Source organism: Panthera onca, chromosome C1, assembly GCF_046562875.1.
Source record: "Panthera onca isolate mPanOnc1 chromosome C1, mPanOnc1 haplotype 2, whole genome shotgun sequence".
NCBI lineage: Eukaryota > Metazoa > Chordata > Mammalia > Carnivora > Felidae > Panthera > Panthera onca.
In genome coordinates, this window is record NC_138346.1 from 59,758,156 (window position 1) to 59,830,244 (window position 72,089).

Sequence of the window (72,089 nt, forward strand, 5' to 3'; positions counted from 1 at the left end):
TTTGCTTCACGTATTTTGCAGGTATGTGATTAAGGGCCTAAACATTTAGAATTATTATGTCCTTTTAGTGAATCCTTAATCATTATGAAATGCCTTTATTGCTGGTAATATTTCTTGTTCTGAAATCTACAGTGTTTGATATTAAATATAGCCACTTCAGCTTTAATTTGAATAATGCTAGCATGATATCTCTTTTCTGTCCTTTAGCTTTTAACTCACTTGTATTTTTATATTTAAAATGCATTTCCTTAAATGCATTTCCTATAGGTAGCATATAGTTGAGTCTTGTTTTTTTCAATACATCCTGACAATCCCTGATTTTTAATTGGAGAATTGAAACCATTTGTGTTTAATGTGGTTGTTGAGAAGATTAGGTTCAAAACCATCACTATGTTGCTATTTGTACTCTAGTTAGCCTATGTGTTCTTTGGCCCCCTTTCCTCTTTTTCTGCCTTGTGGATTAATTGATCATTTTCAACATTACATTTTATCACTATTGGCTTACAATCTGCAATATTTTGCTTTTTTTATTTTAATGTTTGCTTTAGTGTTTATAACATACATCTTTCACTTATCATAGTCTACCTTCAAATCGCATTCAACCATTTCACGTACAGTATAAATACCTTAACAATTGTATACTTCTATTTCCCCTTCCTGACCTAGGCGCTATTGTTGGTATGCATTTTACTTTTACATGTGTTATATCCACCCCCACTACATCGTTACTATTTTTTAACCGTAAATTATCTTTTAAAGTTTTTTTGAAGACATTTGAATATTAATAAGAATACCTTAAATACCTCATATATTCTAGTTACTATTTCTGGTATTCCTCAGTGCTTTGTGGAGATCCATATTTCCACTTGGAATAATTTTCCTTTTACCTGCAAGACTCTTCCCTTTTTTATTTTTATTTATTTTTTTAACGTTTATTTTTGAGAAGAGAGAGACGGAGCATGAGCGGGGGAGGAGAAAGAGGGAGACACAGAACCTGAAACAGGCTCCAGGCTCCGAGCTGTCAGCACAGAGCCCGACGCCGGGCTTGAACTCACGGACCGTGAGATCATGACCTGAGCCGAAGTCGGACGCTCAACCGACTGAGCCACCCAGGCACCCCAGACTTTTCCTTTTTTTAAAACATTTATTTTCATGTGAGTTTACTAGTAATGAATTCTTCAGCTTTTGTATGTCTAAAATGTCTTCATTTTGTTTCATTTTGGAAAGATATTATCATTGCATATAAGATATAAGTTGACAGTCTTTTTTCTTCCAGCACGTCACAGATCCTGCACTGTATCTTCTTGCTTGTATTGTTTCTGCAGGAGATTGACTGTCATCTCTCTGTCCCTCTGCATCTAACATGATTTTGTTTTAGATTCCTTTTAAGATTTTCTTTATACCACTGATCTTGAGCAATTTGATTATGATGTCCCTTGATGTCATTTTCTTCTGGTTTCTTTGAGTGCTTGGAGTTTGTGGAGTTTCTTGCATCTCTATGTAGATGGTTTTCATCAAACGTGAACAATTTTTGGCCCTTATTTCTTCAAGTGTTTTTGTACCTATGTGTCTCTCCTCTCCTTTAGGGACTCCACTTACTAGTTTACTGGGCTACCTGAAATTATCCCATAGCTAAAACAAAAATGAAACTGCATTTTATTTATTTATTTTTATTGAGGTATAGTTGACACACGCTGGGTTTATTTTGGGAAGTCTCTATTGTTATGTTTCAAGTTCATTATTCCTATTTTTTCTGCAATGTGTAATCTGTCATTAGTCTCTTACAATGCATTTAAAAAAAAATCTTAGACATTGGGGATGCTTGGGTGGCTCAGTTGGCTAAGCACCCAACTCTTGTTTTCGGCTCACGTCATGATCTCATGGTCGTGAGATTGAAGCCTGTTTTGGGCTCCACCCTGGGAATGGAGTTTGCTTAAGATTCTCTCTCTCTCTCTCTCTCTCTCTCTCTCTCTCTCCCCCCCACCCCTCCCCCCGCGCCCTCTGCCCCTCCACTGCTCTCTGTCTCTCTCTCTCAAAAAACTTAGACATTGTAAAAAGAGGTTAGAGTGGGAGAGAGCCAAAGCATTAGAGACTGTTAAAAACTGAGAACAAACTGAGGGTTGATGGGGGGTGGGAGGGAGGGCAGGGTGGGTGATGGGTATTGAGGAGGGCACCTTTTGGGATGAGCACTGGGTGTTGTATGGAAACCAGTTTGACAATAAATTTCATATGTTGAAAAATAAAAAAAAAAAAAACAAAAAAAACAAAAAAAAAAAACTTAGACATTGTATATTTAATCCCTAAAAGTTCAGTTGGGATCTTTTTTATATCTTGCATTTCTCTACTAACTTTTTGAACATATGGAACATAATTATAACAACTCTTAGTGTCTTTGTCTACCAAAGCTAACATCTGTGCCCGTTCTGGATCACTTTTAATTGACTGATTTTTCTCCTCATTATGAGTTGTATTTTCCTTCTTCTTTGCACGCCTGGTAATTTTGATTGGATGCCAGACATTGTGGATCTCACCGTGTGCTGGATATTGTTAGATTCCTATAAACTTTATTGAGCTCTGTGATACAGTTAACTTACTGGGAACAGTTTGATCCTTTCAGCTCCTAGTTTTAAGGTTTATCAGGCAGGACCGGAGCAGTGCTTAGCTTAGAGCCAATTCGTCTCCATTATTGCAACAAGGCTACTTTGTATACTCTGCCCAAGGCCCCATGAATCATGAAGTTTTCCAGTCTGTCTGGTGGAAACAGGCACATTCCTGGCCCTGTTTGTGTGCCAGGCATTGTTCTGTCGCATCTTTTTGAGTGATTGTTTCCTGGTCTCAGGTAGCTTCCTCACATGCATGCACCACCGATCAGTGCTCAGCTGGATACTTACAAGTGACCCTCTTCGTATTCCCAGAGTTCTCCCTCTGTGAAGTTCTCTTCTTTCAGGCGGTCTTTCCGGCAAGTTCTACCCACAGTTTCTGTACATTTTCTTCCATCTCTGCAACTGAGGAATCCACTGGCCTCTACCTGTTTTCTCCTTGCACTCTGGTCCAGAAACTCTCTTAAGGCGGTAAGCTAAAATGGTCCCAACCTCATTTATTTCCCATTTATGGGAAATCACTCTCCTTTGTTGACTGATACACAGTATCTCGAAGCTCACTGTTCACATACTTTGTCCATTTTTTGGTTGTTTCTGACAGGAGGATAAATCTGGTTCCTATTATCCCTTTTTGGCCAGAAGTAGAATTTCCATACTATTTTTGCAATCTGATTTTTTTCACTTTAAAATATTTAAATAATTATTTTGACATCAAGAAATAACTTTCACAATATTATTTTAAACAGCTGAATAGTATTCCACCAGTTGGACAGAGCAGAACTCTCTACACCAATCTTCTACTATTGAATGTTTATATTGTTTCCAGTTTTTCTATCATTACAAACGGTGGTAAGATAAACATTTCTGAAGCTACATATTTATAGACTTCCCTAATTACTTCCTTAAGAGAAATTCCTAGAAGTGGATATCCTGGGTCAAAGTTATACACATCTTTGATGAATTTTGTATATTTAGTCAAACTGCTCTCAAGAAAGTTTGTGTGTTTTTACCGTTTCCTTGCTCATTTGTTAATATATCTAGTATTTTTTTCTCTCTTTTGTTTAGTCTTTTCCCTTGATTTTTTGTTGTTCATGGCATTTTCTTACAAAGTCCTACAATTTAGGTTTTCTCAGAAAAGGAAGGGAACACCAGGCAGAATGAAAATATGACTTTATTCAGCCTGCTTTCAAGACCTGCAGAACTGTAGCAAACTTGCTTCCAGATCCTGCTGGCCCCAGCTGGTGTTTGCTCACTGCTGTCTACTCTCCCACGGTTCTCCTTTCCAAGTTCAAGCTTTATGGCTCAGCTAATGAAAAGTGTCACCACGATGGAAAAACAGCAGGGTGACTGATATTTCTAGAGTAAGCAAGACACTGGCGCATGACAGAGACTGTATTTGGTGCCTCAGAGCAAACTGGTTTGGAGTGGTGGTTTTTTCCTGTGACTACTTCCTGTCTCTAAAATGCGCTATGACTAAACTTCGCATTATGACTCTCTGAGTGAGACAGAGAAACCTGCAAGAGGGTCACACCTCCCTCCCAGCTGGGGGAAGGACGAAATTCTTAGCAGCTGTTACAGAAACAGGAGATCAAGAGTCACCAAGGGAAGAAACATGTGACCCTAAAATGAAGGATTGATGATGGGGCCTCACTCAGAGGCAATTCTGACTGAAACCAAATTTTGAAGGACACAAGCAAATGACAATGTGGCAACACAAGGCTAATGGATGCTTTCTTTTTAAAAATTACAAAAATATTCTGCATTTATGGGAGGTATTTTGCAAGATTTTAAACTGCTTTGGTGATTGTAAGTAAAAAAAGGTGGGCTCTTATTTTTTTATTTCTACGACAATTGGAGGAAAAACTTCCAATGTGTTTTCCTTAATTTTAATTGCAAGGCAGGGGCACCTTCTGAGGGTATGAGGTTCTGGAATAGTCAGCACAGGAGGCAGTGGAGCTGCAGACAGAGTGGGCTGGGATTCAAGGAGGGCAGATAAGAGATGCCTGTGGAATCAGAGATATGGCTCTGAACCCTAGCTCTGCCTTTAGAGCTGTGCAACCCGGTACAAGTTGCTTAACCTGTTTAAACCTCAGTTTCCTTATCTGTAACACATAATATTCCCATAGAGGTTGTTGTGAGGGGTAAGAGAGCTAACACAGAGCACCTGTAAAGAACAGAAACATAGACGATGTTATTTTTTGTTACCTTTTGTGCCCAAGATTATGGTCACACTGGATACTTGAGCACTTATCACTAGGCACGGAGCAAGCCCTCGTTTAAATGCTACCTATTACATAAGCCAGGTGGCAACATTGGTGCACTGGCATTATGCCTCTTTTTTAGTAATAGGAGTAATTTCTTTGGGGGGAGACCTCTGACAGAATTACAGTGGGTCATTTGTATGTTAATATCAGAAAGGGGAAAGTGTGATGTAAACCTCAGCTGTGCTCTGGGGAGGTGAATGCTCCTCATGGCCCTTACTACTGACAGACAGGAATGCCCTTGTGTCTAACTGACCCTCGTGATGGGTCTGGAACTGAGTTCAAGAGTAGCACTAGACAGAGTTGGAATCTTCTGGATGATGAAGGGTGAAGTGCCCTTGTTGGGCAGGGAGCATGGTGAGGAGAAAAGGCGGAGGGGAGGGAGGAAAGAGGGGTCAGCACAGGATGCCTGGCTCTGCCCCCTCTATGGTGGGACTGTGGTAAATCCAGACAGCAAGTGGCCAAAAGGTGTTCCAAGAATGGAGGTATCTGATATTGCATGTCAAGTGGTTGTATGGCTCCCCATCACCCAACACCTTTCAGGAAATTCTGCCTTACGCACTGGTTTGTGGCACATCCCTGCTCAAACCCTTCCACGGACTCCCATCTGACTTCCATCTACTCTGTCCTGCCCACTTGACTCTTGTCTGTTCCTGAAAACATGGCAAGTAAGCTCCCAGGTGGCAGACTTTTGCAGATGATGTTCCACCTGTCTGGATGCCTACAGAGCTCACTCCTCACTTGCTTCAGGTCTAAGTCACTTTCTAGGGGAACCTAGGTGGCTCAGTCGGTTAAGTGTCTGACTCCGCTCAGGTCATGATCTCATGGTCCGTGGGTTCAAGCCCCACGTCGGGCTCCGTGCTGACAGCTCAGAGCCTGGAGCCTGCTTCAGATTCTGTGTCTCCCTCTCTCTCTCTCTGCCCTGCTCATGCTCCGTCTGTCTCTCTCAAAAATAAATAAACATTAAAATTTTTTTTTTTAAAGTCACTTTCTAAGAACTTCTTTGTTCTCTATAAAACAGTGACTACTTCTCTACCCTCCTTATCCCAGTGGTGCCTTGGAGCTGGCTTATGTGAGTGTATAAGAACTGGCTGCTAAATTTTCAGGAATTTTGCAAAGTGCTTATTAAACACCCGATTATTAAAAATTAAATGATATAATTAATTAGTTAAATTATACTATTAAATAAATTATATTATTTTAAAATGTTTTTTTAATGTTTATTTATTTTTGAAAGAGAGAGAGAGAGACAGAGCACAAGTGGGGAGGGGCAGAGAGAGAGGGAGACACAGAATCCGAAGCAGGCTCCGGGCTCTGAGCTGTCAGCACAGAGCCCAATGCGGGGCTCGAACCCACGAACCTTGAGATCACGACCTGCGCTGAAGTCGGACGCTTATCCGACTGAGCCACCCAGGCGCCCCTAAATAAATTATATTAAAAGCAAAGACAGTAAATTCTCAAAACACATCCCTTCCTAATATTTTGTTATATTTTACTGTTATCTCTGCTTTTGATATGCTTGGCACCACTGACATTTTGGGCCAAATTCTTTGCTGTAGGATGTTCAGTAGCATCCCTGGCCTGTACCCAGTAGGTACCAGGAGTATCCCCTCTCCCTAGTTGTGATAAGCAAAAAGGTCTCCAGACCCTGCCAAAGGTCACTGAGGGGACAAAATTGCCCCCTGCTGAGCATGACTAACCCATACAGTGGAAACACTGTATAATGGTGTCCTGCTTTGTCTCTTTCCAATTCTGTAGTTCATAAGCCTCACACTGGAGGCTTGAAATGGGCCGTGGTGGGAGTATTTACACCACAGAAATCTACAAGTGCAAAATAGATTTTAAGGGCCTAGATTTGAAAGTGTGTCCCGTCTGTAGCTCCTACACTGTGGAAAGTGCAAAACACTGGGAGAATAGTCTTCCAACATTCAAAAACTATTAATGATTCAGCAGTGCCACACATCATTGATGAAAAGAGTGAAGTTTTAAGGCACATCTGTATTATTTTACTTTTGTATTTTTTTTTTTTCTTTTTAAATGGTTTTTATTTAGATTTGAGGGAGAGCGTGCAAGTGGGGGAAGGGCAGAGGGAGAGGGATGCAGGGGGCTCTGTGCTGACAGTAGAGAGTGGGATGTGGGGCTCGAGTCCACAAACTGTGAGATCATGACCTAAGCCAAAGTCAGACGCTCAACCGAGGCGCCCCTACCTTTGTGTTTTTCTTAATATAAACAAAATTATCAGCGTTCGTGTTGGATCTCCACTCATTTGTCCACTGCAACCAGAGGGTAGCTATGGAGGCAAGAATTTGGCAAAAATCAGAAAGCTGGTAGGTTACACAGAATTTATAATGAAAAGAATTATATATTTTATTATTATTATTCATAAATTGTTTTCTACAAATCCTTTATGTAGTAAAATTTATACTAAATATAAAATATATATTACATAAGCTTCATTTATGACATAATACATATTTAGATACAATGTGAAATTTACAGCATGCACATACACATGCATATACTTCTGCCCAGAGAGCCAGTTGTTAAACATTTACCAGTACCCCACTTGCCTTATTCCCTGTCCCCTTCCATTCCTCTGATAAACACTTACTCGACACTATGTGTCGCAACAGGTCTTAATGCCAGGTGTTGCAAATAGGTCAATGAAGGAAACAAAACAAACAAAATTCCCTGCCCCTACAGAACTGCCATTTTCATGCAATGCTCTGTCTCTGTAGCACTAATCAGTCTCTGGCAGACGATGTATTTACTGTTGTGTGTGTGTGTTATTGCACATCTTCCTTCACTAAAAGGTAAGCTCCATGTGGACATGCACGTTTCGTGAACGAATGAATCAATGAATGCACCTGCGCGTAGGCGTGTCAAGGAATGGAGCTGGGTTTCATACTCTGGGGAAGCAGTAACCATGAAATGATAAAGCAAGCCACAAACTAAACTAATTTAGAGGTAGCTTGAGTTCACACGCCAGTTCTGAGTATGAGAATTTAAAGCCCTCTAGGATTTTCAGAAATTTCACGAAGTCCCTGCCCTCTCCACGTGGGGTTTGGACTAAGCTTTATATCGTAAGGGGCAGAGTGACTTCGGCTGACGCTGAAGTTAAGCCTGATGTCCGTCCCAGGAGAGTCTGGACTCAGGGACAGTAAACAGCTGCATCTCAGCATAAACCACTTAACCTTAGAACTGAGCCAGGGTGTGTATGACCCCACTGAGTTGCAAACCAGAGGTGCATGATACGAGGGAGCCACAGACAGACCCAGCACAGGCTGGTGCGGACCTTGGAATTTCGTCTAAAGTCTGAAAGAAGTTGTGAAAACCTCTGAAACCAGCTTCACTGTGATCGAGTGCACCTGGATATTTGAGACCGAAGATTTCAGATGGAAACCCAGACAGCCAGCCAGGCAGAAAAGTCCCTGAACCAGGCAGCAAGCCACCATCCATTCACAGGGAATTACTTAAATATTGAAGTGTTTCCCGGGAGGGAAACAGAGGATGTTAGCATATAGCTCAGTTTAATCAAAGATCCCCATCCCTGTTTTATCTGCCCGGAGAGCATCTCCTAAGGGCTAACCTCACTCTGGACACCAGCAATTAGTTAAGCAGTGGAATTCCTGGTGGAGCCAGAAGCTTCTGGAAACTGGTGTTCTCTCAGGAAATGGTAGGCACGGAGATGCTGTTGCAGGTGAGAGCACCCAAAGGAGAAAAAGTGATGGAGAGCGGGAGAGTCAGTGGCCCCTTGCACCAGAGGCTGTACAGGGTCTCAAGCACCATGAGTCTGTGACCAACCACTTCACAAAACCAAGAAAGGCTCCTAGTCCTGAGTCCAAATTTTGGCCATGCCCCACTAGAAAGGAGCAAATAGCATTGTACAGGTGCTAAGATTAGAAAGATCATTAGAGAGAGGAACAGGAAACTGGCATTGAACGAGGGAAAGAATGTTCAGGTGGAGGAAGGGATTTCCAGGCTTATTAGGAGGGAAATCATGCTTGGGAGACCTGGCCTGTGTGGGATTTACGGAAGAGTGCCGCATGCCCCCTGTAGTAACGGTTAATGCAGAAAAGGAAGGAGGAACAAGACTGGGAAGGAGGAAGCAATATACACGCTCACGGATTAACCCAGGATAAACGTGGGAAGATGGAGCTGGTGTGGGTCTGTCTCACATGCCAGAGAGTGTGGTCAAGCGGGTCACAGCTCCCGCCATCACCTGCCTAGGCGCTTGGTTAGCAGCTATGCTCACTCATTTGCTTCTGGCGTGGGGTCACCAGACACAGTCCCCACCACCAAATTGTGTCTATGGGGAGAAGGCTGAGTTTGCTGTGAGGTGTTCAGGCACACCTCCTGCTCTGGACAGGGTCCCGCCCAGCTCTGGAAGGGAATGCTTATGGGGAGAGTTCACAGCAAACTCATGAGGAACGCCTTGGGATACAGTAACACAGGAACTGCACCCTTTTGTTTCTTGTATATGGAAAAGACACATTTTTCTTGGCAAACGGCATCCATGCTGAGAATCTAACACTGTTCATGAAGGAGCAAAGATTTGCCTGAAAAGATGAAGAAATGAGACCAGTGCCGGGAGGGGGCGCGAAAACCATCCTGGCTCCTTAAAGAAACAAGCCCAGCTGGCAACCTTTCTCTCTTGGCCCGAAGATGGTGCTGGGCCTGGCATTCTGTTTTCCTTCCCACCCCACAGTCCAACCGTGACAGTGGCGATGGAGAAGAGGCCGGAGTTGGGAGACAAGGGGAGTATCAGATTCTTACAAATAGTATGCTCAGTCCCTTGTGTGGGTTTTGCTGTGGCTCACATAGTCCCACAATAACCCGGCTGGTTCAGGAACAACAATCTTGGCTGGCTTTTCATGAACATTGTTAACTCCATTAAGTGAAGGAAGGAAACTCAGGTATGCCTGAGACTTCCGCTTTCTGCCTTCCCACTGTTTCAAGGACATGGGAATTCTAACCCAAGCCCAGCGAAGTCCTTAGGCCCCTCCCTTCCCCCAGCCTCAAAGTCCCCAGTGTTTGGGCTCCCTTTCTGACTTAGTTTCCATCCTCCCTGCTCAACTCCAGGGAGTTCTCCTTTCTCCCAAATCAGCAAAAGACAGACTCTCACTGATTGGGCGAGTGGGATCCCATCTAGATAAAAGCCAGAGCTGCGCTTCATCTCAATCAGCAGTGTTTTGGAAATTCACAGGGACAAATGAACTGTTGTTGAAAGGATATTAAAAATAGGGGTGGGGGCATTACTGACATTTAATGAGAATGGAGGTCAGGGTGTTTGGCCCAAAACAGTGAAAAACCGCTGTACCTCCTGCTTGGCTTTCAAGTATCCCCTGCTGGACACTCATACAGGCATAAACATGGTTTATGATCAGCTGAGACTAGAATGTACACTCATTTTCTTTTTTTTTAATGTTTATTTATTTTTGAGAGAACGCACGTGCAAGCAGGGGAGAAGCAGAGACGGCAGGGGAGGGGGGGCAGAGGATCTGAAGAGGGCTCTACACGCTGATAGCAGATAGCCCGAGGGGGGGCTCGAACTCAGGAACCTCTGAACTGTGAGATCATGACCTGAGCCGAAGTCAGATGCTTAACTGACTGAGCCACCCAGGTGCCCCAGTACACTCATTTTCTAAGAAAATACTCTTTTAGGGGTACCTGAGTGGCTCAGTCGGTTAAGCGTCCAGCTTCGGTTCAGGTCATCATCTCGTGGTTTGTGGGTTCGAGCCCCACGTTGGGCTCTGTGCTGACAGCTCGGAGCCTGGAGCCTGCTTTGGATTCTCTGTCTCCCTCTCTCTCTGCCCCTCTCGATATCTGTATCTCTTTCTCTCTCAAAAATAAACATAAAAGGAATGTTTTTAAAATATTTATTTTTGAGACAGAGAGAGACCGAGTGCGAGTGAGGGAGGGGCAGAGAGAGAAGGAGACACAGAATCCGAAGCAGTTCCAGGCTCCGCGCTGTCAGCACAGAGCCCGACGCGGGGCTTGAACTCATGAACCGCGAGATCATGCCTGAGCCAAAGCCGGACACTTAACTGACTTAGCTGCCCAGGCACCCCTAAAAAATACTCTTTTACATATAAATATGAAGTACTTTGTATGGTTTTAACAGTCCTGTATTTTTCAGGAATATCGTATAAATCAAGGGAAGGCTGCTTTTTGTTTCACGTGGAGCTTGAACAAAAGTTGCTCCAGTGTTGGAAAATCGCACCACCTGCAACCCGGCTCACGATACCGAGCGTGCCAGCGCAGCGGCTCACCCCTCTGGGTATGTGTTTGTAGCTTGCACACGCAGTGATTCCGTGTATCGGTGGTAGCAGTATTCAGACCTGAGCACCTGTGGACAGAGGTCCCCCTTACGTCCTTACACATTCCTTGCCTTTTGTTATGCCTTTACATTATAGTTGGAGCATTTTATGGACTTTGAAAAAATTCTGTGTCTAGGTAGGTTGAATTTTAGTTCAAGATTACAAAGGGGGCACGGTTAAGAGATTCATCCCAGGAAGGGGCAGTGGGCATTAGTTTCAGATCTTTGAGATGGACTGGTCTAGAAGTTCCAGAAGGCTCATGAGGGTTCTTTGTGGCTCTAAGTGACTTGCATTATCCATAAAAACATGAGGATTACAGATTGATTTCACCCCTCTTCCTTGGTCTTTCTGTCTCGCCACACCTCTCCCCTCTCCCATCCGAAATTTTCATCACTGACCACTCTTGCAAACTGGGACTGCGGCTTTGGTAACTCTGAAAATGGTCTTGTGAGAATCAATGGACAGGCCCTGCTGATTTCCTGCCTCGGTCCCTCACAACAAGAAGCAATTTTCACGCCTTTCTAGTCTCTATTTCACCGCCTTGTGCTATGGCGTCCGTGCGAGGTCAGACAGCTGGTGTGCAGCTGAAGGTACAAAGTTCACTCATTCTGAAAAATGGAGAAAATCTATATATTTGACATGGAAGCTACTGGTGCCTCCTGATTTCCTGAGGGCTGATATGATGGTATATTACGGGACCTCCATATTTTGCCTCTTATTTGGAGCCTTTTGAACAAAACCATTGCTTCCTTTTAGTTTTTACCACCTCACCAGATTTAAATTTTATCTCCAATTTACGCTAACATCCTACCTCATTTCTGCTAGTGATATGACTATTTTGTGCAGTGCAAAGGAAGTGCCTGGTGAGATAAATAGGAATGTATATCTCCAATTTCAGTTTCAAAGAAATTGATGCTTTTCTCAGGTTAAAACTATTGCCACAGTATTTACTCAGTTTTTCAATTATAATTCTGATCTTCAGGGTAGAATTTTAAATTGTGTCGCTGGAAAGGCAGTTCAACATCATTTCTCTTCATTCATGTCCATGTTGTATTATTTCAACATAATCACACTACAGTTAAATGATTTATGTTTATAGTATGCCATTTATATTTGAAAATGTGCATATAGATATTGCAATAATTCTAATAACTGCATTTCACTCTATTTGCAGTGGCAGGAAAATGCAATATTCCACCACATTGAGTTACAAAAGCTACATAATGTAATCTTACTGGAACATTTATTCAGTGCCTGATATGTTCACTGTCAAAAATTTTTCATTGTTATTGGAAAATTAAGACTGTAACAAGCCTCACATTGGTATACATAATATGTAACAGTTTTACTTTTCCAGTAGTTAAAGCTAACAATAAATAATTTGGGGTTTTTTCCTTGTCTTTGTTAGAGGAATGACTAAAAGCAAATCCAGGAGATTTAAATTAGTATTTGGGTTTTGCTAATTGCATAGACCTGTATGTTTCAGTAGAGCCTTAACCTGTGTTTTTAGATCTCTTCTCAGAGGCAGAGTGCCACAGTACAGCAGCTCAGACTGTCAATGCCAGATATTCTAAGTATTTGCTCTTTGGAGCAGATGAAGTTAATTATGCTGAGAGGAGGTTCATTCTGGAGTTGGCAAAATAGTTCTGCAGTCTGACAAATTTTCCAGGATACCTGAAGATCTAATTATAGCTAAAAATCTCTTCCAATAGCTACATAACTGTTCTGGTTATCACTGTTGAGCAACAAATTACCTCGTGATTTCTGCAGGTCAGGAATTCAGGAAAGGCTTGATCAGGCAGTTCTCTCCCACCGTTACAGTCAGTGGCTGGACTTACCTGCTTGCAGCGGGATGTCTAGAACAGCCAGGGGCTGGCCAGGTATTTCTTTCTCTTTCCTTATGGTTTCAGGTTTCCCTGTGCACGCTCTCTCTCTCTCTCTCTCTCTCTCTCTCTCTCTCTCTCCCTGTGGACTAGTTGGGCTTCCTCATAGCATGATGGCCTTGGGGCAATTGAACTGCTTCCACAGTAGCTCAGGGCTCCGGTGTCTGTGTTCCTGGAAAGAGGCAGCAGCTGCCTGCCTTTTACAACATAGCTCCAGAAATCACGCAATCACATTTGCTTTATCCTTTTGGTTACGACCAAATCAAAAGCCTACTCGAATTCAAGGAGAGGGGACATAAACCACACTTCTCCAGGGAGAAGTGTCAGTGACACGACATACAGGGGATGTAGAACGTGTGCTCTGGCATGCATGATAATATGATAATAACTCTGCTAAGCTTGCGAAGCCCTCTGGCAGCTGTCTTCTCGTGGAGACACATCCTTTTTGCTCTGGCTGCTACAGCCCAGCTTAAGTTTTGAACATACCCAAACATGAAAGCAAACTTGCGAAAAAGAAGCCCTCAGGCAGGCCTTTGGCAGAAGACAAAAGACTAGAACACTGTGCAAATGTCAGCAATCACGAATTACATGATGCCCCACCACCTTTTAATGGGGCTGAAATGTATTTCCAGTTGTTTTCTAGGGCTATAGATAAGGGACGGTGGTGTTTCTGCCACAGACATTTCACATGCCCCTCCTCCTCTCCCTCCCTACTTAGCTTCACAGTTCAAAGTTTCTTTTTCCTCTATGAATATTGATACCAATTTCATAGCAGTGGGTAGATACCACTGCAAGGTATAGAGGAGATAGAAACTTACTCATAAAAAGCTGTATTAAAAAAAATTGTTTAAATGTTTTATATTTGAGAGAGAGAGTGAGACAGAGTACAAGTGGGAGAGGGGCGGAGAGAGAGGGAGACACAGAATCTGAAGCAGACTCCAGGCTCTGAGCTGTCAGTGCAGAGCCCGACACGGGGCTCGAACTCACCAACCGTGAGATCATGACCTGAGTCGAAGTTGGACGCTTAACTGACTGAGCCACCCAGGTGCCCGAAAAAGCTGTATTTTTAAATTTTTTTTTTTAACGTTTATTTATTTTTGAGACAGAGAGAGAGCATGAACGGGGGAGGGTCAGAGAGAGGGAGACACAGAATCTGAAACAGGCTCCAGGCTCTAAGCTGTCAGCACAGAGCCCGACACAGGGCTCGAACTCACGGACTGTGAGATCATGACCTGAGCCGAAGCCGGCCGCTCAACCGACTGAGCCACCCAAGCGCCCCAAAGCTGTATTTTTTAAACAAGCTATGTTTTAAAACAGTTAATGTCAGTACTCTAACACCTTCCCATTGTCCAGAATCATTCGCTCATTTATTCATCCATCAGAGATATGAGGACATGTACACGCCAGCGGCTACACTCAGTACCCATAAACATGTTAGAGTTGGTGACTGTTGATTCTCTCCATAGCCCACAAGTCCTACTGAGACCTTAAAAAATAACATTTGTATTAATTTGGCCTCTTTCAACTGCGAGTGTCAGAATTTATTGTGCTATGTAGCTTGGAAAACCAGAGAGGTACCACTAGATCCAGGAAACCAGATGCACTTGAGATTGTCAGTTCTCTCTTCATTCCCGCATCTCGTGATTCTACCTCTGCCTGTGGGTAGAGTTGGCCTCGTTCTCAGCTGCCACAGACACAGTTCTGGAGGACGATGGTGATCAACGTCCAATTCTGTGGCCTCCGTCGCTCCCACTCCAAAGGAAAATTTTGATTGGCCGTGCTCGTATCCTACGCCAATCACCCTGCAGCCAGAGCTGTGTCCACTGAAAAGGGGATGGAACCGTGAGTAAAGGGCGGAGTGTGTGGCTGCACAGAGAATTGTAACATGCCCACCACAATGATGCTCACACTGCCTCTTTCTTTCTATTCCAGTTGCTAGGGCCATGATGCCAGGCTGGTCTTTCTGCCTCTGACCTCTCTTAACTCTAGAATACGACACCTCATCAGCAGGTTCATCTCCTCAGAACTTCTCTTCATCATGCCATTCCCCTTCTCAAAAACCTTCCAAGGGTCCTACTGCCCGGGATACAATCACACTCACCTGGTGTGGTGTCCTCACCAAATCTGCCCACCTGACCAACCTCCTCTCCCATTTCTTCCTCCAAAGACTCTCTTCTCTGCTGCCATGGGTCTATCTGTCCCCCAACAAAATGACGTTCCTGCCCAGTGCACTTGCTGCCACTGTTTCCCTTACCCGGAGGGCCCAGTTGGCCTCCATTTCTGATTCCTATCCATCATTTAGAGACCCTTCCGAGCCCTGTTTCTCTGGGAAGCTTCTCTGACCACCTCGCCCCAGAGAAAAAGGGTGGTTCTTAGAATAGCATGACCATTCACTTTCTCCAGGATAAATCCTATAATTCCATAGATGCTGTCTCCCAGGACTCATTTCTGCTTCTCTTATCATCTTGTTTTCTCTTTTCTTACTCAGGTAAGTTTTATTACATTTATATGTGGCAGGAAAGGCACAAAGCGTCAGGCCCTAAGGATCAGATGGACTCTGAACGGAGCAAGTTCACACCAGAGACCATCATGGCTTCAGTACAAACGTGAATTGATTCATGGGGGGCCCCAAACTCACCTGCTGCCCCCGGAAGTGTTTTTGACAGACTCCCCGGAAAAAAGAGGATCTGGGTTGTATAGACAGCTCCAGCCCAGGGCAAGCCCAAGATACAGAACTAAGTAGCCTCTGGATCCAGAGGATGGTACCTCAGACAATTTAACCATAATTTCCTTTCAAAATGTGAAACAAGAAAAGGTCAGGAAGGACATTTGACAAATGAAAGAGAATATATTGTTAACAATTCTTCATTTTAGTTAGCAAACTTGCATAAGGGATGCTTTGATGGATTTAAGTACTCCTTTGGAACATTTTCTCCTGCTATAATAATCCATTCCATTGTGTTATAAAATAATCGTAATCACCACTCAGTGTCCCAAGTCAGAGCAGGAGAAAAGAAGTATTAAGAGCAAGAAGTATCAGAAATACCTTACATGCTGGTTTTCTGCTTTTTGAGAACTAGAAAGCAACATCTCTTTGTACTGCTGTGATCACTGTGGCAAATGCTTACAGGACTGGTGATGTGACTGTACTAGAAAGGTGTACCAGGAGAAGAATCGTAAGACTGAAGAGTAAAGGGGCTCTGTGGAGGACCCATTTGGAGAAGGAAAGTTCTCTGTGGTCAAGAGAGAATTAGCAATGGAGTAGAACAGAGAAACAAGCCTGGGGCCTCCTTTGAAAGCTTAGGTCCTTTTTTCTTGAGCAACACTGAGGAGGTGAGCTGGGACTCTCACTCTTCCTGCGTTTCTGCCTTTGGGAGAGAGTGCATGAAACAGGAAAAGCTGTGGCCGGGCCAGTGGCTTTCGCAGACATGGTGGGTTTGACATAACCAGAGAGCAAGTTCTTGACTGACTGCACAATCTAGTGTATGAATGAAGATCCAGGAAATGCCAGGAAGGAAACACAAGAGCATGTGCACTCCAAGGTTCCACAGCCATTTAGGAAAAGAGGAAAAGAGGAAAAGAAGCTGGAGTTGAGGAAGAAGTGAATGCACTTTGCAGGCTGAAATTGCCCAGAATTTGCCAGTTCCTATATTACAGTTCTCACATAGAGCATTTAGGCTAGGTATTTTCTCTTGCATAAACTTCCTGCATAAATTTTCTCCAAGAGTATTTATCCCATGTTATGGTATTTAATAAAGCTAATAATTGATGGAATTCATTAAAAAAAATGGCATGGAAAATGGAGCATAGCAGTCATCCATTCTGAAGCAGAAATGATCCTCTCACGATCTAGCCCAGGCATGTCTGGAAGGCACACGTGAATTACACAGGAAGGTGACCTAGACTCCCATACCACACATGTTTATTGTGCCAAAGTGTTGCCCTCAACTCATACCCATGGGCTCTTGGGAACCCAGTTTGGCCAAATGGAGGAAAAGGCAAGAACTTCAGCCAGATTCACCAACGAGCTGGCATTAATTGTGTGTGCTGGCAGACAGTGGACTTCTGCTGTTCTCAGAGATGCCTCACTCAGAGGTGGTTCTGAAGGACAGTGGTGAAGGGTTGTCCTCCCAGTGTGCAGAGCTCCGAGCAGCACACACGGCTGTTCATTTCTTATGAGAGAAGCTTGTAAAGGAGTTCCGGTCAACAACAAATGACTAGGCTGTGTGGCTGAAGGCCAGCCATGAATAAGACTGTGACATCGGAGACGGGAGTACTGGGGAAAGGGCATGTGCATGAATCTATGGGATCTCTGTGCTCCCTCATGACAGGGGAGAATCTCAACAACCAGGGGGACAGTATGACTCTTCCCATGAAAATCAGCCAGGTCTGTTCTCAACCACTCTGGTGCCAGGTAGTTTCCAAGAAACTTGGAGTTCTGACCTGCCCCCCTCCACCCCACCCCCCTGACGCCGTGGTTACTTTGGGCTCTTCAGGCCAGTAGAACAGCAGGCAAAGAAAGGAGCTACTGTATTGGAAAGGGCGTTTGCCCCTGACCAACACATCAGCTTCCTTCTTTCCCAGTGTACCCCTCAGGCCAGGCCAGAGCTGAGAGACAGGGGAAGCTTGAAAACAGATTTGACTGAAGTATACAAGTAGGTCTAGACTAACTTATCCCTGAAAATTATTATGTCTAAAATATAATTAAAACCTAGGGGATTTGCTTGAGATGGCGTTAAGGTCAGAAAAGATCGAAGGGTGTGGTTGGAGAAAAATAAAACCATCTTCTGCTTCTATGTCATCTGGTTGAGCCTTTTCAGTAAACCACTTATAAGTGGATTATTCAGAAACATGGAGGAAAATCCCAGAAAAAACAGCAGAAAGACAAGACGTTGCCTCTAGAGAACATGGTGTCAGAGAAGAATATTTTTTTCTATTATGAGTTTTGCTCATATAATTTTAAAAATGATATACACATAAAACTTTGATAAAATAAAATTGAATTTTAGAAAAATTTTACTTAAAATTTTTACTTAAAGCACAAATTTTTTCGTGGGAAGGAGGAGTGGGGGAAGGTGACATGGAGAACTTAGAACCATGAAATGTGCCGGTGCTTAAGATTATGGGGCATAATTTTTGAACTAGATAGCTTTTGGAATCTTCGAGTCCAGGTTTCTTTATTTGTTTAATTTTTTTAATGTTTATTTATTTTTGAGAGAAAGAGTCAGAGTGTGAGTGGCAGAGGGGCAGAGAGAGAGGGAGACACAGAATCTGAAGCAGGCTCCAGGCTCCGAGCCATCAGCACAGAGCCTGATGCAGGGCTCGAACTCATGAACTGTGAGATCATGACCTGAGCCGAAGTCGGACGCTCAACCGACTGAGCCACCCAAGCGCCCCGAGTCCTTAAAGTTTCTTAATCTGGAATGCCTGGGTGAGGCTCAAGGGATTCTATACATATCCTTAAATATTTTTTATTCAAAATGCTGTGGGAGCGCCTGGCTGGCTCAGTCGGTGGAGCTTGTGACTCTTGGTCTCATGGTTGTGAGTTCCAGCCTCACGTTGAATGTCGAGATTACTTAAAAATAAAATCTAAAAAACAAAAGAAAAGCAAAACGTTGTGTACAGGTACATTCTGCAGGAGAGAGTAGACACTTAGCTCTCACTGAGTTCTTAGAATCAAAAAAAAAAAAAAAAAAAAGAATTAACAACTACTGATCTGATGTCATTTACATAAAATAACCACAGAAGAATCTATACATTGGGAAAGGAGTGTGCATGTTTGGTAAAAGCGAGTGAAGTGACACACTGCACCATATTGTTTATAGTAGTAACCACGTGAGGGATCCGTGGGACTGTGTAGGCGTCACTGAAGGCTTTCACTTTCTCCATACTGTTTGGGTTTTTAAAAAATTTTTTGTTAATGTTTATCTTTATTTTTGAGAGAGACAGAGACAGAGACAGAGAGCAAGTGAGGGGTAGAGACAGAGGGGGAGGGAGACACAGAATCTGAAGCAGGCTCCAGGCTCTGAGCTGTCAGCACAGAGCCCGACGCGGGGCTTGAACTCACGAATTGTGAGATCATGACCTGGGCTGAAGCTGGACGCTTAACTGACTGAGCCACCCAGGTGCCCCTATTGTTTTGATTTTTTAAATAATGGAAATATATTAGGCATTCTTTGTCATGTTTTAAAACTACTGACTTAATGGATTCTTCTCATTTTATAGTTAAGAAAACGAATTCCAGAGATGTAGCCTAATTATTCAAGTCACCCACATTTGCAGAGGTGAGACGAGAAAGCAAGCATCCTGCATTCCACTCTTACTCCTATTCCGGTGATCTGCTGGCATTCTGAGCTGGTTTGAAGGGATCTCTACTACCTTTCGGGTTGATCCCTCTGCCAGACACGCTGTAAAGTGTTGAGTCGCATCATGTTTGCACATGTACGTACAGTTGTTTAAGCCAAACAGTTTTACAAATATCCCAACAATACCATCACCACTCCACCCATATAATTAGAAGGAAGTAGCAAGTGTAAATGGATTTGCACAGGATTTCAGTGCTAGAGGCATTCCAGAGCTTTTGAGTTTTGAACTCTTCTTGTTCTACTAGATCACGCTGCCTGATCAGTATGAGTAGTAGTTCTAAAATCTACCTGGTGAGGATCAGAAACTGCTGGTGAGCAACATATCCTGAGTAAGGAAGAGCAGGGACTTGAGTCAGACTACCAGGTTTGAACTCATTTACACTTTCCTGCCGTGTGACTTACACCATGCTGCTCAACACCCCCCAAGTCTGTTTTCTCATCTATAAAATGGAAATAATAACAATACCACTTCTTAGAGTTGCTGCAATAATGTGTAAAAGTACGGAGCACTGTGTCTGGCATAATTCAGTATCAGCTGTTATTCTTATCAGATGATTTTCAAAAGAGGATCGATCTGTTCAGGTGCAGAACAGCTTAGACAAAAACAGGAACACTGCATGTGGAAATGGAGTGTCAGGGAACACCTACTTAGACGAGGCTTCTGGCTCTGTGTTCCCAGGTAGGGGCAAGACGTCAAAGAGGGACATTTCCGGGAGAGGTCCCTCACTGCTCTCCTTTTCTATTGTGGCCACTTTCTCCTGTGGGCGGATTTCTTGTCCCTCACTCGCTTTGTGATTTCATGGGGTGGGAGTAAGTAAAACAGATGCTGAGCCCCCAAGGAGTAGCTGTGGGGAAGAAAAAGACTCCCAAGTCTTTTCCAATCAAACTGACAATTCAGAATTTGTTGGACAATTCAAAAATCCCTTCCAACACGTCTTCATGACCGTAATGTGGCACAGGGGTTCTCCCCACTGCAGGGTGCACGAGAGTAAGCAGGTGTGCCTGTGAAAATGGAGATTCCTGGGCCACATAGCTTGAAATTTTGATTGGTAATCCAGCATGGCTTTTGCTAGCTGAGCTTCTGAGAGTGTCTTCTGACCACCTGCTTCAGAATCACCTGTGGGTTTGTTTAAAGTCTATCTTCCTGGATAATCCTGATAGACATTAAAGCATGAAAACCACTGGAAAAGAAACACCTTTGTAAACCTGGCCTCTTCTGGGGCAGATCAAATAGGCAACGAGGTTATGATGGATTCGTTGTATTGTAACAACCTGGGTGCAGAGTGATTACAGCGATTTTTCCAAGCCCTTGACCAGTGGGGATCAACTCTCAGAAGCGTAAAACACCTGTCTATTTTTCACTGTTGGGAGTCGAACTCAGTAACTCAGAGGTGGAATCTTCCTTGTCTTTTTTTTAACAATCCCAGGCCATTGAGCCAAGAGTTTCTTTATGGTGTTGACTTATCAAATAAGTCACATCAATCTAGGATTAGCCTAGTCAAGAATCATGTGTTATTTATCGATAACTTTAGTTAAGAAGAGCTCATAAAAATTTCAATACTTGCCCAGCGCAAGTGGAGGGTAACATTTTTATGATGCAATAAACTCTCATTCTCCAGCACGGCAGATCAGGTTACATGAGTGCTAACAGATCCTTGCAGCGATCAAATTTGTACTGTTCAACATTTCGAATAAAATTACCGTGGTGCAAACCTTTTTGCGCAGGCTAATGAGACTTTAAGTGAGATCAACCAGGAGGCAGATCCAATCACTCACGTAAGGGCTCTCTAGTTTAAAAAATGGACTGCTCAGTGAGAGAAAGACCAATCACCCAATAGAAAAATGAGTGTAGCACTTGAAAAATTGCTCAGTTTTGCTCACGAGAAAGGACACGGAAACTCCAAGAGACCTTGTTTCACCTCTTGTATTGGTAATAATGAAGAAGGGTGATAGGCAAGAATCCTGTATGTTGTTACTGAGAAAATAAGTTAAAAGGACATTTTTGAAGGGAACTTGGTCATGTCTATCAAAAATTTAAATGTGGTGAGTTAGTCTCAGCAAGTTTACTTTTAGGTATTCTTTTTACTTTTAGATGCATGTCCAAGGGATGGTAGTTAGAGCATTTTTATGGTAGCAAATGACCAGAAACAATCTAAATGAGCACCAGTAGTTAAATGTTATTAAATATTTAAATAGTTAACAGTTATATAGTTGAATACTGGTTAAATACATTTTATATTTCCACACAATCGAACACTTTTCAGTCACTGGAAACAAAGAGCCACATCTAGACAAACTCATAGACAAATTCCAAGATCTGTGGTTTACCAAAAGAAATTTACCATTTCTTTGCAGGCACTGTTCTAAATCCTCCACTTCTATTAGTTAATCATGAAATCATATGAAGTAGGTACCATTAATGTCCCAGTTTCAGTAATGGGGAAATTTAAGGGACAGAGAGGTTAAGCAACTTGCCGAAGGCCACACAACTTATATAGCAGAGCCAGGATTCAAGCCCAAACTCCATAATCCAGAGTTTGTGCCATTAACCATTATGTTGAAATGTGTATAGTATGCTGCCATTAGCATAGAAAACATTTATACTTACACATCATGCCCATGCATCATATACTTATATATGCAGAGACTCTCTCTCAAATGATAAATACGAAAACAATAACTGGAGTTGCCTATGCAGTGATGAACTAGGGCCTAGGATCACTGGTATGGAGACATTTGAATGATGTGTAACTCTTCGAATTTTGTAGTTGTACATATATAAACCCTACCCACCAGACCTCCATAAGAAACAAAAATACAAATGAACAGACAGCAACAGCAAAAAAACAGATCACAACCTGTGCCTTGGAGGTCATGGATACCAGAGTGCCTCTGAGGCAGGCTGGAGTCAACAAGAGACTCTCTTCAGGGACTGGGGAATTTGGTATCGACATACTTGAAGTCCTGCTTCTTTTAAAGTAAAGAGCTTTATTGAGAGAATTCAAATTGTGTTTGCCACAGAGGGTGGACAGTTTGAGGACTCTGATTTTATCTGATTGGTTTTTCCCCAGTAAGGGAGTAAATCTTCCCTGAAACTTTTAATTTCTATGTATAAAACATTTTCCCAGTAGTCCTCTCGTGGAGCTCAGATTCAGTGTGGAAATCCCAGAGGGCAATCTACTGCATGTTCAAGGACATTTATATGAGTTCGAGAAGCCAATGTGGGGTGGTTTTGAAAGCTCTGTTTCACCCATTTTAAGCTCTGGTACTTGTATAAACAGAAATGCTAGATGGCCAAGATGTCAGATGAAGCAAGCCATTTATCTAAGGAAACACAACCCTGTATAGAATTTGTACAGTTCTTCAAAGAAAATTGTAGGGTAAACTAGATGATTCAATAGTCAAAATAAGAGCTGCTTACTTCAAACCCATTGATAGTGAGGAATGAAAGCTCTCTTTGGCCTCAGACACCAACACTGAAGTGGTCAGCTTCCTCAAGGGTGTGTATGGCTCTCCAGGGTGTTTTCACTTCAGCTGCAAACTGGGAACAGGCATGGCTTCAGGTGCTCTTCCCAAAGGTCAGACACTTATGGCCCCTCCCCTCATGCTGAAACTCAAAGCTCTGTCTATAGCCTCTAGGTCCCTAGGGAAAAGAAAATCCAGAAGACCCACAGTGGGCCTGGGCTGGTTCTAAGTTTTATTCCAACAAAGAAGAGTGAAGCATGCTGAGAACTTTACTTTTCTACAAGATGCTCTAAGAGACCTTTTCAGAGAAAGCTCTCACAGGTGGGTAGAAACTTCACTGTGACTCTGGAGCTCTTCAATCCCTTGGGGAGTCCCCTAAAGACATAGGTCCACTGGATTTTCCCTGTTGGAACACACTCTGGAGAACACAGACTATAAATACCCAAGAGGCTGGCCTTTCCCATTGGAATCTGCTCACCACCTGCCACCGAATCTGTGTATATTTGCATGGGCATTCTACCTGCCATTACTCTAGCATCTTCCATCAATCAATTGCTCACCTAACCTTATTCCAGTTCCAACCTCTCATTTCTGGCCTGGGTTCAACTTCTCTGGGGCATCCGTACTGCATTGTTAGCAACTCCATTTGCAACCGACCACATCTGAAACTGCCAGGTAGCAACTTGTGGTGGTGAAGTGAATATAGACTCTGGAGTCAAATGCCTAGATTACAATTTTGGGTCTACCACGTATCAGCTGAGTGACCTAGGGCCAGTTTCTTCACTGCTCTCTGCCTCAGTTTCTTTATCTGTAAAGTGGGGAAGTAATAGTATGTATGTCATAGGATTGATTTAAAAATGTAAATGAGGGGGCGCCTACCTGGTTCAGTAGGTGGAGCATGTAACTCTTGATCACGGGGTTGTGAGTTTGAGCCCCACGTTGTGTGTAGAGATTACTTAACAATAAAATCTTAAAAAAAAAAAAAAAGAATGTAAATGAGATAATCTATGTAGCCAACAGCACTTTTCCATTTGGGGTTTACATGAAGAGGAAGTAAAGCATAAGTAAAACGTTTGAAATAGGAGGAAGACATTCTTGGTGGTAAGACTTAACACTGGCTTGGATTCCTAAGAGAAGGCGTGGAATCAACTTGACAAAATAAAATCCTTCTCTTGAGATAATCTAGGTATTCTCACTTGGTGATACCCAATGGAGCAAATGACCTCTCACCATCCCTTCTGAACTCTCATCTAACTCTTGACTCAGAGGCTGTATTGTGGGTTAGAGGAAACCCAAAGTAATGCTAACTTGGCAGGGGGAAGCCAGAGGTTCTAATTGCTAATCTCCCAAATGTGCCACTTAACTGTCGGCTAAAGGGTAGGTACAAGAAGACAGCTTGAGAACCCACCCCTCTTCTGCTCCATCCTTATGTTTCTGTTGCACAAATGCAGCAAAATGAGTAGCAATATTTTCATTGAAAATATGCCTCATGCAAATCAGTTTGGTAAATATGGAATTTAGCCTTTATAAAAGAGCACCTGTTCCCCCCTCCCATTCCTCCATTTAATTTTTGCATTCAGATGTGCTCTGCTCTTGCATAAGCCTGGTCCCATACACTATAACAAGAACAGACTTGCTGGTTTTGAATCCAGCCAAACACACCCCCCTATTTTCCAAGAAAAATCTTCTCTAAAAATTACAGGCACCTGCATGTTGGTTTTCTAGTGGGCCTTGAAGGATATTTCCATAGGAGTGAAATATACTGACATTTTTAAAACACGAGAACCATTAGGAGTTGATAGGGACTCTCGTGGGTGAGGAGAGGGCAGCAGGGCAGACACAAGGGTCGTCTGGATCTGTCTGAGGCCTCAGTGCGGGCGGCGTTCCAGTCCCCCTCTGCGATGTGGTGACGCTTGGGTTAACTGCTCTTCTCTGCTGAGGAGCTGGGATTTTAACTCAGTTGTGGTTTGGTCTGGGTGGTTTCCTTTTTCCCTCACCATCAGAGAGATATTTTAAAATCACAAACAGAACCTGGGGAGAGGAGGCCCAATTTGACACCTTTGAACCTTGATGGGGCCACTTTATAGGTTCAGATTTAGAGGGATTGTTGGGTGGGGACGTGCAACCCGGGAGAGCCTTTCAGTGCCTTTCATAGAGGGATACAGAATCAGAGTTTCCTGAAATGGTGTTTTTTGTGTGAGACCTGTCAATAGAAATATCAAACTGTGAATATACAATTGAACTTTATTATCCCTTTTGATTTTGTAACTACATAGGTATGACAGACAGAGGCCGATTTGAAAAGAAACTCACAATTGCCAGCGTGTCCCTTGTATGAATCCCACGGCTGGAAGTTTTTCTGTAAATCGGCATCTTCAGGTAGGGGCTGTGCAGGTGCCTCCCACTGGCTCCCGAGATATGTTTTAATTAAGGAACATGAAATCTCTCAACCTTCCGTTACATAGTGGAATTGCCCTCGTGCTCTGAAATGTGGCTCCAGAGATGGCATTGTGGTGCTTCATATTTACTCTCTGCAGAACTTTCATTTCAAAGATTCTTACTTTGTGAGCCGAAGGGCTTTTTCTTTTCTTTCTTTTCTCTTTTTTTTCTTTCTGCTCATCCCTGAAATGGACGAACGCTGGAATTCGAGAGTCAAGCTGTGTTCTTTCTGCCTCTGGCATCATTAGAGAGCCGAAAGGTGGAAGCCAGTCTCCAAATGCTTGGCCTCAAAATGAAAATCTTGCCCCACTAAGGGATTCAGACAGTCTGGGCCAAGGCCCCTCTTGCCCATGGTAGCCGGAGCCAAACCAAAGGACCATGCTCTTCCTGGTTGTTCTCAGTTGCTTAAAGTAACAGGAAGTGTAGCTCCTTATAAGCTCGGCCTCCCCAGAGCCTTTCCTCCCCAAAGCCTGCATCGTGGTAAAAGAGAATGGCACAGATTCTTCAGGAATGAAGTCGCTCCTAAAGAGGCTTTCGATTTCAACCACATACGCAGAAATTACTAGAAGTAACACAGATTGATAAAGTAAGGTGCACACTAGCTAAGGGTGGCAAAAACCAAGGCCAAGGTATCTGATCTATATCTGCATCCATACGTGAAAGGCTGGACTAGACAATCTATAAAATATTCTTATGGTTCTAAGGCTCTACAAGTGCACCAGCTGCAGTTAGATGTTGAGAAATTAATGGAGATACAGAGAAGACATAAAATACAGTCATTACCAGGGATGCCCTCCCCTCATCATCCTCTACCTCTGGAGAGGAGAAGAGGGAAGGAGGATTGAGGAGGCAGACAAAGGAAATTTTAGCTTTATTTGCAATTCCTTTCTTTTTTATTTATTTACGAGGAGACTGTACTCATATTAGTTGTGCAAGTTAAAAATTAATTTGAAATCCAGCCCACTCTAAAATGAAGTTAGAATGGACCAAAATGCTTGCTTCCTCTCCCCACGGCAAGCTGCAAAACAATGTGCTCACACTTACGACAATTCTATATATTTTATACAGGCATACATATGGACGTAAGTGTACAGGGAAAGTTATGGAAGTACACATATACCAAGCTGATGGCGATGGTTAGCTTGGGGGGGTGGGAGGTGTGCACTGGGTAATGAGAGTTAAAGATAACTTCAGACTTACCTGCAATGCTTTACGATTTTAATAGGAGGAATGTATTCACACATTTCCTATCTAATGAAATCATACAATTTACACACATGAGATTTTAGGGTCAAGTGTATATATAGGTGTGTGTACATATATGGACATATGCACACATGTATATATATGCACATGCACACATACACAGTTTCTGCCCCAAACAAGAATTTGCAGTGTAACTGGAGACATTTCAAATGTATGAACACTCAACAACTGGAGAATGATCCTTAGCTCAGCTCGACCTCACTGGGAAGCCTTCCCAAAGTGTTCACACTGACCGTGCTCTTCTTGAACGCCTACCTTCAACATCACCTCACTCCTCATCACACCCATTCTCCCTCCCACTGTCTCTTTGGGTCCAGTTTTGTGATCCCTGAAAAAGGCAAGATCCCAACATTTATCCTCTGTGTTTCTACCTAGGAGGCACAAGCCTAAGTGCCTCCTACCATTTGCTATTCTTCAGCCCACTCTGCTCACCTGACTCTAAGGGAATGAATGCCTCTTCCACTTCTCTGCTATAGGTATGCCCCCAGGGAGCCCACGAGCATGCCAAGTCAGAGTCCAGAGACCATCCCACAGCTACTGCATCACAATCCCGAGGTGAGGGCACCAGACACCCATATCGGTAGCCAGCACCCTGAGGAATGCTCATGCCAGGTCCAGTTGGCCAACACTGCTCAGAGGTCTAACATGGCCCGCAAGTTACACTGAGGAGAGAGAAAGAAAACACATTTCTCTCCCATGTGGGATGTACTAAAAATGACTTTAGACTCTCCTACGCTCATGGATCCAGAAAGGAAAGCAATTTGGCATTATGCATCAAAAACCTTTAAAAAGCTCATAGCCTTTTATCCAGCAATGCTGCTTCTGGGCATCCGGATGAAAAGAATCAGAAACGAAGATAGAGATTTATGTATAGATATTCATCATGCAGTTGTTTATGGTTAAGTTTGAAAATAGCTAAATGAAGCGTGATTCTTCCACAGTGGTACTATACAACTATCCAGAAAGAGAAGGGGAACTTTTAAGTGCATGGTTATGCTTATGGCTACTTATTAAGGAAATAATCAGGAATCAAAATGGTATCACGAACACACTCTTTCTATAATGAAAAAAGAGGCAGAGAAAAAAAGGCTGGAAGAATAAAGGCTGAAGGGAAGATTAACAAAAAGAGGTGCCAAAGAGAGAGATACCTGATAAGCCAGAGTTAGTTGACATAAATCAGCCCTCAGCCCTTGGCATTCTATCCCATCAGTACCAGTAATAAAGAAAAACTGAGCAGACAATTTGGTTGACGATGTGGGAGGCAGAATATCACACAGCTGCTTTACCCACAGCTGTATGGCTTTGCAGTGTTGACAGTTTGAAAAAAGAGAAAGACAAATAGAAAATAAAACCTTGTATTGGGCTGGGAAGTAAGCAGATGGGCTGGGATGTGACCCACACAGGGAGTCGTGGTTTGATTAGTAGAAGTTACTGATTTAACTTGAATTTCAGACCTATAATTTCTATCTTTTAATGAAGTTTCCATTATTTGGAGTTTTCTCCCCCCTCAGGGCTTCTAAGTTTTTTTTTTTTAAACCAATATTTATTTCTATATGTTTTGTTTCATGCTTTGAAAAGTCTTCACAAACAAAATCACTATAATATACATTTTCCTTTGAAGATTCCACACCCCTTACCCAAACCGTCCTCTCCCCCCACCCTCACATGGTAAGTAAACTCTTTGTATTATTGAAAACCTAAGCTTTGTAGACATAGGAAAAGTGAAGTGGTGGATTAAGCAATTATTTAGTGACCTTCAGCTGGGTAGACAAGCTGCCTAAATGATCCCATACAATGTTTTTTTCTCACTAGCTGTATTTTGTGTGTGTGTGTGTGTGTGTGTGTGTGTGTGTGTGACCAAAAATACGTGAATGACGGCCTCAACTCTTCTTTTCACTTTGGCCCAAATCATCTTGTTACCGCTACTTAGGTCAGATGTCAAGTAATTAAGAGAATGATATTAACACATCAATTCTGAGAATTCTCTGTTTTATGAAAGCATCTATTTTAGAACTCTTGCAGGTGGCTGCAGCTCACAAAGCCCGTCAGATGGACTGGATGCAAAAAGGTTCAAGGGCTGCTTGTGTTTTTCAAATGTTATCTAAGGAATCTTTTCACAAACCCCTGCTATTGTTCGACATAATTTTTGTGGCTCTTGGGGACTTAAATGCAACTGAACAAGTTTAAAGGAACCAAAATATGACAAAAGAAAGAATAGTCCCCTATTATAAGGCATTCTCTTCTTTTTCTTTCCCTTCCTCCTCCACCTTTCAACCAGTGCCCTAGGCTGGCTGATGCAACTTATGTCTGAGAATGCTTGAAATTTTAGGGTTTTGACTGCACTGATTTAGTAGAATATTGGAAGCACTATGCACATATTAGGTTACCATAAATTAGGGAGCTTTTTTTTCCTTTCTTTTTTTTTTTTTTTTTTTTTTTGAACATGAAGACATTGAAAAGCAATGTATGGCTGCTGGTTCAGGCTCATTTGACTGGCTTAATACTATGTTGATAGTAATTATAATCTTCATGGAATGAGATGCTCAGTGAATGTGATAGCATCCTCTGTATGGCCAAGGAAAAGTACTCTAAATACTCTAAATATTTAAAATTACTTGTGAATTTCAAAAAGCAAATAGAAATACATCTATTTCTTCCCTTTTACTTTATTGTTTTCCTCTTCTTAATCTCCCAAAGCCTTTCCATTACTTAAAAAAAATCTTTTTCAGGGGCACCTGGCTGGCTCAGTGGGTCGAGCATGTGACTCTTGATCTCGAGGTCATGAGTTTGAACCCCACATTGGGTGCAGAGATTACTTAAAAAAATCTCAGAGTTCTGTTTTCTTGTTCATCCTGTATGTAGTAATAATAATGGGGACAGTTTATATTTATCAAGTAATTACTATATGCAGGACATGGAACTAAGCACTTTACACATATCACTTCATTTAAAACTCACAATAGCCCTATCAGGTCAGCACTGCTATTCTTTCCAGATTGAGACCATTCACCCAAGGTCCACAGCTAGTAAGTGTCACAGCCAGGTTCAGGACCCAGGGTTTCAAGTCCTGACACCATGCTCTCAACTATTATAATGGACCATAAATGCATATTTTCTACCCTGGGAGATACTGATCTATTTTCATACTTACACAAAGAGCAATTTATTTGCATAAAAGGAGAATACCCTACTAATGCTCATTAGATTTAATTATGTTTTTGATTAATAAGATTTGACGCAATAGACACGATACCATTTATATATTTAACTTAACACTAGCTTTAATAGCATGACACTTCCATGCTTACCATAAAGTGTTTTTTCATGGGTTTATTCATGTATTTCTTTTGAACTCCTTGACTTGATTTGCCTCTAAGCTTTGCTCACTTCACAGTAGAAACAGCCAATGAACACTCATTTGTAAATTAAAGTATAGCAGACTTAGGAGATGTTCAAGGGGTAAAACAGGCAATTCTCCCAGCAAATAAAGCTCATCAAAGACTGTGCCAAGGAGAATGACTCCAGGAAACCAAAATACAGTGTTTTCATCCAATATCCCCTATACCACTCCAATAACCACTACCACTACCATCCATGATTTGAGAAGAAAAGGCTATCAGTAGAGAGAGAAATCAAGGGTCTCTCCAGGCTAGCAACTAGAAAATCATAGGAGAGGCAGGAAGTGAGTGAAACCCAAACTAGTAACAGGCTAGTCTTGGAGGCTGGTGGAGATGAGAGTTTGATGCTAAAACTTGGTCTGCAAAGTAAAAAATGGATTTAGGAGCAGTCAGGGCAAAACCTCAGGTTTGTTCTGTAGAGGATAAGAAATCAATATGGAGCAGAGGTTAATGAAAGAAAGAGAGTTTGTGCACAAGGCCAAGACTAAAGGCTGCAGGGGGCTGACTGTGAGTCTAGGTCAGAAAATGAAGGTCAGGAAGCTTTGGCTTTGGGGCTGGGGCTCATGTCTAGTTCCTGCTGACCCCAGCTTGGACAGCCCTGGAATGCCAGGCTGTACCCCAAATACCAGTACTCATGTCCCTCCCAACCCACTAAGTGCCTTGGGAGGGACCCCGGGATCAGGTACGGCTACATCATTTACAGGTCAAAATGAAAACACTGTTAAAGATACTAAATTACAAGCTTTTTCTTCTACGGCCTTGTTCCCTTGACTTGTTATGATGTTTTTCCATTTGTTATTTAAGATCATTCTAAGCAAAGAAAAATTACAATTTCAAATTACTGGCATGAATTTTACCGTTCATCTTTATATCATGCGATTCCACTTTTAAATGCAAATATAAGAACATTTAACTTGTATGAGGAATCACTGAAATGACACAATTTATATTTCCTAACTCGTACATACATATGTATTTCATTCTTACCAGAACAGTGAAAATGCTGTACAAAACGTCAACCCTTTATTTTACTCGTTAATACATGCACATTCTACCAGCACTTTCTGTCTTTAGCTGATGAGTATGGAAGGACTGAGAGGAAAAAGAATTATGGGTTGCCCTAGCTTTTTCTTTCCTTCGATGTCATCTTTCCCAGCGTAAGTAGTTGGCTAATATGAAGAAGTAACATGGTTAAGAAAGACTATCATTGTGTTCCTTGGAGTTTCTTAGAACAGCATTTCCTTTTTTCCATGTTGGAGGCAAGTTGTGGTTCAAGTAGAAAAGAGTGGCCTCTCCAGGATGTCAGCATCCCCATTTACTCCGTCATAGATGTAATGCTCTTACCTTGTACTCTCTTTTGAGCCTTGTGGAACTCCTATGAATCATGCGTCCACAGGAGCTCTATGCTTATGGAACTTTGTGAATTCTGTATGTGAACGGGGCATCAAGGAACAGTGGACATGCATATGGTGCTATCTCCTCTGCTCACAAACATGCTCCATTGTCCCACTGGACTTCATTTACAAAATAGAAGTTCAAAGAAAAAACTATTAAGAAATTCAAGATAGCAACAGCAGAGCATTAAGCCAAGCATAGGACCGTTCTGAGTTGGGGGTCCTGTTCAACCGCACAGGTGGCACATTCGTGAAGCTGACCTTGCCTGGAGTACCTGCTATTGTATAACTAGGAAATTATCCAGTGGTATCCTGAAATGTAGGGACTTATATTACTATGACTAGAATAGTAGTAGACAAAGACCTATACAGGAACAGCAATATACCTATTCACATAATGGGACAGAATTCCCAGTAAGTGCTCCTGAGTGGATCCACTCACCTGACCAGTGTTCCAGGACACTTGCTCAATGCCCCTCAGGAACTCTTCCTTGATCCATGAGCCCCAGCATATCCTAGGCCATGTAACAACCCTAGAAATGATTCTAATATGACTTGAATAGCCAGGAGACCCAGAGCCCCCTCTCTTTTACCTTCCTCCTCTTTCTTTTCCCCCTTCTTATTTTCTCAGCAAAACCCACGTTCTGCTGTTCCTTTCTACAATAATTAAATAGAACTCAATGGCCTACAGGAAGGGCTTCGAAATTAGAAAGAGACACTTGTTACCTTCCTTAGTTGGATGAAGGAGGAGAAGAAGACAGTGGGAAATACTGTCTATTCCTCCCCATGAATTTATACTCCAAAGGCTGAGCAGGAGGTACTTTCTGCAAAACGGTATCTTGTATACGGGGAGATAGTTTTGTCTTTGAATTATTTAACAGACAGAAGATTTGAAGCAGAGGAATTGTGACTTCCTAAAATTACAATTACACTGATTCTCTGGAACAAATTCTATGATTATATACCTATTTTTATAGAAATCAAACCAAAGCACAACCAGTGATCTGATGTACTTGGGCAACTTTTGAACAATGCCTTTCCCAGATTATTCTCTAAAGAATTGACCCAATATTCTCATTACTGAGTACCAGAATTTATAAATTGTTCATTGTACATATCTATATATTGATGTATACTACTACTTATATGAGAAAATGGCGGCCTTATAGATATTATACATCTATATATTTATATATGTAGATGACCTACATCTATATTTACCTACATATAGCTAAAGGAAAGAATGGTCTTATAGTCTCATGAGCAACTTTGACAGCTCAAAGAGCTTCTTTGATTGGATAAGAAATCTCATGTAACCTGATTTAAGTTGCGAATTTCAATCAGAGTTTTCCTCTGTGACAGAGACAGTCATATACACTGATCTAGTTCGGTTGATAGTAACAGTTCTAGAAATCCAACACAGAGAGTGTTTTTTAATACAAATGTATACAGGATTGGAATGTTGATAAGACATTTGCAAATGTATATAGAAATATGATAATTTATACTATTTTTTGATAAGGCTCCTGGTTGGCATTAGTGATGTGTCATATGATTGCATTAATTGCAAAGAAGAAACTCAAAATGGCATAATTGTGCCTGATGTTCAAGTAATAGAAATGGAATTTAAAGTGTTTTTAGAAAATGGAAAATGTTATCGAGGTGAAAAGGTTTTAAAAACATGAATGCAAAACCGAACCATTAGCACATGTAACCCTTTCGTGGTATTATGAAGTATGCAGCAGGGCTCCTACAATACCTGCTGACCCCCGGCAAGGATAAAAGACAGATGGGAGGTGAGTGTCAGCCTCCAGTGGGTTATCTCTGAAGCTACTTAGTGAGGTGAGGTGGGAGGCGGGGGGAGGAGTCACATGTTGTAATGCCCTCACTTTGTTAGGTCATAAGTACCTAAGTTGACGCCTTTGATTACTGGCTATCTTAGTGTGAGATGCAGCGTCATATGGTGGTCTGGAGTGTGGACTCCACATACCGCACTGCCTGAGTTCAAACCTTGGCTGTACTGCCAAACAGCTGTGTGTCCTTGAGCCAATTACTCTGCCTCTCTGTGCTTTTAGTAAAATTTGTAAATGTGGAGTCATTCCCTGTACCTTTCTTCAACCAGTTATAAGAATAAATGAGTTAAGGGCACCTGGGTGGCTCAGTTAGTTGGTCAAGCATCCGACTTCAGCTCAGTTCATGATCTTGTGGTTCCCAAGATTGGGCTCAGTGCTGACAGCTCAGGGCCTGGAGCCTGCTTCAGATTCTGTGTTTCCCTCTCTCTCTGCCCCTCTCCTGCTCACACTCTGTCTCTGTCTCTCTCTCAATAATAAATGAACATTAAAAAATTTTTTAAAAAGAATAAATGAGTTAATATTTGTTGAACTCTTGAGACAGTGCCTGGCAAATAGTAAGTAATAAATGAGTGGGGTTTTTTAGGTAAACAATTTTAACTGATTATAAAATGCATACATGGTGTTTTCTTTAAAGTCAGTAGGAGCTGTGGAAATTCATCTTCTGAGAGGTCTCCTTAGTTATAGAGCACAGAATGAATCCCATTCAGTCACAGCAATTGCAGTGGAGATGGGGGTTCTATCATGGCCAAACATTCCCTTTTCTGTCACCCACAGCCTGGCTGACCATGTAGGCCCAGGCAGCCATGCTTATAGCTTTGACCAGGGCTGGCTGGACCAGAGATAAAATCCTGATGAAATCTGAGCAAAATGATGCCCCCTCCAGGAAATTTGAAATGAGAGAACTGAAACATTGCCTGAGCTAACTTTCAGGAGCTGAAGTGCTAAGTTATGTACAATCCAAGAGGCGTGAACATCATCACAAGGCAAAGTCATGTACCAGCATCCATTATGGGGGAGCACAAACCAAGAGCCCCATGCGGGAAGCCAGTCCATGAGATTCTCCCATGTCCCTACAATAAATCCCCTTCTCACTGAAGCCAGCTGGAATGGGTTATTGACGCATGCTGGGAAACAATTACTGACTACCTTCTGTTGTGCCCATCGCTAGGCCAGATGTTGGGTGTGAGGAAAGACTGGAAGGAACTCCCACTTATTGAGGTGCCCAAGGTGTCAGGCAATGCTAGGCATTTCAATACATCATCTCACTTAAGCTCCCCAGTAATCGTATTACCTCGGTCTTATTTCCCATGGGTGAAGACACTTATTTCATGGGTAAAGATACTGAGGCTCAAAGAAATAAAAAGTGGTTTTTCCAGGGAATGGCAGAGTTAGAATTTTATTCCAAATTTGTCAAACTCTAAGTCCCACGCTCCTTCCAAAATATTTTAAAAGGTGTTCAAGGGTACACACATGAAAATGTGTACCTTGTAGCTCTGATTGTTTATATTATTCGAAATGCATTCAGTGGCTGCAGTGGACAGCATTCTAACCACAGAGCCAGACAGCCAGCCTCTGCCCCCTCTTCAGTCCTAACTAGCAAACCAAAGCCAATACACGTAAGGTCTTAGTCTTCGATGCAAGAAGTGCATTTTAGGGGTAGGGGAAAGAATAAGTACAGAAGTGGGTTGAACTTGGGGGGAGGAAGTTGAGGAATTTCCCTTCTCTAATGATCAAAGTGAGAGGAAGCTGACAGTTCATCTAGGTTCAATCTGGCAACTTGCCTATTGTCGGGAGAGCCCAGGGGAGGCTCCATGTTGGAAGTCATCTCTCCCTCCTGCCCGTTCCTGTGGCACTTGGTTAGTAACGCGTTTTTGCATCTCGTAGCAGATATCCGTATTAACTCTGGACACTCTTTTGCAGAATTGTGCAAGCCAGAACAGCACTCTGAAATATTTTTAACCAATGTCCATGTAAACAGTTTGTTGAGAAATCTCAGCTCTTTTGCTTATGAGCATTAAAGAATTTTGCAAAAATTGTCACCAACTATACTATGCTCAATGGCCACCTCCCTTCTACTGTTGGGTAGTGGTTCCCTTAATGACTACTTGGCTAGATTGCATATATTTTCAGCCATTGTGGCTTATTAAAACAATCTTCCTCCAGTCCTGTGTTTATAAAACTTCACCCCCAAATATGATTTAAAATCATCTCCTCCCTTTCCCAGCACAGGGTTAAAACTGTATGGAGCAGGGGGAGTGCCTGACTGTCACCTCTTTCTCCTCTTTTGAGATGCTAGTTCCTCGGGTGTGCTTGTGGGAGGAGGGGAGGGGAAAGTGCAAAGGAGAGAGTTCTTCTTCCTTAACCCATCAGCCTCTAGTCTTCCACTTGGTTGGCCACAACTGCTGTTCCTGCCCATTGTCTTGGGGTTAGGGTGGACACGTGGTAGCTTCCACATGGCCCAATGGCAAGGGGCTCATTCTCATGCATCAAACTAGCCTTTGCTGCCCCTCACCATATTTAGCTGCGCTTACCAACTGACTCTGGGCTGGGGGTCTCCAGCTGTATTTTTCTGATGTGTGCCTCTCCTCGTCCTCCATGAAGTGTAGCTACAACCTGTGGCAAATTCTCAGGCCCTTGGACAAGTGAGGGGCCCATCGCTTATACTCATCCAGGAATATGGCCAACATTCACCAATTCTTTTCCCCTCTGCTCTGGTATTATAGGGGGCAGATTGGCAAATCTGCCACCTATATGGTCAGTCAACCAAGGAAGCAAATGCCAGTCTCGCATTCTTGTAGACACCCCCAATCTTTATGAGATTTTAGTAAGGCTTTTTACAGCAAGCTGGGGAAGGAAATAGCTCTTCTTCTCCCATTGCTATGCAAGCACGGAAAGCTGCAAACATTTCTCTCTCCAGCTGGTGTGACTCATTCTCTGTAAGCCCTGCTGGGAGGTGACAAGCCCCACAGAGGAGCAGTGCCTGTCCTTAGGATAAACAAGAGGAAATGCCCATTGATACCCTGTTAAAGTGAATCAGTTGCCAACATACCCAGCATGCACTCCTCTTTATATTAAATAATAATAATATGTTTGGGGTGTCTGGGTGGCTCAGTCATTTAAGCTTCCAACTCTTGATTTTGGCTTAGGTCATGATCTTATGGTTCATGAGATCAAGTCCCCTGTTGGGCTCTGTGCTGACAGCATGGAGGCTGCTTGGGATTCTCTCTCTCCCTCTCTCTCTCTGCCCCTCCCCCGGTCACATGCATGTGCTCTTTCTCTCTCTCAAAATAAATAAATTAAAAATAATAATATGTTTATTTGTATGCTTTTAAGCTCTTCATGAAGTTTTTGTAGACCTTTCTTTTCATTAGATGATATCTTTTGCTCAGGAGCAATTATCTATGGTATCTCCTAGATAAGGCCAGCCCCTTGGGATATACCCTGAAAGTAAGGAGAGGGGAAGCAGTGGATTAAGTGTCTATTGTCTGGTGATGGTAGGTGGATAAATCATCTTTCTGCCTTGTTACCCCTTGACCAACACTGGCGTGCACACACACCTCCCAATTCAGGGGTGTGGGTGGGGGAAGCTGTTTCTCCTGCAATGCTCCTCATCACCATCTCTTTTATATAAAACATGAGATATGGGGCTTGGCACCAATCATTAGGGGAGAACCAAGGAAACAAATCAGGATGAGAAAGACGAAAAGATATGGAATTTCTTACAGTCAGCATTTTGCTGTTCCATTTTATAAGGGAAGTACAGGTTGTTTTAAGATGTTATATGTATTACTTGCTTTGATTTTGAATTCAAAAATATACAGTGCTATTAAAATAGTACAATAATTCATTGGGGTTAAAAATATGAAACATTACACCTCCAAACAATGAAATCTAATAACTGGGTCTATTAATAATTACAAAAGGACATGATGGAGTGTGGAATGAACTTTGGACAATTTATTGTTTGTTTTAAGACCGTTGTCTTAGCCTGTTTGGGCTCCTATCACAAAGATACTGGGTGGCTTATAAGCAACAAACATTAATTTCTCACAGATCTGGGGGCTGAACGCCCAAAATTATGGTGCCAACAGATTTGGTGTCTGTGAAGGGCCACTTCCTGTTTCACAGATAGTGCCTTCTCACTGTGTCCTCAAATAGTAGGAGGGGGAAGGGGGCCCGGGCATCTCTTTTATGAGAACATGAATCTCATTCATGAGGGCTCCACCTTCATGACCTAATCACCTCCCAAAGACCCTACCTCATGATACCACGTTGAACATTAGGCTTTCAATGTACAAATTTGGAGGAACACATTCAGACTGTAGCAAATGACATTTGTCATTTGTCTTCCCCTTCTTTTCACTTTCTTTTTTTTTCTTTACTTTAAAAAATGCTTTTTAGTGCATGGCACCCACTGTTATATTGGGGGGGGGGGCACGGCCAACAGTGCTGGAGCCAAGGAAGCATCAGGGCCTCTAGGAGGCTGGTGAGACTTCTGGGGTCTGCAGGGCCAGAGTGGAGGGCATGGTCAGGACATGGCTGGCAGACAAGGAAAATAAGCACATAAATAAAGATATGAACAGATAAGGGGAACCACCTTTTTTACAGTTTAAAAAGTGGTTATAAATATGGAAAGGGTAGGGGGCACCTGGGTGGCTCAGTCGATTAAGCATCCGACTTATGATTTCGGCTCAGGTCATGATCTCACAATTCGTGAGACAGAGCCCCGTGTCAGACTCTGTGCTCGCAGCGCAGAGCCTGCTTGGGATTCTCTGTCTCCCTCTCTCTCTGCCCCTCTCCCACTTGCACTCCCTCTTTCTCTCTCTCTCAAAATAAATAAATGAACATTTTTTTAAAAATGGAAAGGGTAAAGGCTAAAATATGTCCTGTATTGGAACAGACACTGTTGGTGTGAATTTGTAATTTTTAATATATTTACATAGATATAAAAATAGATACAGATGTATGTATGTGTGTATACGTATAAACACATATATATTTCTTAGCTCTGTTCACTGAATGGCTTAGATGTTATGCGCACACCCAGTGCCCAGATCTTGGTTTCTAAATACCATTCTCCACTCACAGCAATTGGGACTTTTTGGAGAAATGGCTGAGGCAGGCAAAGCACCAGATGAACCTGGAACATCTTGTTGTCCCAGAGGAAGGAATTCTCCAAAATTTAAGGGGACCCATCAAAAATCACACAGAAATCAGCTTTGAAGGTGCCCCCACTAGCCAAATATCGGGTAATTTGAGCATCAGAACAAATAATGATGTAATGGATGTTATGGATTATGACCCATCAAGTGAAATGGAAATCCATGGGTCTTACTGATAGGAATAAATAAGCAAATACATGAGGGAAAATGCAAAGCACTTCCTTTCAGTAGAAAGACATCCAAGAAATGCAGACATAATGATGAAATTAGAAAAATCAACATTTGGCAGCTATCATAGTAAAACTTTATTCAGGCAAAAATCAACCAAGGATGATAAAATAAGCTGAGAGTTTGCTGAGGAATAGGACATTAACACGATTTTAAGGTAGTGCCCCACGGGATACTTATTCATTACAAATGAAAAAATAGTAACTTACAGTGAAGAAACCTGGCAAACATCACCTTAGCCAGAGATCAGAGTGAACGTGTCCTGTGATGGGACATAATGTCATTTTCTTCCTACTATGATATACTGAGTATATGGTGTCACTTTGATGACATTCCTGCCATAAATGCATAACCTAAATCTAACAGAGAAGCAGCTAAAGACAAGCTCAAATTGAGGGACACTCTACAAAATGACTGAATGCTACGAAAACATCCAGGTTGCAAAGGACAAGACTAAGGAAGCACTCCAGAATTAGGAGACTAGAGAGATACGTGAAAAGATGTGGTAACGAAATGCAACATGTTACCCTGTATTGGATAATGGACCAGAAAGAAATTTTTTTTCTGCTATACAGACAGTTATTGGGATAATTGGTGAAATTTAAATGAGGTCCTAGGATTAGACAATGTAATACCAATAATAATTTCCTGATTTTGTTGGTTATTCTTTGATTAGATAGGAGAATATTTTTGTTTTTTAGGAAAGACAGTAAAATATTAGGAGTTTTCAATTTACCTTCTATTGATTCAGATGGGAAAAAAGAAGGACATTGGGAGGAGGAGGGAAGAGAGAAGGACTTGGGGGACATGGAGGGGGAAGGAGAGGAGGAGAACGAGGGGGGATGAGGGGGAGCAAGAGAAGGGGAAAGAGGAGAAGGAGAAGAGGAAGAAGAGAAAGAAGAAGGAGAAGGAGAAAAATATATTTATCAGGACAAGAATGATAAAAAAACCAACCATGCTAATAATCTTAACAACTAGAAATCTGGATTAAAGGTATCCAAGATTTGCTCTTCTTCCATGTTTTCTCTGAGTTTAAAATTATTTCAAAATAAAAAGTTAAAAACATAAAAGGAATCACTACAGTTCATTTTAGTTTGATTCTTTGAGGGCAAAGACTGCTTCATGCACCTGCTTTGCCTCGTCTGGCCCATTTCCAAGCACAGAAGAGAAACCCAATGACTGTTTGTTTGAACACCTGGTGATTACACTTGCCTTATCTTCTTGCTAAACTGTAAGCTACTAGAGGGCTTGAACCATGTCTTCTTTCTGGGGATTCCATCAAGACCAGCTCCCTGTTCTATGCACAACTGACATCACTGGTCATGTGCAGAACTCAATGGAATTTCGTGGCCACTCAAATGTTATAATGATTAGGTTCTGACAAAGATCCCCTTTATAGGCCTGTGCAAACCACCACAGTACTTGAGACGAAAACTCCCCTCCCAGGCCTCCGAAAGCCAGGGTCCAGGTTAAGCAGGCCTTTGTGAGGCTGCATTCTCTTGGAGCAGCTCCTCACTCACTCTCCACTGTCACCTTTGGCAGGCAGCCTTCCTCTTGGTCTGCGGTCATTACTCTAATGAAGTGCAGCTGGGGTTTCAAACAATGAACTTGCACTCAAGTGGCAGCCGCCCTTCAAAGAACAGTACCCTCACGTGCTGGAACCGCCCTCCCAGACCAGAAATTGGCCCAGTGGTTTTACTTCTGGATGGGACGTGCACCCCACGGGGAGCCAGAAAATGGCAGCTGCAAAGCACGGTACTGATAGAGAAAAATTCAGTTTAAAGTGAAGTGGAAACCCTGCCCAGAGTGAGAAGCGAGACTTGCCATGTATTTCAAAAACCAGGGCTATATTAAAAAAAAAAAAAAAAAAAAAGTGTATTTGCAAGGGAACCTGACACAGATTTCACCTCTGGACAGCTGTCCTGTTCATTCTGTCCTGATTAGAGGCAGGGTGAGCTGGAAGCCAGGCTTCAAGGCTCTGAATGCAAAGTGCCCCCCTAGCAAGCGACAGGATCCCCCCAGAAAAAGCTCCAGGTGATAGGCATTTTCCAAGTCTATTTCTCTGAGGAAAAGAATGTTTTCTGTGTAAGCCTGTAGAGGCCACTCATCCGATACAGAAATCAACATCTCCTAAGAAGAAGAAAAATAGAGGCTGGTAGTAACCCACATTGCTGAGTGCTTACTCCCTGACGAATGCTACTCTAAGAGCTTGGCGTGCTTATCTCACTTAATCCTCCCAATCCTGCCCTGTGGGCTACCCAGTTGACAGAGAAGAAACATGAGAAACTTGACCAAAGCCACAGAGCTAGTCAATGGTGGGGCCACCATTCAAACCCAGATACTCTGACTACAAAGTCAACAGTGTAGGTCCAGATATTTCAAAGTTGGATGTTTTTCCAAGGAAACCCTGACCTGGCTTGTAAATATGGAGATGGTACTATTGTTATGTGTATCAGAACTTGTTGTTTTAATCACACACACACACACACACACACACACACACACACACACACGGCTTTGAACACTGAGCACAGCCAGCAATATTAAGGAGTACACACAGTAGGAGGAGAATAACACAGGAGCATTGGAGAAACGCTTATTTTGACTGTCAGGGACACTGGCCAGAGTCTCACCCCAGCGTTAAAAGCGCAGAATGTGATGACGTTGAAGTCCTGCCAGTGTGAAGGGTTAAAAAAGTTTCTTAGGCAGGGAAACCCCCATGTCCTTTGCCTCAAATGCTGCCTGACTGCATGAGGAGAGAAAAAGCTAGTGTCTTCTCCCAGGCTGTTATCAGACTGCAGAGAGGTGGCTCAGGTAGAAAGTGTAATTGATGGGCCTCACTGCACTTAAAAATGCAACCTGGAGGGGTGCCTGGTTGGCTCAGTCCATTGAGCCTCCAACTTTGACTCAGGTCGTGATCTCATGGTTTGTGAGTTCGAGCCCCACATCAGGCTCTCTCCTGTCAGTGCAGAGCCCGCTTCAGATCCTCTGTCCCTGCCTCTTCCCCACTCCCCCGCTCTCACACTTTCTTTCAAAAATAAATAAAACATTAAAAAAAAAAAGAAGCAGAAATGCAACCTGGACATCAGCAAAAATTTGGCTCGTGGAACAGAGGTACATGCGCCCATTAAGCAGGCACGGTGAGAACAGGCAAGATGGCCAATGCCCAGCTGAAGAGAATAGGGGAGCATATTCGAGATAAGAAACAGGAAATGACATTTCTAGCCAACGTGAAAGAGTTACACAATGAGTCAGGGAGGAAAGCGATCAATGTTTCCAAGGCAATAACACTGCCTCATTATATAAAGTTTTCTGCTCTGCCAGTCATTAAATATACAAGTGAGGAAGGCGAAAAATACATGTTTTTATGAATCAAGCAATCATCAGCTTCTATGAAGCATCTTTTCATAGCCAGACGATGGGAGTAAGCTGTTGAGAGAAGAACAATTACGCAAATGTAAAATGAAAATGGGCTAGCGGCACATGCTTGCAACAGGGCTCTGGGGTGCCCCTGCCCAACAGCACCCTCCTCGCCCTATCCAGGGCTCCAGGAACCCTCCCACAGCTACGCAGACAATCTTACAGAACAGAGCAACGTGATCATAGAACTTATTGATTCTTCACAACACTATTTTGCAGGATCACTTTTCTCCCATTAGAAGAATAGGAATAAGGAATATTTAAGTTTAAGACGGCACACAGACTACATCACAGTACCCTGCATGGTTACCTGCTTGGGCCAGGCTGTTTCTAGCTTAGGGTGCTTCAACTGGGAAGGTAGGAAGCAGAAACCAGGGGGAGAATTTCAATGAAATGAGCAGAGACAGGTTTTTGTTGTTGTTGTTTTGTTTTAAAGAATAGAATCCTAAATAAGATTATGGGATATGATATATACCACCTGGCAACTCGGAAGCAACTAATTATTGTCTTAGAATATATGAATTGTTTACTAACTGGGAGGGGGACACGATACATCTTAAAAGGAGAGAAGCTGCAATAACGGAATTTCAGAAACCATTTCCAGACTGTAAGAATACTTTAACTTTGGAATGGGTCACCCAGATATTCTTGTGATGCTTCCAGGGGGAAAAAAACACAAGGGTAATGATAAGAATCAACCTATCCCCCTGCAAAGGTTTAAAGCAGTATTTATAAAACTGAAGTCTATATGGTGTAGAAATTCTAGAAGATCTTTAAAATTCTATGTTTTCATTTCGGTGATCATCTAAAAATTCTATTGTGCCAGTCTGAACATGGCTCAAGTTTGGGAAACAATGGTTGAAAGTTCATAAACTCTCCTCCCTCACCCTGCTTCTATTTTATATTGTTCTAGCGTAAACTTTTCTTAGAGTAGCCAATCTCCACATAACAGTACGGTAGAGCACATATTCAGTGTTACCTTTTGCTAAAGATGCAAAAAATGTTAAAATTACAGAAGATAAGGGGAACATAATAACTCCCTATGAACTGGGCCATATAGTACTGTGGCATCGGTCATTAAAAATGGTAGGGGACAGACCTCATTAAAGAAAAAACCGTGATTCTTCAGAGGGAATATTGTAACCCCCCCACCGATACTTTCTTATTTGAAAAAGAAGAAATTTTATATATTTATTTTGAGATATTTTATATATTCTCCATAGACAAAAGGAAAAGTTGGTTCAAAATAAAAGATTAACTACTCATGCAAAATCTTAAGTAATTAAAGGGTTAAAGAGTTTGATTTACTGTTTGTTTACCTCATGTATTACCTTCAAGTAATGATGAGAATGTATTTATCTATAAACCACTAATTTGCTACTACTTTGCCCATGATGCCTCATTACTTCTTGGTATTTGATTGGGAGAGGCTGACCAGAATTTTAAGAGATGCGTTGGAGCAGTGCAATGAGTTTGCACTGTGGGAACTTTGTTCTAAGGACGTTATGAATGTGTCAGTATCCCATGCAACAGTGTATTGTGGACCCCAACAAAGATCATCATTTAGCTATAAATTCATTCAAATGCTGACAAGAATGATCTTTTAAAACTCACCCCTTTAAAAACAGAAGTGCTAAGGGGCACCTGGGTGGCTCAGTTGGTTGAGCATCTGACTTTGGCTCAGGTCAGGATCTCACCGTTTGTGAGTTCGAGCCCTGAGTCAGACTCTGTGCTGACAGCTCAGAGCCTGGAGCCTGCTTCAGATTCTGTGTCTCCTCCTGTCTCTGCCCCTCCCCTGCTCACACTCTCTCTGGCTCTCAAAAATAAACATTAAAATTTTTTTTTTTTTATTTAAGTAAGTAAGTGCCAAGGATGCACATCCCAATTCAAACCACAACCAGATTTTTCCTTTGCTTTTATCTCTCTTAAGCCCACATATTTCGGTCCTGCGTACCTCCCAAAGTAATGATGCAATTTATTAATTTAAAGGGGCATCATATGATATCACTAATGAAAAGCATTTCAAGTTAACAATACTTACCTTTAAAAAAATAAAAAGGTTCTTCACTCATCGTGAGCATTCAAGAATTGCTAAAAAAACAAAAAACAAAAAACAAAACAAAAAAACAGCTAGAAGTTTTAAAACTTTCCTAGTTCATTTTCCTTATAAATGAGGGAAGAATCGATGCAAAATACATTTCTGAAGTCTGAGATGGTTTTAACTGTTGCATGCATTATGTAATGTCCAAAAGGCAAGTTCTAATAACAATAGGATGGGGTACTTTGAGGAAGAAGGTCCACAAAAGGAATGCACTTAGCCTCTTTTGTACAAAGATTCTGAGAAATGTGTAGGGTGACATGCAGCTTTGAGGACTAAAAGAGATCTATATCCTTCAGCATTACACAGAAGTAGTCTCTGTGTAAATTTCTGAAGCTATGTCCATTTGATTTGCTAGATAGATAGATAGGTGGATGGATGGATGGATGGACGGATAGATATCATTTTGTTCAAAGCTGTAATTTAAATACTTTGTGATTTTAGAAGATAATAGAACCACATTTTCACCAGTAAGGTGAGCGATTGTTCAGATACATTTGGCACTGTCTATAGGGTTCATGGCTTCCAACTTGTTTAAGACCATTCCCAGAGTGAGGGCTGATTTGCCACGGTTATGAAGCTTTCAAGATATAAACTATAAGAATGATAAACTACAGCCGTTGAAAATGTGCCTTCAGCTATTCACTTGCAGCTCCCATTTATGTCTCTAGAAATAGAGAAATGAGGATCTGGGGACCAAATCTGGCCCGGTCAGTAACAGTGTGGGTAACACATAAATATTAATGTTCATTGCAGTTAGTGTGGTATGCAGAAATATCAGAGTGTAATTGTTAATTGCCAATACATTTCATTCATGTTACAGAGGAGTAAGTGAAAACCATTTTACTGTAATTTTTAAATGATTCCATCATAATAATTATAAAATATTCATTCCATTCCTTAGATTGTCAAAACTGAATTTTCTGAAAATGAAGCATTTACACTTCGCCTTTATTGCCATTTGCTTTCCATATAGAGGTGTCTACGTATCTGTTATTCAGTTTAGTCAGTGAAATAGTCTCCGGTTGTATCAATTTATTGGTGCTTCTACACTTGGCATTCCTTATGCAAAATACAATGTTCAAATAATTAAAGACATTCATTACAGACTTCATGGTGTTTTAGTGGTGGGCATGGTGTCAGGGGGAGGAGGAGGTCCCTCTACTTTGCCCTGCCAAGCCACCTGTTGAATCCTGTTCTCTTCTGAGTTATTTCTCTTTGGATTATTCATAGTCCCTCTCAGCTCACTTCTGTTCGGTTCTAACAGCAACAAATATTTATCAAGCACCTACTACGTGTCAGACATCGTGCTAAGCATTTTAAATGCATGGCATCTTTTAATCCTAAAAAAACCCTGAAGTACTATTTTTTTACTTCTGTAGTAAATCTTTGCTTTCTCCTTTTTTGAAAACAGCACTGTACTTTTTCTTTGAGTAACTCCCCCTGCCCCTTTCCATTTAGTTCGGGAAGGACTGTCCCTTCCTCTTCCCCCTGCCCAAGTGTGGCCCAATGACTCAAGCCTGCCCTGACTGACACCAGGATGGAACAGGGTGGAGTCATTCTGATATCAGAATGTTGGCCAAATGTCTGTGTGTGGAGTCGCCGGATTTCTATTCTTTACAAGGCCTGAATGCTCGGCTTTCCCTTTGATTCTGTGAGAGAATGAAGATCGATTTCAATAAATTTCCCTTTCTGGCATAAGTGCATCTGTTTCTGTGGTGCGCAACCAAAGAACTCAACTGATGTGTTCCCATTTTGCAGATGAGGAAAAAGAAACAAAAGCGCAGAGAGTTCAGTAACTTGTCCAAAGCTGTTGGTAGAGCTAGATCACACACCTGTGCCAGCCAGACTCCCAAGCACAGGCTCTTTCCTATTATGTTCTGTGGACCATTCCAGCAAGATGAGCCAGGGAAGAAGTGTCTGTGGCAGGATAAAAAGCATACGCCCACTTTCTTCTCTTCCAGCTTTCCAAAACCCTCTATGCTTCTCCCGGAGCAGGTGCTACACACATCCAGGTTTACCCTCTCCAAGTGATAGGCCAAAACTGAGATATAGCAGAGCAAAATGACTTACTGCCTTCATTACTCTTAAAAATATAACTTTACTATGGGCAACGAAGCCCACTGCATCACTCATTAGGCCACCAATTTTATACATTTTTTTAAAGGTGTTTTTTTTGGTTTTTTTTTTTTTTTAGGTTTTTAGGTCCCAGAACTATGATGCACAGTGTAGAACAGGTCTTGACGGCTTACAGGCAAAGTGGCACAATGTGATGGAAAGCAGATAAGATTTGGAGCCAGAAGACAGGCTTCTGGTCACAGCTCTGCCCCTTTGTAGGTGTGTGACACTGGGAAAACCTGCCTCCATGGGTCTCCATTCCCTCATCTGTAGAATCGTAACAGCAATGATGCTTCCCTTACAGGCTTATTGCAAAGAATCAGTAAGATTGTCCACCTCTTGAATGAACTCACTACTGAATTCTAAAGCTCTACAAATATTAGGATTTTTACACTCAGGACCTAAAGAACTGTAGCATTCAATGACAATTCTGAGAGCCTGATCTTTGTTGTACAACCTCTTTCACTAGCCCTCTCCCCGCCCCCACCCCCAGTTTTAATAAGATGAATGGCAGAGTCTTTATAATAAAATACATGTTTCTTGTTTCCAATCAGTAGGTGTAAGGGTTTTTGTGATTCTGCCCTGAATCTGTGCTCCTTGTGACAACCCTGATTTCACTGAAGGAAATCTGATCTGAAGGGTTACAAATAGGATGGAGAGGACAAGTCCCATGGCTCCCAGGAGCTGCTCTAGTTCCCACTGGTCATGCTCATAAATGGTTACCATTCAGGGGTGCTTGGGTGGCCCAGTGGGCTTGGCATCTGACTTCCGCTCAGGTCATGGTCTCGCGGTCTGTGAGTTCTAGCCGCGCGTTAGGCTCTGTGCTGACAGCTCAGAGCCTGCAGCCTGCTTCAGATTCTGTGTCTCCCTCTCTCTCTGTCCCTCCCCTGCTCGCGCTCTCTCTCTCTCAAAAATAAATAAGCATCAAAGAAATTTAAAAAAATAAATTGTTAAAATAAATTAATAAATTAATAAATTTAATTTAATAAATTTATTAAAAAAATAAATTGTCAGCTGAAGGTTGGCAGCCTCTCTGAAAGAATCCGTGCTGCACACGCATCCCCAGGGAACAGGCACACCACAAAGCCTGTGTGGACCCTAGCCTCAGCATTCACCTGCTCGTCAGGGTCAGAATGAGCTCCAGAGGGGCTCTCTGTGCCTCACAGTGATCTCTTCTGGTGGTGACTGCAACATATTAATACCCTGCCATGGAAATCTGGTGCTTCTATTCCTTTTGCTCCATTTTCTCTGGGGTTATGCAAAAGATGCCCCCTTTCATTCGTTCACTCACTCACTCACTCATTCATTCAACACTGAGGGCCTACTCCATGCAAACCATTGGGTTTAAACTCTGGAGAAATCTGTAAGACTATGAGTCAGAAATAAACGCTTGCTATAAAGGAACAAATAACCCAGTAGGGGCTATGAGACATAATCATAAATAACTTTAGTCAATGTAACAGAGAGAAAAAATATACTTTAAAAGGTGACAAATATATTTAAAGAGAAAACTACCTCTGGAAAAATAATTTGATAATCTATTCCAAGGGTAAAGGTGCGTCCCTAAAGCTGAAGTTTAGGAGGCAACTGGCTAAAGGGATTTGGATGGGGGGGGGGGGGGGGGCGGGGGGAGAAAAAGAGAATCAAGAAAAAAGGCAAGGGGGAAGAAAGGCAGAGGGGGCAGGCTTTGGCATGGCAAGAGCTTTGGCATGGGGAAGAGTAGCTCACTGGATACTGTGGCAGGGTGACCAAAGAGCTGTTAAAAATAAGGCTATTTAAGATTTAATACTAATATGGTGGCATTTATGTCATAGGAATATAAACCTCCATTGCTTCAATTCTCTAGTAAACTTAACACACCAATGACTCCTCCTCCGAATGCTGTGTGTGTTGGGAATTATAAAAAAGGAGGGTGGCGTTGAGTCCCATATCTGCTAAGAGAAGAAAGAGCCTCAGAAGCTAAGACATAGAGTTTAAAAATTCAGAGAGAGCAGGAGCTTGGAGCCAGAAGAGCCCATGAGTTTGTAATTCCTCAGGAATTTCTGGATGGAGGGGTGGACGTTGCATTTCCCACAGGATTGGTTTGAAATCCCAAGGGCAGGTGATCTCTGCTGTAATCTAGGGCCCCCGAGCATAATAGGAGGGTGCCATAAAAAGAGACTCTATGAAGAAGTTAGTGTAAGCCACAGACCTTGAGAAGGATTTCATGCACCAGGACTGGAAAGAAGAGAATCCAGGGAGAAGTAAAGGCTGAGCCCAGCTGTGGACAGGTGTAGGATGAGTGCCTGCTACAGCTGGAGTAGCAGGAGAATTAGCTAGAAGGCAGCGTGGACCTCTGAGAGATGGAAAACCTTGAAAGATAGGCTGAGAACTTTATACGTTATTTCATTACTTGGTAGGCAACTGGGAGCCTACCTATTGTGAAGCATTTTAGCATTTAGGATCTATTTTGATTTTTATCATCTACCTATTTATAAGGAAATAAAACATATTACAATTCCCATTTTACAGATGGAGAAATGAACAAATAGATGATTAAAGTTGTTCACAGCATAGTAACTGCGAAAAAATTCACCCTGGATTTTCTAAATTCTAATCCAACAACATTCTTGTGCTTCTAATGCCCATTAATATCCTCTGAATAAACATGCCCAGGGGCTCCATGAAACTCCCTGGAGAGTAGGGGAAGGGAGAGAGAATCAGGGGGCATGCTCTGACTGATTTTCTTGGGAGCAATTCTGGAGAAGAATTTCTGATGAATAAAATTCTCCACCTCATTACACAAGTAACTAATCTAATCAACCAGGCCAGCAAGTGGGCTAATTTCTGGTGTGTGAACCTTCTGCCTCAGCCCACCCGCTCTCCCCGATGCCCTTTCGCTCTTCCCAAGTATCAAGAGATTGTTAGCAGTTCATTCATTCAGCTGAGGCTCCATTTTCAATTTTTTTTTTTGCATTTTCAATTAAAAAAAATTTTTTTTTCAATATACGAAGTTTATTGTCAAATTGGTTTCCATACAACACCCAGTGCTCATCCCAAAAGGTGCCCTCCTCAATACCCATCCCCCACCCTCCCCTACCTCCCACCCCCCATCAACCCTCAGTTTGTTCTCAGTTTTTAAGAGTCTCTTATGCTTCGGCTCTCTCCCACTCTAACCTCTTTTTTTTTTCCTTCCCCTCCCCCACGGGTTTCTGTTAAGTTTCTCAGAATCCACATAAGAGTGAAACCATATGGTATCTGTCTTTCTCTGTATGGCTTATTTCACTTAGCATCACACTCTCCAGATCCATCCATGTTGCTACAAAGGGCCATATTTCATTCTTTCTCATTGCCACGTAGTACTCCATTGTGTGTATAAACCACAATTTCTTTATCCATTCATCAGTTGATGGACATTTAGGCTCTTTCCATAATTTGGCTATTGTTGAGAGTGCTTCAGCTGAGACTCCAAACCAGGCTCGTGCAGTATCCGGTAAATGGCCTTCTGGGGACAGTGATCTATCTTGTCCCAAACCAAACCCTATAGTTTTCCCACAAACAAGAATGAGTGCATCGTTCCGTCAGTCAGGCTGCCTGCAACCCAGGGATAGCTTGCCGGGTAAATACTTGGTAAACAGTCCTTAAAACTTCTGTTTTCACTGCCCACCCATATCCACTCATTTTCCAAGTTCTGTATAGTCTGGCCCCTGGTCGTGAAGGACGTCATGCATATTGATTTTCCTAAATTCCATTCCTGAGTCTCCCTGCATACTGCTGCTGCATCCATTCTCTTAAAGTTCAGTCCTGGTAGGATCACATTCTGGATCTAAAAAAATCCTTAGCTCCCTGGCCAACAATCCCACTCGTAGGTATTTGTTCCCCCGCCCCCAAAAGGGAGCATACATTACCCAAAGGAGAAACTTCACAGCTGCTTTGTTCACAACTGGTCATGAACTGGAAACAACTCAAATGCCCCTGGCCAGAAGCATGGATAAACAAAAGGCGATACATTCATACTATTTAGCAATAAAAAGGAATGAATTACTGACACGTGCAGCAACAGGAATGAATCTCAAAATAATATTATTTGGGGCAAAAGAAGCCAGACACAAAGGGTGTATACTGTGTGCTTCACACAGTATAGTTTAAGAAAAAACAAAACGAATTTATGGTAATAGAAATCAGTACAATGGTTGTTTATGGGGTAGGATCAGCTAGAAGGGTCTACGAGAGAACTTTCTAGGTTGACGCCAATGTTCCATATTTTGAAGAATTAGTAACATAAGCATATATATTTGCCAAAACTCACTGAATTGTACACTTAAGATCTGTGAGTTTCAGTTTATGCAAATTTTACCTCAACTTAGATAATTGGTAGCTCCCTACACCCTATTTATGTACAAATGCATCTGTCCAATCCATGTAGACAGAAAGTAGATTAGTGGTGCCGGGGGCTGGGGGAGGGGAGAATGGGAAGTATCTGCTAATAGTGTGGGGTTTCTTTTTGGGGTGATGAAAAAGTTCCTGAATTAGATAATTTTGATGGTGGCACAACTCTGTGAATATACTAAAATCATGCATCACACACTTTAAAAGGATGAGTTTTATGACATGTGAATTCTATCTCAATTAAAATAAATTCATCTACCCAGCATTCCAATCACGAGATGGTTCTAAACTAGCTTTCTAGCTCAAACCCACTAATTGGTGGTCCCTGTACCTTCTTAGCTCTACACTTTTCCTCACACTGTTCCTTCTTCCCAGAATCCCAACACACTCAACAAACATCTACTTGTTATCCCTGTCATTCAAGGCCCGTCTCAAAAACCATGGTTTCCCAGTTCTCCTGCAGAACATGGCATGGCCACTCTCTCCTCTAAACTTCTGGCACTTAGTAGAGCTCTCTTTTGGGAAGATCTCACTATTTTCTGCCTTGTATTATATTTATTGGTGCATTTGTCTGATCCTTCTTACTCGATTATGAGATTAGTGGGGACAAGAACTGGGCTCTGCTCATCCTTGTGTGCCTGAGAGCACATCAGTGTTGTTCAATAAGTGCTTGATGAACTGAATTAACCAAGATAAATAACTCTAACTTTATAAATTTCAACCCAGGAAGAAACTGATACCCACCTGGTGACAGGCTTTGTGAGGCATAAATATTTAGGCTGTGAGGTGATCACCCACTCCAAGAAGTTCTCAAACTTTAAGATGTCACCTGAGGGAGGTATTATCCGTCATTCTCTGGACTCCCCTACGAGGATTTTGATTCCCAACTGGAGTGAGGCCTGGAAGAATCCCAGGTGACACACAGACCACATTTTGGGAAACCCTGACTCTGAACCGGACATTTACAAATGAATACAAAGAATGACTTTTACCTAATTTATTTTCGTCAGCTGTTTTATCAGCTAAATTCTTAACCTTCTTATGGGAACGGCCTGCTGGGAATTGAAGAGGGCTACATTTTGTTGGAAGTTTTCCAAATAACTCCCAAAAAGCTTGTATTATTCACAACTTGTAAGAATGCTACGGTGACTTTACGACCATACTAACATCACCTGTAACCAAATCCCATTGATACCTCAAACTTTGGGTCAAGTGGTGATTTCTGATTTCCCAGATTTCACAATACCACATTGTTACCAGCTTGGCTGTGAGCAATTTATTATTCCATAAGAAAACTCACTGAGAGGTGTGTGTGTGTGTGTGTGTGTGTGTGTGTGTGTGTGTGTGTGTGTAGGGGGGAATGTTGGCTGGTTTTTCACACTCATGGGCAAAAAAGGATAACTGTACCTGAAACTATTCAAATACCCATCTTGAAATAAAAATGGAACTTTCCCAAAGCCAACATAATCTACAGATCTACTAAATATTATGATTTGCTTGGATTTTAAACCTAACGACCTCAGACAAAAAGGTCCTCTCTCACAACAGTCATGTCTGCAAGAGGAGATAGAATGTGCATTCCACAACCCCTTGACCTAGACAGGAGGCCTGGCACACCTCCTGCCAGAGAAGAGGGCTCTGAAAGGATGTAGAGACACTCCATCTGAAGCACAAAAGAACTGAAAGAGCAGACAGCCGTGTTCTGTCCTGCGCACATTTCTTTTTCATTGTGTCCTTCATTTGATCCATGAACCAAGTATCTCCATTAGTGCCCACAGGACTCCTAGGAGCCCAGCAAAAGGATGATGTTCCAGCAATGAATCATCTGGTTCCTGAGGGAGTCTCTGGTTTTCCTTGGATCCCCACAGCTGTAGGTCTCGGATCCTCCTGTCCCTTTTTACCTGTACCTTCAGGCACGGATTCACGTATAAAGCCCCAGTAAGAGAGAACTTTGAATCGAGTGCTCGGTGGGTAGTGAGCCAGGTTCAGGAGCTGACTAAGGTCTGCTTTTGTTGTGGGATTAATTAGAGTTGCATTTTCTCCCTAAGTGTCACTGAAACAGTGGCACTAAGGGCGTGGGAGCAGACCTCACCTAACTGTACGTCTTCCTACTTCTTGTCACAAGAACCCAGATTGCATTTGGATGTGCCCATTTGCTGGCAGTGCATTGATGCATGGGCACTGTGTACCTGGCCTGCAATCTTGAATGGTTTCTGTCCTAGCCGTTCAGAGCAGAACAGTCTCCTCAAGAGGTCTAGGGTGATGGATACCCAGACATCTTGTTGGATCAGTTAAGGACAATGAGAGAGGTCAGCAGAATACAAGGAAAAGACAATTAAGAAGCAATTCCTTACCTGGCTATTTCTCCCCCCACACCCCCATACTCTCACCCCTAATTGGCCCTAGATTTATACCACCGGAGTAAAGAGAATGGGGTGGGAAGGCTGTGTCTGATGAACACTGCTGGGGTGAATCTGGGAGAGCAGTGGCACTCATGGAGTTTCAGAGACATTCTATGGCTTAGGAAGTTCCAAGACCAGGACAAGGATACTTGAAGGCTCAAGAAGTTTTGTCCCACTCCGGGATGACCTTGGACACACTGAGTGTCTAGAACTGCTGACCCAGAGTTGGGGCTACTCTAGAAGAGAACTAACTAGCTCACAGATGCAGTGGCCTCATTCTCTGGGTTCACCCCAGTGACCTTCATCATTTGGCAACTCCTGCTGGAGGCCAGGGGCCTTTAGATAGTCTGAGAACCATCTCTCCACCCACATACTGTGGATCTTTGGGCAGTTACTTAACCTTTCTGTGCTTCATCTGGAAAATGGAAATAATATCTCCCTGATGAAATAATGAATGACAAAGGTTTAGCAATGTGCCTAGTTATGGGTAATCACTCAATGAGTGGTTACTATTCTTCTGGCTATTCATATTTCACAATATTAATATTATGTAAAACAGCCTGACCCATCCCCCCTTGTTCTATGCCCCTTTGGCATGGATGTCAGGGCTGGCTTGGAGAAGGCTTGGCCTGAAACTTAGGAACTGGTGACCCCTCCAGTGGCGTGATGTCAGAATCTTCTGGCCTTGGAAGAAAAAGGTTTCCTCTCCAAGCTAACTTTGAATAGAAAAGAAGGGGGAGGTGAAGAAAAATCTGTTTACTTTTTCTTTGCTATAGAGAAAATAAGGTTTACTGAGCCAGGACAAGGTTGTTTTCAGAACTTGGGTGTTCCAAGAATGGAGGCTTACGAATGAAGGCAGTGATACCACCTGTTTGCACTCATTCTTCCCACATGCAACCCTCGAATTTGCAAAGGCAAGCTTTTCTGAGCTCCCAAAGACGGGCACCAGCAACCAGGACTCCCTCTGCCTGCCCCCACAGCCTCTGGCCTGCCCCTGCTGGCAGGCTGAGGACACATTCATGGGACTGAGCCCCAAGAAATAGGAAATAAACTTGTCTCTGACCCAGATTTGGCAATTCCAAGTTAAATTCTTTAAACATTTGTAAGGATTGTAAAGAAGGAAATAGCTAATAACTTTATTCCTTACTAAAATATTGGAATGAAAATGTGCAGATTGTGTAAACAAAGAAGGGTATTTGTAGACTGTGGGTTGGAATCACAGCAGTTATAACACTGAGAATGAAGAGACTGTGCAGCAAAACCTCAGTGACACCCAGTCACCTCTTTAGGTAGAATCCAAGCCCCTCAGCCGAATGCACAGAATGTTCTGTCAGGTGCCGCTCTCCTCCGCTCCAGCCTTAGAGGTTGGATAGTGACTAAGGACGTTAGGGATATGAGACTTTGCAGTATTAATAGATTCAAGTTATCAAGCACAACTGGGCGTGGAGAAGCTTTTAGCCCAAGGGGAAGTGTGCGTGCTGGGGGAGCATGATCCTGGGGCTCAGCTTGTAGGCCCCCTGGGGTCCAAGTAATTCTGAAGCTGCTTCAGCAGCAGCTGAGTCAGACCAGGACCAAGTGCTGGTGGAGGGGAGGCCTAAGCCAGTCTCCTCTACAGACAGGAAGGAATGCAGAAGATGACAATAAAAGGCAGAAGTGATCATTTGTCTCATGGGTTTGTTTTTTTAAAACATCAAGTGCAAACTGTAAACCCATCAAGACTCCATTGTATTGGAAAAATTGAAACCAGATGAGACCACAGGCTAAATAGGTTTACTGAGAATCTGAAAGCTGGATGTATGTAAGTAAGCCAGTTCTAATGACATGCAGATACAGCTTTCTAGCACCTAGGATTTTTATTTTATTTTATTTTATTTTATTTTATTTTATTTTATTTTATTTAATTTTAATTTTATTTTACTTTATTTTATGTTTTACTTTTATTTTATTTTATTTTATTTTATTTTATTTTATTTTATTTTATATTTTACTTTATTTTATTTTGACTACAGACGACAGAAGTTCCTTTTGAGTAGAAATGTGAGCAAATGTAGTCAGTTTTTAAAAGGTGGGAGGAGATGGAAATGAATTAATATAGTAATTATAGACCAAATAGCACTGGTAACTGGGAAAATTTGATTGAATCAGTCATTAATCTCTGCATCAAAGAGCATAAAACACCAGGAAGCAACCAATAGGTTTGTTTTGTTTTGTTTTGTTTGAAATGCCTAAGGAACAGAAGGTTTCCAAATTTGGGACACACACCATAGTCACACCATCCCTTAACCCGGGACTCCTGGATTTATGTAAGCCTCCAGCCCGAGCCTCCACAGCCCACACTCTTAGTGCAAAATACACTTTGAGCAGTGGTCCTTCTATATGCGGAAATGAAAACAATTGAGTTGAATCCAATGGGTCTTTCTTGAGTGTCTACCATGTGCTGCCTCATCAGGAAGGGATTTTAAAAATACAAGAATGTATGGGACCTGGTTTCTGTCCCCTAAGATCACTGAAAGAAACTACTGCACATATTAATAAAAGAAAAAGTTGACCATAGTTAAAACAGAAAGGGAGCATTTCAGACCTAGGCAATAACTCTTAAGCATCAGGATGATAACATTGGGATTTCTTCTGGAGGGAGAACTGAAGAGTTTCTGCCTTCGATATAAAATTGAGACTAAAAGCCAGCCTGTCTTGAGTGGTTAGACTTTCACCTGCCCTGCAACAGAGCCGGGGGCAGGTAATATGGGGCGGTCCCTTCCACTGTATAATTCTAAGACACTCTCATTTCAAAGCTGCTAAAAATAGAAGCATGGTGTCTGGTATGTAACAATATACAATATTGCAGCTGTGTCTTTATGATGAATAATAATACTTTGGAGTTATATGATGAGGCAATCACTTTGCAAGCGAAATCTCATTAACCCTCACAATATTCTGATTAGGGAGGCAGGTGGCAAGTGATCTGAACTCAGTTTGCAATCGAAGTAACCAAGACAGAGAGAAGCCCAGAAACTTCCCAGGGAGCACATGGCTTCCGTGTCAGAGCCAGGAGGGTCAGCCAAGTCTCCTTTCCCCAAATTTGGGGCTCTGAGCAGTGGTCCACACTGCTTCTCGGGCTCAGCCCCAGCAACAGCACAAAACTGGTGCTGTCCTGTATGCACCCTCTTGGAGAACACTGCTGACTTCTCTCCAATAAACTCCAGGGTCACCCCAAGATACAAAGTTTACTGTTTCTTTGTTTATCCTCTCTCTCTGATCCTAACCTCTTCCTCCCTACAAAATCCAACGGGTCTTGGAACAAACCAAAGAAATTTTAAAACCGCGCCAAAACCTCTTTATGACTTCTTTCCTTTCCTGTTGCTGCTAATGTCTCCCGAGCTTTTGCTTTCATTCATGGGTCCAATTTAATCACAGGTCAGTTTAAAGAAAGTTTTAAGAAAAAGTCACTGTTTTAAAAGTTTTTGGACAGGCACTTTGTTTAAACAGCTTTCTATTTTCGGTCCTGATTCTTTGTTTAAAAAAAAAAAAAAAAAAAAAAAAGATTCATTTGCTTTTTCCTAAACTCAGACTAGAGGAACAGGTTTGGTGGTGCTGATAGAAAAATCACAGGAAAATGACACCATTAACCAGGAAATGCTTGCCAGCCAAGAGCCAAGGGGCCTTCCCAGCCTCTGGGGAGACACTGGCATTCGTCTATATGGGGAATCATGAGATTAATATGGGAACTCGGGTTTTGTGCTTTTGGGGTAGGCTTCCCTGGCTCCCTTTGAGACAATGACACGCGGCCACATCTTCAAATTGTTAATTATGTACTGCCCCCTAGGGATGTTTGTTTTGCTGGTGGCAACCTGCTTCAAATCCTACAGGAAATATTTATCAGCTGCCTTCAGCCACTATTTGTCTCATAGAAAGCCACACCTTTTGGTAACCTTGTTGTACTGAGTCCACCCTTTTCCCTAGCAAGTCGCATTCAGACACTTTACTTTTTGGATTGGTGATTTTCCCCCCTCCCTCTTTTGTCTTTATTTCCCCATGATGGCTATGTTTTCATAACGTGGTGTAAACCACTCAACTCAGCTTGTTCTTTCTTTCTTTCTTTCTTTCTTTCTTTCTTTCTTTCTTTCTTTCTTTCTCTTTCTTTCTTTTTTAAAAATATTTTTTAATGTTTATTTATTTTTGAAAGACAGCAAGAGACAGAGTGTGAGCAGGAGAGGAGCAGACAGAGAGGGAGACACAGAATCTGAAGCAGGCTCCAGGCTCAGAGCTGTTAGCACAGAGCCCGACACAGGGCTTGAACAGACGACCCCGTGAAATCCTGACCTGAGCCCAAGTCAGATGCCCAACCAACTGAGCCATCCAGGAGCCCCTCAGCTGTTTTCAAAGCTTTGCTTCCTGCACCTCCACCACATTTCCCTTGTGGTTTTGTAAACATCTCTGGATTTAGGGAACAGAGGAAGAGCAAAGTGTGAATTAGAGACACCTACACATATTCATGTACATATTTATCTGCACTTACTGACGGAGGAGTTCCCTACGCTCTGAAATGTTCTCTATGAAATCCCATTTAAATCAAAAACTTTTATCAGAAAAATCAAACTGCTTTATGATTGAACAGCACTTTGCCTCTAAGTGCCAGCCATCGAGGCTGATGAAATGACCAAGATGACATTCCTCCCCAGAAAGACATCCTTGCCCTTTATTTTAAAGTTGGAGTAAAAAATTTCGGGCTGTTATTGCTTCCTGTCGGTTCTCTCAGACGGAGGAACAGTCTTCCACTATAATTAATGACATTTTGGCATCTGATAACAATGTTGTGAACATGCATGCTTTTAGTACTTGTGTAGTTTTGTTTTTAATAATGTGTGAGACAGACTTGGCAGGAATCTTTCTTTATGCATTGTATATTTTTAAATACATAGGCGCGCGCGCACACACACACACACACAAATCCTGCACACAACAACTTTAGCAAATATATGCATGATCAAAACAGTTCAGAAATATAAGATCTGAAAATGAGAAAGGGCAGCAGGTTTTTGAATAGGCTTCATCAGCAGAGGGGAGAGGTCAGCCGTGGAGATTAGTTATAGGAGCTATTAAGTCTCCTCTGACACCCACAGTACAAGCTGCTTAACATAATCAGCCGCAATCAGCAAAACTGCTGTTTATTACAAAACGTTTTTCCCTTTTAATATTTCATATTGTTATGTAAAATGGTGCAGTGTAGGGACACACACATTTCACCAGGGACAAATTGTACAAATTGTCAGCAATAATAATTTGTGGCTCTTCTCGTGACATCTTTAGAAGTTAAAAACCGTTGAGCGATACCTCTCCAGAGCTATTTTCTCTAATGTGGTTAATGGTTTGCACTGGAGTTGACCAGTCACTCTCCGTATGCTGTTGCCACCGTTTACCGGCACGAGAAAATGTTTGTGTGACCGCATATCAATCAGTCAAGTCTGTAATCCGGGGCCCCTGAAGCTTGGTTCTAACTCTTCCCCGTCTGGTCAGAACCCTCTATTATGGGTGTGTCTCATACATATTTCCTAGTCTGTCTGAATCACCAACATAATTCCTTTCCCAAAACACTTTAATTTAAATAGAACTATGAGGTGCACACTAGCAGTCCAAATGGAATTTCACACACTGGGTGTTGGGATAAGAGAAGGGTCCTAGCTGTCCTATTGGACAGATTGCAGGGGCCCAGATTAGAAGGCTCTTGGAGATTATCCCCACACTGCTCTAAGGAGAAAGAGGAGGCACAGAGATGGGCACTGCTGGTTCCCATTCCAGCCCACTCAGGATCTCATACAAGATGCCGCCAGTCTCTGGAAGCCCTGCCTCTCCTAAGGCTCCATCTCTCATCATACCCCCCCATCCCAATCAGCCTAGTTGTTCACGGGAATGCTGGACTGAGAGGTAGCATGGGGAGCAGGGCAGAGGGTAGGATTTCATTTTCACAAACATGCTAATACATAAAAGATAAACATTGTCTCTTGCAAAGTGGTCACTTTAGCAAGCTAAATGATAACACTTATTGAAATGAACAATGATGCTGCTATTTCTCACATTTTGGGTCCATCTTGTTTATAAGCCACACAAAGCAATCAGTTTCATTACTTTATACTCAAGTCTTCTTTTGAACACCAGCTTAATCATCTATTTTATTCATCAGGCCTGGCTCCAAATGAATGGATATTTCTCAGACTTTGTACAACCTTATATTAAAATAATTCTTTTAGGGGCACCTGGGTGGCTCAGTCGGTTGAGCGTCCGACTTTGGCTCAGGTCATGATCTCGCGGTCTGTGAGTTCGAGCCCTGTGTCGAGCTCTGTGCTGACAGCTCAGAGCCTGGAGCTTGCTTTGGATTCTCTCTCTGCCCCTCCCCCGCTCATGCCCTGTCTCTGTCAAAAATAAATAAACATTAAAATAATTCTTGTGGGTGTTTATCTATGGATCTGTTTCTCCAGTGTAATAAACTCCTTAAGGTCAGGAAAACTTTCATTTTCACCTCTACACACATCACTTTCTAGCTGTGTCAGGCACATAGTAAATGCTCAAGGGATGTTTGCTCAATAAAAAAGTGAATGGTTTCTGGAAATTAAATTCATTCTTAGAGGACAAAGATGTATTTCCGTGAGGGCTCTGGACTCTGAAGACTATTCTATTACCGTCTTCTTTCCTTGAACATCTCTTGAACAATGTAAACTTCTCAGGACTTACGGGGACAGTATGCCATTAAAATGTAAAAACTCTATTAGGATTCTTAAAACCCCAGCCACCAGACCTTCTAGACCAGGGCTGTCCAATGGAAATATAATGCAATCCACTTACGTAATATAAAGTTTCTAGCAGCCACCTTAAAAAAGATGAAGCAGGTGAAGTTACTTTTGATTGGATATTAATATTTTATTTAACCCAGTATATCTGAAATGTTATTCTTCCAACATATAATCCACTTAAAAATTATTAGTGAGATACTTCATATTCTTTTTTCTTATTGCCTTAAGAATTTAAAATTTGGTGTGTTCTTTTACACCTCCAGCACACCTCCGGTCCCGCCAGCCACAATGCAAGGGGTCACAGCCACGTGTGGTGGTACCAGCTAGCGTATTAAGACGGTGCACCTCCAGACCTGCCTCACAGCCCTTTTGACCTGCGCCTTCCTGGGACTGATACCTTTGCAGGTGGACTGCAGGGGGCAGCAACAGGCAATGACTGGATGTGCCACGAGTGGTCATTTCAATACTTTACTTGCCCTTTCTCCCCGGCGGAAGCAAGGCTAGAAATGGGATCCTGTTCAGCTTAGAACTTCAAATGCTCATGAAACGCACCAGCTTTTCTGTTGTCCATGCAACCACATTTTTATTCCTTAGGCTAATTGTTTCCTTGCTGCTTTTCCTTGCCTTCAGCCTAACCCAGCTCATGAAGACAAGTATGGTTTTGACCAGAGTAGCGGCAATGGAATTGATGGGCTTATTGACATCGGATGTGAGAAAAAAGAGAGGAGCCAAGAATGATTCTTGGGTGTTTTCCTTGCTCGACCACATCAGATGGTGGGATTGGTACAATCCCCTAGGGAGAAGAGTGTGGCTGGAGAAGGAGGTATTACTAATTTCACAGCCTTGGGATATTCCACCATCATAGGCATGGAAGAGTAGAGGGAGCCAAACAAGAGAGGCTGAGGGGAGGAGCTGCCTTAGAATCAGAGATCAACCAATGGCATAAGGGTGGGGGCAGAGATGGGTGAGAATGTGGGGACGCGTGGTCCCAGAAGCATGAAGAAGAAACTATCTCCAAAAGGTAAGTGTGGACAGCTCCTACAGGTCAAGTAAGACTTGTGGATGCAGAAATGTGAAACGCATGAAGTGGATTGAGAAGACAGGCTCAGGCAGTGAGCAGAGCAGAATATGGATAGTCTGAGGACAAAGTGGCAGGTCACATGGATCCAACATGCCGGGACAAGTGCAAGGGCTGGGTCAGAAGAGAACTGGCATTAAAACCCAATTAAGCCAACACTGGGACATGGGAAAAAATAATGTTACATATAAGCCTTGAGGGCCTCAATGTCCCTCATTAGCCCAGGAAAAGCTACTCCTTCACCGTTTTCCTTACACACAGAGAAGGGCCAGTAACACTTCCAACCCCCAAGGGTCCTGTAAAAGAGAAGTGTGCAGTGATTTGAGCCCACTGAAATTTAGCATAACCTGAGGCCTTGAATTTTTATCATCAGTCTGGCTTAGGAAATTTTATTTCTAGAAATTCTTGCTAATATAACTGGCCTAAATGTTCTTCAACAGAGAATTGGTCAAATAAATTACGAAACATTCAAATAATGCAATAGTAAGCACTCATTAAAAAGAACAAGTGGGAGTTGTACATATTGACCTATAAACATATGCCAGTTTCATTTTTAAATGGAAAAAGCAAGGTTCATAACAGTGTATGAAGTATGCTCACTTTTGTGGTTAAAAGCAGAGGGTTTATATATCTATACATATTCATATGTATATATAATATACATATTATGTGCCTACATAAATGCACCCTGTATGCACAGGAATTTTTTGGAAGGATAAGAAAGGAGCTATTAACAATAATTGCCTCTGGAGGAGAAACTAGAAGGGAATTTAAGATGAGAGGGCCATATACTCTTTAGTATTGCTCAATTTCTTTTGGCCAGGTGCAGGAATTCTTATTTTTTAAATTAGAATAACAGTTTAAAGTGTTTTGAGCAAGATTTTACTTACACTGTGTATATTAAACACTATAAAATCTCTTGGAGAAAGGATTGCATTTCTTTATGACCAGTGTACCGTATTCATTCCACTGCTCTTCCAAATGTCAAATCTGGGTGCACTGAAGACTGCAATGATTAGGGGTCCATTTCCTCAATGTCAAATCTTTTCCATTTAGCCACTGTACCCAGTGTCTAGAAATCAAGTTCATAGCTGGCTGGCGTTGAGGCACTGCTGTGGCCCTGAACTTCAGGGCATCTAAAGAGTCCAGAAAGCTGGGCAAATGTGTAGGCAAGATTTGGACCAGTCACAGACTCACCTCGAGGGCTTTCAGTCTTTTGATCAGCACCACCTGCATGCCAAGCTTACCACCAGGTGACACACAGCATTAGCCCCAGGGAGATTCCAGGAGGCTGTCTATCAGGAAGGAGACAACGCTTATTGCTCTGTAACTCCTAATTAAACAGATGTGAAGAAGTACAGCATCAGGCAGGATGGGGGATAATAGGATTACAGTGCACTTTGGAGAGATAAGAGAAACCGCTGCAGGCAAGACTCTCTAGGGCCTATATGAGGGCTGTATCCTACAGGCGTTCAGAGGTGGTAGAAATCACATCTAATCTGTGCAATTAGCAAAGATGGAATCTGAACTGGGTCTTAATGCATATGAACTAAAATTTATTTTATTTTATTTTATTTTATTTTATTTTATTTTATTTTATTTTATTCTTGTAAAATATTATTTTAAAGGGTTATCCCAGGTAATTTTTATTCCCTGGGTTCTTGCTGCTTTGCAATTCTTCATCCACTGGGGGCTGAAGTAATCTTTCTTTTAGAGAAGGGCAGAACCCAGCCCTTGAAGGAAAGACAGTATTTCTTCCTTCCTATTTCAGATCCCAAAGTCATAAGGCTCTTATTTATTCCTTTGCTGAAGGAAGGAAGGAAGGAAGGAAGGAAGGAAGGAAGGAAGGGAGGGAGGGAGGGAGGGAGGGATGGTAGATTTTAGGGACCCAAAGTCAGAGGTGCAGAATTTTGATAATTAGCCATAGGGGATGAGGGGGGAAATTCCTGATACCCTGGAAGGAGAAAAGTCTCTCCAAAGGAGGGGACAGCTATGGAGATGAGAGAGGCATTTGATGGAGACGGACCTGGGGTTAACTCACTAATTACACAAGTGAGAAAGGACCTATGTCTTAGTCTGATCCTTTGGCTTGAGAGAGTGCAAAATGATAGAAACCAGAAGTCTTCTGAAGGGGGTATGGGACTTTCTATTGAAATTTAGGGAAGAGGCCATCTTGTGGGTCCCTAAACCAACAAGCATCACTGCAGGAGAATATGGCCACGTGATGTGCTTTGCTAGAGAGGTTCTGACATGGAGCTCCCCTGATACACTGTGGAGACCCAAACATCCCCTCATGACCTCCTGGCGAGCATGGGAGGCCTGAGAAACTGGATGGGCCAGAGAGGTTCTGGAGTTAAAATGAAAAGCTGGCAGATCTTGTCAACAGAGGCTTCAGCAGAGATCTCACATATCGGCAGAGGATGCCACTGAATATTTCCAAAGAAGGAGTAACATAGTGAGTGGTACTTGAAGGACGTTGGTCTTGTAGTTGGGTTAGCTTAGGAGGCAAGGACTCAAAAAGTTCAGCATTTACACAGAATGACAGCAGCCACAGCCAGGAGGCAGTCTTTAACAGAATTACAAGATGGGGCTCCCCCAAGGGAAATCAGAAATTTTCTTGTAGGGAACTATATTTCAAGTGCTTTTGTTTGTATGTCTGTTTTTGTCTAGAATTGAGGAAAGAGAGCAGCAGTGGCTTTTTGCATCTGGTAGCTGTTCTGTGACCACTGCAGGTCTTGATCCTGCCCGCTTGGGAGCAGTCACCTTTGGTGATGATTACCTGGTTCCACAGAGTCACTCAGAGCGCACAGTCACTCATAACTAATGGGCATCTATGTCTGTAACATTTCTCATCCTGAAATATATCTTTATCATTTGATACTGTCCAATATGGCCAGAATGCAAAACAAAAAACAGATACACAGTTAATAACCCTAGGGGAGATGGTTATTGCTCTTTGTTCTTAAATTTGTTGAGCTGGGAATACAATGGGCACTAAATTCTTCAAGTCAGTGATAAATCAAGTTTGCTGCTGAGGAAGGGCAAATTCTTTCAAGTAGACTCCACCGTTGAACTCCTTTTAACTCATTCTGAGTAGCCTTTCCTCTGGTCTACATTTTTAGACGCTGGCTAAAAATCCTACTTAGTACACAATCTAATGTACTCATCTCCACCATTTCTTATGAGATGAATATGTTCTGATAGACCAGCTAAGAAAATAGAACTGAGTGCTTCATCCCTGCTTCCTCCAACATTATCATGGTATTATCTCTATCTGAAAAGATCATCCAACCATGAAGATGCAAATGAAAAACAGAGCAATGCCAATCTAGATGCTTTTCAACTCTGTATTAAGTGTTCCACCAATACACATGCATCCCCTGCTTCTTTTAAATTTTATTTATAGAGAAGAAACACTTACCCCATTATACATTATGCATTGTATCTCTGATGGACATTAAAGAAGATTATAGTAGATTTACTGCCCTTGGTGTATTGTTTTTTTCTCCCTCATTGGCTAGGAGCTAAGATAGCCAAATAGGGCCAGCAAGAGCCAGACACATCAGCTCACAGTTTTAAAAGCATTTTGGCTGAACAGTAAGTCAAAATCCCCTTCTAATGAATTTCTGTCCTAAAAATTATCTTCCATGTCAGGAAAGATACCACGAGGAACAAGCATCTTCTTTCTCTGATTTGCATTATGGAAAGAAAAGGAAAATAGCACAGATGCATTCGGTATTGTACAAAGAGCATATATGGGCATTTCAATTCCTAATATCACACTAGTTTCTGATGCTAATGTAAAATATGTTCTTTTTGCATTTATAATCATGATGAGCAGATGGCGAAGACGGTTTAAAGTAGTACAGTATGTCTATTAAAATAATGTATGCTGTTAGTGAGTCTTCCCTAAAACTGGAGTTTAATTGCTTATAAACACATACGTTAGAAAGAATCATGATTCTAAGAGCCATTTGCTTTGCCAGGACAATAGTTTGAGTTCTCTGTAACAGGCTTTGGCCACAAGACTTTTTGTGGCAGCAGATGCTTTATTTACTATGCTCTCTCTTAAAGAGGCTCAATTGAAAAAAAACCGTTGGGATTGGCACAAAAGAACCTTGGTTTTTTAAAACAAAGAAATCCCTCTGAAAATTAAACTAACAGAGAAATTAAGGAAAATGTGGGCTGGGCAAGAACAGGTAAGGGCAAAATGAGGTATTAAGCTTCCTCTTTCTCTTTTCTTTCTTTTTCTTTTCTTTCTTCTTCCCTTCTTCACTCCCTCTGCCCTTCCTTCCTTTTCTTTCTTTCTTTCTTTCTTTCTTTCTTTCTTTCTTTCTTTCTCCCTTCTTCCCTCCCTCCCCTGCTCATCCTTTCTTTCTTTCCTTCTCTTTCTTTCTTTCTTTCTTTCTTTCTTTCTTTCTTTCTTTCTTCTCTCTCTCTCTCTCTCTCTCTCTCTCCTCTTTCACCACCTTGTCTCAAGCAAACCATCAATGATGATATTTCTTCTTTTGCTGTGATGAATATTGACTGTACTGGTGCTGTGCTTTTCGGAAGTAAAATCTGTCAGACAGGACAGCTTCCTCTGCTTAATCTCAAGGGGCTTTGCTGCTCAGGGGGAGAAGGGGATGAAGCCTTCTGCAGCAGCAGCAAGGCTTCCCTGGGAAGGGAGCACTCGGGAGGAAGATGTGTGATCAGGGAAGCAGACGACGAAGTCGAGAGGATCACAATCCACCGAACATCAGTGAAAGGAAACGGATACTGTTTGCAAACAGGAGGAGGAGAAAGGGAGGGGGCGGCAATAGAGAAAGGCAGGCTGAGAGCCAAGGGCCCTAAAAAGGCGGCAAGTTTTAGAAAACACTCATTTGACTAATTTGCCCAATATAATAAAGAAAGGATGGTTTGATTTTCAAATAGAGAAGTGGTGATTGATTAGGTGGGCATTATATTTGGAGCATGTGGAATGAATAATGGTTGCAAATGGACATGGAAAATATCTCACCAAGAAGGAAAAAAAATCCATAAGTCATACAAGGCAGAGCACAAAAATACCAACATACCAACATTCAGAGAGAGTTTAAATAATAACAGACTGAATCTTGGAAGCGCTCCAGAAAAACAGGGAACAGAAAGAGAGCTACATGCAGCATAATGGTTTCTAGACAATAGGCAATGAGAGAGGGTCTGCACATGCTTGTGAATGTAGTATTAGCTCTTTAATTACTGTAATTACCCAAGTTTAAGGTCGAATCACCTGTGTATTGCTGATAAAATGAATGATTTCTTCTAAAATAGTAGAAGTAGCACTTAAATTATCTAGGATGTTATAGGAATGGGTAATCCATGTGGGTGAGATATTGCAAAATTATCACAATTTTGTAGAGCAAGATCTCGGATAAAGAATGGCACGGAACCTCCACACATCTGCAGTACTATAACACAGAACCCTGGGAATACATTCCCGGGCCTGAGGTCCCTCTGTGGCTGAAACAGCCCTTCCAAGTACTTAAGAGATGCCTTCTTCTAGCAGTTTAAAGAATTTACCTTGAAATAGGGTTTGCCTCAGGTAAGATGCAGTGAGATTTGAAAATATGAACTTAATTTCTGCAAGCTTTGATCAAGTCATCAAATTGTAGCCCGATTCAAAAAAGACTGGGTGTAGAAGATTTGTAAAGCACCTGCACTTTGGACATTTCTGAATGATGGAATTCCATAAAGTTTTAGTTAAGTGGTGAGGTGAAAGATCTTACTTTTTCTTGTCAGAAATAACTAAAAAATTCCAGGACTTAATTTTTCTTCAGCATGAATTTCAAATAGTTGAGAAGAAATACTTGAAGTGTCTGATCCAAAAACTCCAGGAAAAAGCTATCTTGTTGTCTTTCAGGTAGGCCCTAGCTAGATCTCAATCCATATAGATGGAGCCCAGACATCTATATTTTTCAGATACTTCATGGGTGATTGTGATGTACATCAGGCTTGAGAACCATTGCTGTAGGTACAGGGCAGGCTTTAAATGTTTTAGGACCTTGTTGGATCTGTATTTTTTCAATAGATCACTGATTAATGGATCAATATGAAATGGAAAAAGGTTAGTGTTAGGGAGGGCTGTTGGGATGCCACTATAATTGTCCCTGTGCGAGGTGATGAGTTCTAAACTAAGGCAGTGGAAGTTGGAAAGGGAGATGGGGCTCAGGAGTAGGAAGGGTGAGTCAATACATATTTAGAAGGCAAAATCAGCCTGACTTAGTGGTTGAATGTGCAGGGTAGACTAACAAACAAATCTAAACTCAGATTTCCACCCTGGGTGACTGGTTGTATGGTGAAGCTTTTATCTAAATACATTTTAACACCAACTCTCTGGCACAAGCTGGGTGTTCTTCAATTCAATTCAATTCAATTCAATTCAATTCAATTCAATTCAATTCTGGACTATTCAGAGTTAAAGCAGACCCCAAAAGTTAAAGGTTCAGTCCCACAACACTGCTTCACTCAGACACCAGTCAAAAGTGGAGTCCCTAGGTGACCCACACTTCTGCCAGACTTAGCTACAAATTCAGGGGTGCCCATAACATCACTTTAGTTTCAATAATGTGCTACAATGACTCACAAAACTCACTGAAGGCATTATACTTAACAAGGACCATTTTACTCTAAGGGATACAAATAAACAGCCATATGAAGAGATACATAGTGTATCCAGAAGGGACTGAGTATAGGAGCCTCAGTCTCCCTAAGTTGGGGTATGTCACCCTCCTGGTACATTGATAAATTCGCCAAACAGGACACTCCTCAGCTTCCTCATTTCGGAGTTTTTCTGAGTGTCTGGAATTTCACTATGTAGATATGTTGGTTAAATGACTGGCCACTCAATCTCCAGCCCCACTCCTCTCTCTAGAGATGGAGGGTGCTGAAATTTCCAGCCCTCTAATCACTTGCTTGGTCTTTCTGATACAGCCAGCTCATTTCTTGAAACTATCCAAGGCTCTACTATGACTCACCTTGTTAGCATAAACTCAGGAATGGTTGAAAGGGGCTTGTTAGGGGTAACAAAAGATGCTCCTATCACTCAGAAAATCCCAAAAGTTTTTTAAAAGTTTTTAAATTCCAGTTAACATACAGTGTAATATTAGTTTCAAGTGTACAATATAGTGACTCAACACTTCCATACATCACTCAGTGCTCATCACAAGTGTACTCCTTTATCCCCATCACCTATTTAACCCATCCCCCCCCACCCCCTCCTTCTGGTAACCCTCAGTTTGTTCTCTACAGTTAAGAGGCTGTTTCTTGGTTTGTTTCTCTCTTCTCCCTACCCCCCCCCTTTGCTCATTTGTTTTGTTTCTTAGATTCCACATGTAAGTAAAGTCATATGGTATGTCTTTCTCTGAGTTATTTCACTAAGCATAATACTCTCTAGCTCCATCCATGTCATTGCAAATGACAATGAAATCTTGTCATTCTTTTTTATGGCTGAGTAATATTCCAGTGTGTGTGTATCTATATCTATGCCTATACCTATACCTATACCTATACCTATATCTATATCTATATCTATATCTTATATCTATATCTATATACCACATCTTTATCCATTCATCAGTTGATGGACACTTGGGCTGTTTCCATAATTTTGCTATTATAGATAATAGATAATGATGCTATAAACATCGGGGTGCATGTATCTCTTTGAATTAGTATTTTTGTGTTCTTTGGGTAAATGCCTAGTGGTGCAATTGATGGATTATATAGTTCTATTTTTAACTTTTTGAGAAACCTCCATACTGGTTTCCAGAGTGGCTACACCAGTTTGCATGCCCACCAAGAGCGCAAGAGGGTTCCCCTCTCTTCGCATCCTCGCTAACACCAGTTGTTTCTTGTGTTGTTGATTTTAGTCATTCTGACAGGTGTGAGGTGATCTGCAAGGAAATTCCAAAAGTTTTTGCAGTTTTGTGCCAGGAACTGGGGCAAGGACCAAATATAAATATTTTTATTATGTCACACTAAGAAATAATAAAGTAAACTAAGTTTTCAGAGGAACATAGCTAGTTCCATTTTGAACATGATGAACTGAAGGATTACTCGAGTGCTACGTCCAGCAGGCAATTAGATGTGCAAGGAGAAACTCAAGAGAGGTCACAACTGGAGGCAGAAATCCAGGTCATTGTTTGGATGAAATGGTCCTATGAATACTCCAAAGATATGTGAAATACAGTGAAAAGAAAAAAGACTTCAGGGGCACCTGGGAGGCTAAGTCAGTTGAGTGTTCGACTCTTAATTTCAAGCTCAGGTCATGATCTCACAGTTTGTCAGTTCGAGCCCCACATCTGACTCTGCGCTTAGGGTGCAGAGCCTGCTTGGGATTCTCCCCTCTCCCTCTCTCTCTCTGTCACTTCCACACTTGTACACACTCTCTCTCTCTCAAAATAAATAAATAAACTTTAATAGAAAAAAGGAAAAAATAAAAAGACTTCAGGTTAAGCTGTGTCCAACAGAATGCATGATGAAGAGAGATAAGCTTGTATCCTACCATTCCTTGAACATGCCAGTGTAGATTTTGTGCTCTAAACTAAGGGTCAGAAAACTTTTTCGGCAAAAAGGCAAGTACTAAAAATATCTTAGGTTTTTCCGGACATGCAATCCCTGTTGCAACTACTCAACTCTGTCATTCTTATGCAAGAGCAGCCATAGAAAATAAGCAATTGAATGTGCATAGTTACATTTTAATAAAACTTTGTAGATGCTGAAATTCAAATTTCTTATAATTTTTATGTGTCACAAAATATTCTTCTCCTGATTTTTTTCAACTATTGAAATATTCGGGACCCATCCTTAACTTGTAGGCTATAAAAAAAAAAAAAAACAGGCAGCAGGCCAAGTTGGCCCCTGGGCTAAAGTCTGCCAACCCTTGTTCTAAACCAATATGCTTACGTGACTCCCTGAAGAGGAAAAGTAAATGTGAGGAACCAAGGGCAAGGCCTTGGTGCACAGAGGAGATGCATCGTAGTCCTCTTGCTCATGGACCAGAACTGACCTGGGGAAAGATGGAGAGTCTGCCGTTCAAAGGGCTGTTGCATCTGAATCGGTGTTCGTATCTCTCGTAGTTGAAGCTAGACACGACTCTTCAAGCATGTGAACAATTCTAGATACAATTCTTTAGTACATAAGCAATTTTTCTCTTGGCTTTTTGCCACCACACTCTCTTGGATTTCTCCTGCCTCCTGGATGCTCTTTCTCGCTTCCTTTGCTTATTCCTGTCTGTTCTCCCTTCCGATGCTAAACTGCTCAGCGGTCAGTGCTTGCTTCACTTTATCTATGTTCATTTTCTAGTTGATTTGACCCAGTTCTGTGAGTTTAAACATCTTCCACATTCTGATGGCAACCAAACCTCTATCTTCAGTCCTGACCTAGCCCCAGATTTCTGCATGGGCATGCCTAGTAGGCATTCTTCACCTTTTCCCATCTCAGTAAACTGTATGACCGATCACACACTGACTTAACCCCAAATCCTATCTTTCTTTCATCTCATATCCAGGCCATCAGTAAGTCCTGTTCAACCAATTTCCAAAACATGCTCTAGATCTGTCCATTTTGTTACCTCCTCCTTCCTTTCTTCCCCTCCATCCCAAAGTCTGGGCCACCTATCTCTAACGCGGACTACAGGAACAGCCTCCAAACGACTCTCCCCTTAAATATTAGCTCCAGTGACTTTTAAAAAAATTAATTAGTAGATTTTTTAAGGAGTTTTACGTTTACAGAAAAACTGAGGGGGAAAGTACAAGAACTCCATCTACCTCCTTATCATTCCCTCCCCTTCCCCTATTAACAACATCTTGCCCTGGTATGGTACAATTGTTATAACTGATGGACCAATATTGATACATTATTATTAACTGAAGTCCAGGGTATATATTAAGGCTTATTTGTTTTAAATACTCTGTGGGTTCCCTTACAGTATCATACAGAATAATTTCATTGCCCTAAAGGCTCTGTGATACACCTATTCATTCCTCCCTGGCTCCCCTAAGTCCCTGGCAACCACTGATCTCCTTCCTGTCTCCATAGTTTTGCCTCTTCCAGAATGTCATATAGTTGGAACCATACAGTATTTAGCCTTTCCAGATTGGCTAATCTGAAATATACATCTAAGTTTCCTCTATGCCTTTGTGTGACTTAACAGCTCATTCCTTTTTATTGCTGGATAATATTCCATTGTGCTAATGTACCGCAATTTGTTTATCCATTTACCTGTTGAAGGACATCTTTGTTGTGTCCATGTTCCAGTGACTTTTTCACATAGAAGCCAGAACATGTCACGGTATCACTGCACCCAGATACCCACGACTCTGGCTTTCAATGTCCTACTGATTTGGCTCCTGCCTGTTCTTCTCAGCTCCTCCTCACTGTGCTCCTTTCACTTTGTCATTCTTTCTGACCTTGCCCTAGAGCCTCTATACCAGCTGCTCCCTCCACTGGAATGCTGTTCTCTTGAATATTGCATGGGCCACCTCTCCTTAGTTCAGATCTCAGCTCACTTTCCCCATCCTCAGGGAGGTTTTCCCTGACCCCAGCCCAAAGTTACCACTCAGTTGCCCCCTATCACAACATCTCGTTTTTAATTCTTTCCTTCCCACTTAATTCCATTTGATATTTTCTGTTGTCTTCCTTCCCTCAATAAGAGCACAGATCCCCGTCTTATTCACTGATATACACCCAACACCCAGACCTGTACTGAATGAATCAACACTTCATTAAATATTTCCCACTTGTAGAAGCCAAACTCTTTACAGTACATTCCTACAAAATGTAGAAATCAACATTTTGAAATAAACTTTTCCTAGATCGTGTATTTTTTATTTGTGTCATGAAACTCTCCTCTTGGCTTCCATTCTTACTCAAGATCCTACCTCCTCCAAGGAGTCTGTTCCTGGTTCCATTATATCTTTGCTAAGATGACAAAGCTCTAGGCCCAAGTGGCAAGGCCAGAGTGGGAGGGCAGGGACAAGCACACTAACTGGGTGCTACCCAAAGAGAGGGCAGGGGAGACAGAAAATGAACAATCAACCAAAAAAATCACATAAGAGCTAGTTTGGTAAAAGGTTCTAAAAGCCCCTGAAATCATTATTACATTATATGTTAACTTACTTGGATATAAATAAATAAATAAATAAATAAATAAATAAATAACATCT

The 72,089-nt window shown here is 42.0% G+C and overlaps 1 long non-coding RNA gene across 2 annotated transcripts; it reads right to left on the bottom strand.

The window, feature by feature from the left end:
* Nucleotides 1-14,603: 14,603 nt before the first annotated feature.
* On the bottom strand, nucleotides 14,604-33,348 carry LOC132673326 (uncharacterized). Of its 2 annotated transcripts, none has more exons than XR_009607986.1 (3): nucleotides 33,151-33,348; nucleotides 31,834-31,924; nucleotides 14,604-14,887 (listed from the first exon to the last, which is right to left on the bottom strand). It is a non-coding gene; the product is annotated as an uncharacterized LOC132673326 (long non-coding RNA). The 2 variants fall into 2 exon arrangements; XR_009607987.2 differs by lacking the exon at nucleotides 14,604-14,887 and adding an exon at nucleotides 25,097-25,803.
* Between the last annotated feature and the right edge of the window lie 38,741 nt (nucleotides 33,349-72,089).